This window comes from Bidens hawaiensis, unplaced genomic scaffold (genome assembly GCF_021521415.1).
Source record: "Bidens hawaiensis isolate Kalapana, Puna unplaced genomic scaffold, B.hawaiensis_p1.1 tig00043071_1, whole genome shotgun sequence".
In the NCBI taxonomy this organism is placed as follows: domain Eukaryota; kingdom Viridiplantae; phylum Streptophyta; class Magnoliopsida; order Asterales; family Asteraceae; genus Bidens; species Bidens hawaiensis.
Genome location: NW_027497655.1, coordinates 47,646 through 104,609, shown reverse-complemented (window position 1 = coordinate 104,609; position 56,964 = coordinate 47,646). Strand labels below are relative to the sequence as shown.

Here is a 56,964-nt window from a genome sequence, read left to right as displayed (position 1 = left end):
AAAAGTGGGTCGGAAATGTAAGGGAAACTTTGTTTTCCGACAAAAAAAGAAAACTATCTTGTCGGGAAAACTTTCATAGGAAAAAAATACTAAAAGTTTTCCTACGCATTTCGACCAATTTTTTAATTTATCTGTTAATTTTCCTACCTTATAAACAGAGCCGAAGCCACCTTCTCCGAGCTTGTTTGAAAGAGAAAAACTATCAGTTGCTGTGGTTATTATGCTCAAATCAAACACATGTAGATCAACATTTTCACCAATATCGTTTTTTCTGAAAGACCTTTCCAAGGATTTCAAGCTATTCTTAAAACTGAGCCCAACTCCGCCTTCATTTTGTTTGGCTGCTTGAAACAATTAAGAGGTCTTAAATAGTAGGAGTGTAAGTCTAAACCTCTAAACACTGAACCATGGCCCACGGACCGGTATCCAGTCAAGAATGCAAACCAAAAAACATTTCAATTTGGCTTATGTAGTTATAGGTGTAGTATGAATCATGAATTGTCTGAATTCACTCAAAACGAACTGGTTTTACTTATGTTTCCAGGGCAGATTTATTACAACTCAAGTTTTATACAACAAATAAATTATGATGTATTCTAGTCATAAGTCAAAACAAATTATTTATGTTTGGAGTTTGAAAATTGGTTTAAACAAAAAAAAAGAAAAAACAACAAATCGAATAGCACTTTCGGATTTCGTTCCAATGCTAATTTCATGATTCATACCCTCCAAGAAATATTTGAACACTCAGGTGGATTAGTTTTTGATTTGTCAGATTGTAATCAAACTAAACCATCAAGTGTTTTTCATTCCACATATTCTTCATGGGTTTCTTTATTTGTTTATCATATCTTCAATCTTCTTTTTTTTGGCAAAGGGGGACGATACCGGGCAAGTTCTAATTATAAAAAGAATAAACAGATAAAAACACATTTCCAAGGGTCGAATAATGCCGGAGAAAGGAAATCTAATATCAGACCAATCGTTGTGGAGGTAGGGGATCTTGGTAAACTAGGCCCCGGTTTCAGTTACACAAGTTTTTTAGTTGGTTTGTTAAAGCCCACTGCCTACATGGCAATGGAGTGGCACCTACGTGACGCTTTAACTAACCAAACAACAACATGTAGTCTCAGGAGTATGCATATGTCTAGGCCTGATGATCTGGTTAAACTAAATGATCTTAGACATACCTTTTTTCTGCCATAGGTAACAACAAACCAAAGTAAACAAGAAAAACCCTGCTGCAATCACTGGCGTGCCGATAACCAGAAATCGATTCTTATGCGATCTCTTTAGCCTCTGTGATGAGTACTTGGCTGTTATGCATTCACAAAGAAGTAACATTAGGCTTAGGCCAACATATATATAATCATTAAAAGACGTACAACTCGTAATTGATTATGTAATGATCATGAACTCATGATATATCCATGGTAGCTAACCAAAAATATCGAAGATGACATGAAATAACTAATGAATTCATGATGTTTAGGTTATAATTCAAAATATTGAAGAACTTGTTAATCCCTATCGAACCAAAGTTTTACGACTTTTATAAAACACAAACTATATATTTTCAAACTTCCTACATGCACATTGCATTAATTCATATGATTTTATAAGTCAGAAGCATAAAAAGTCGAATCATATCATGATATTATGTATAATATGAAGTCGCAAAATCACTAAGGAAAGCAGTCGCAAATCGTCGTGGTCGCAAAAGGGCTACATAACAATTAGTCGCAAAACTAGAAGCGGTCGCAACATTTGCAACTAATTTATGGTTGAAAAATATGGTCGCAAAAATAAAGCAAATCTGTGTTTTTCCCATCACATTTCGGTCGCAACATTTGCAACTAATTTATGGTTGAAAAATATGGTCGCAAAAATTAAAGCAAATCTGTGTTTTTCCCATCACATTTCGGTCGCAAGACAGTCACAACAGAGCAATTTCTACCATTTGCGACTGCATATGCGGTCACAAAGTAGTGAACTTTTGCATTTAGAAATAGAGATCTACACAAATAAAGAGCATTATAATTTAATATAAGTTTAGTCGCTAACTTTATGAGATCAGTTTCTTGTTGTAGTAACTAGTGCTGACATATTATTAATTCGAGCTAATTAAACAAGCAACTTACCGACGAATAAGCTAGGATTGTTTTATTTAAGAGTATCCCTTTCAACATCTTGTTGGGCTGGCCATTTGGTCATTAAAAAACATCTCTATTTACACGCCATCTTTAAATTTAGAGGAGTAACAAAGAAACAGTTTCAGAGAAATTAAAGTAGTTCTCTAAATACATAGATTCATATTTTTTGCGAATGGTAGATATAAATTTTTTCAAATGTTTTTAAAATGAATAAATTTTAAATAAACGTGTTTTTAGCTAAATTACAAGAATAAGATACAAAAGTGTCATAGCCTATTGATCTAGTGACATTAGGTTTATCTTCATAAAACTAGTGGTTTTAATCCTACAAAGTGAATATTAGATGAATTTTAGGATTATATAATACTTGGTTACTATTATATGACATTTTTCCTTTATTTTATCAACAATTTTAGTTAGAAAAAACCTCAAATCAGGGCCGGCTCCAACCCCAGCCAAGTAAGGCGGTCGCTTTAGGCCTCCTAGTTTTTAGGGCCACAATTTGTATAATTCACCTAAGATTAGGCCATATTTATAGTAAATTAGTTTTATACTTTAAATTGGACCCACATTTTTAGGGAGATTCATGTTCCATTATCATTGTAAATTGTAGTTTTATAACAGAAAATCCCTCACTCCCCAATGTTACAATTTCTCATTCTCTTATTTAGTTCAAACCATATTTCTATTTAGTTCAAACCATATCTCTCTAAAGTCTGTACGCAAAAGTAAAAGATCGTCCTAAGTGATGGTGTTTTGGAGCTATTTAGTAATGCTCTTTGATAATCGATTTAACCATCCAAACATGCTTGTGTTTTGGAGTTATTCAGATTTATTTTGATAATCCAAATGATTCAATGGTTAATCATGGTATGTTAATTACTTTTTTCATGGACATGGAGTGCACAAAGTTGCGTGCTTTGTTAGCTTTCTTTTTTTAAATTATTTTGTTGTAAATTTTGTGTAAATTCTAGATGATTTTTGTTAGTGAATTTTGGGTTGATTGATTTGAAAAGGAATTATAGATTTTTGGATGGTTTTTATATAATCTTTTGTATGTTCTTTCTTATTTCTTCTATTGCAAAAGTTAAATTATTTTATTGTTGGATTTTTTATGAGTTTTTGGAATTTTATTTACAAATCTCATAGCAATTAAAGGATACATATGAAAAATGTCTAAAACGGCTACTTACTCCAATGGCTAATTTTCAATGAGTTCATATTTGAAAAGACTACTAATGCTAATTGCTAAGTTTATTATAATTTTAATCATACTCAGAAAGCAACTTTGCATTATGTGAAAGAACACTTTGCATTTGCTTTATGGCTTACACCTTAATCAGAAGAAGGCCTCGATTTTAAATCTTGCTTTAGGCCTCCGGAAACATTGAGCCGGCCCTGGGCTCAAATCACAAATAATCAAGTTATCAACTCTCGATAGAACTTTTAAATTATTTTCAAATAGATTTAAGATATTTATGATGTGAAATATCATGACGTGAATAGGATTGAATTAAATGCACGAAAATAAAGCTATTTAGTACTGTGACAACTAGAAAGATTTTTTTATAGACATAAAACGAACCCTTCATAATAAATGTACCTGCCCCGATTAAATATAATATTTCGTGTTGTGTTACTTATCATCGCCAGCTTTTTTATATTATGTTTTTATTTAATAACAAATATACTATCTATGATCATTTTTAAGTTTGTTTGGTATCTAAAAACTCACGTGACGTGACGACTAATGGCAAGAATAACAAACTTAAAAGTTACTGAGAAAATAAGATATGAGAAAACACGTTAATGACGTACATACCTAACTCAGATGCATCTACTCGGATGTAAAAAGATTGACCCCAAACATCCTTGTATCGATCATATCCCCATGCCACGTAATACAACCTCCACCACTGGCTACTTTACTAACATCACCACTTGCATACCCCATGCATGTGCAATTTCTCAAGCACAACTCTTTACACGCTTCTAACCCCAAACTCATGTTCACACGTGCCGTTGATGTGTCGGGCACCTTCAGACGACCCAACTCAACGAACCCGTCTCCAGACTCGCACATATGTGTCCCAACCTTTCTCTTACACCCTTTGGAACCGTCCCTCAGGTACCAATCCTGCGGTGTCTGTGGCTCGTATCCCGGAAAGCAATCACACTCAAAAGTGCCTGATCTATACGGATCACAAATGCCAAAAGGACCACAATGGTTATAACCATCACACTGTTCTTTTGGGGCGGACCAGAACCCGATCCACTTATGAGCCACTTCGTGCCAAGTTAACCTCTCCACGATTCCAGACTCGTTAACCACTAATCTAGAAAAAATGGATGAGTTGCGTATAAGTTAAATGACCTCCACCTCATCGTTGTTGTTTATGTAAGTCACGTTAAAGATGAAATTCGGCGTCATCTCAGGTACACCACTCCATCCGTGACCCGTCCATGACCCTGTCCGCCAAACTCGTGTCGTATTTTTATACAAGAATAACTGAGTTGACCCAACAAACTCCATTTTATATGAATACTCCCCAACACCCGGATTCCCACTAGACTTCCAAGATGTAAACACCCGATTCAAACCCTTTTTCCTATCTAACCCGAACTTCATACCCGGAAGATACGTATTTGAAGGGTGATCAAAGCTTTGCCATGAATAAACCTCTTTGTTTAGGCCTTGAAACAACACCAAATTCCCCGAATCCAACAATTTAGCCGCATAACCATCATTCTTCGCTTCGGAAACATTGGTCGACCAAAACACCAAGCTTTGATCTTTTTCGTGTAGCACGAGGTTCCCGGTTTTATCAATGGATAGGATACCAGACGTGTTGGTGATTGGACTGTCTCTATTGGCAACCCAAACTACACTTTGCTCTGAAATCTTGTTATACCAGATACCCACATATCTGTCTCCGGAGCCTGCGGGGCTAAAAAACCCAAGAGCAAAAGTTTCTCCATTAGAGACCAAAATATCCCCGTCCTTAACGGGTCGAGTGAGTGTGATGGTGTCTATACAAGTGCAAAACCGGAAAACCAGAAAGATTAACACAGATACTAGAATAATATCTCTTTGTACATACATGCTTTTTTTTCTTTTGTTTTTTCCGATCAGATGTTTTTTGTGTGTTTAATAGTTTCAAAAGAAGCAAGATATAAGGATCGTGATCAGCATATAAAATATCAAAGAAAGTAGATGGTTCTGGGAGCCATCACTTTCATGACTTTGTGTAAAAAATCACATGTAAAATGATATGGGTTCCTAATCTAAGGACATGTTTTTGATTAAAAGTATGGATGAGCTCGGTATCAAACCGGTAATGATCCCAAATTTTCCGATCCTGATTTTTTGTTAGACAGTTGGTACCAGTATCGAAATATGCGTTTCAGTCACCGTATCATTATCCGGTACCATTTGCTCATCCCTATTTTCAATACATATTATGTTTAAATAACTAAAAACCATGAAGCCTCTTCGATAATTAAGATAACAATTTAACAATGGACAAAAAACATAAAGTTCTGTTGAGGAGTAAAGAATTCATTGAAGTAAATAGCTAGCGTTCAAGGTTTTTAGTTACTTCTCTCTTTTCGACAATGTAAATTCAAATGCCTCTTAAATAGTATTAAAAATAAATAGAAATCAACACAACTCTACACTTGAAAACTAGCAACTTCTTGATTGACGCCTCATTCCAAAGGTGGTAACACGAGTTCATGCTCTTAAGTTCTAGAATCGGTATCACAAAACATAAATTGGATAATTAACTCCCAAATTTTTAATCCAGGCAAGAAAATAATTCAAAACTTGATTACAATGGATATCCAAACTCGTATTTAGAATATAATCTAAATTGTTAGACACAATCATATCGCAATAAAATTCGAATTGAAATTATTTAGGACTCTAACCGTCTTTTGTTTGAGTTCCCATCTAATTCTACCACCTCCTTGTGACTTATTCGAAATTAGCCGACAGCATTCACCCCCTGATTTATGAATTGAACTAATTAAGAAGGTCTTCACCTCCAAGAAGTTCCCGCAACTCCTTGAACTTGATACTCGTGAGAGTTGCTGTTAACATGTCAGCATGTTGCTCGTGACCGCTAGCTTACATGTTTGACTGTTACTTGATTTCTTTCAACACATTCCCAAATAAAGTGGTACCGGGTATGTTTCTGTTTGCTTCGACTATGAAAGAGAAGGTTCTTCATAAGTGCAAATGTCAAGGTATTTCCCACCATTAACAATACCCTCTTATGACATAAGTTATGTTGGTAAATAGTCGAAAATCAACTACAATTTGCACAAGCCAGGGATTTGTGATAAAACTTCAGATGCATTCAAAAGGGTCTATAATCTATATTAAATATATCTAACCTATTGCGATCCAATTTTGAACCCGTTGCACCATGATGAAGAAGAATATAAAACTTGGATTACTCTACAAATCGTGTGATCACTATCAGATTAACCTATTTGATGGTACTCCTCAAATGATTAACCGGATTAGATGCAGAGTTTGCCAAGAACGAATTTGATGTTTTTATGATAAGAAGCCACTGTACCAATGAGAATTTTTTATGACGAAGAAACTGAATTTTTTCTAATATATATAAAACAAACGCAGCACATCAAGCAAACGTTTAATGCCTATTATCTGCTTGGACTTCAATACAAGTATGTTCACAAGCCCATTTACTTGTAGTCTATTTCATGACATATCGGCCCATAAGCATTTCAAAGAAAACGTTGGTCAAGAAACCAACAAACATAAATATATATTAATTATATATATATATATATATATATATATATATATTTATAAAATCTACAAATACTTCAAATATTATTAGTATCAAACAAGCATGCACTCCGCATCTCCTAACTCATTTAATTGCCAATAATATTTACTCATTCAACAAGTTAATCCGATAGCACTAAAATAGCCAAAATATACTTGCTTAAAGAACACGGCATGAAAAGATTGTGAACTGAAAATAGAAAGCAATCACTAACTTATTAAAACAAAAACTAACTTGATCCTTTGAAACAAGACCCACGAACTGACTTTAACCCAGCCATCAAGATCTTCAAGTTCTAACCCGTTACATATATATATACTGTTCAAAATATTGGAAATGCTACTTACATATAACTTCATTCAAGATGTTCAGAAGATGTCACATATTAATTGTTTAACATGCCTCATTTATGGCTCAAGAATTAAATAAGATATTATGAAATTATCGGGCATGTACGATGGTAATGGTCTCATCATCGACAAAGCTAACACAACCATTTGGTGATGTAAAGGGTAAGTCCTTGCCATAATTCAAGTGTCTAAAGATGAATGCTGGCTGCTTAGGAGAAGGAAGCATTGTTTCATGATTACTCAACATAAAAGCCACGTCAGTCATTGCAGGCTGATCACTAGCCAATTCTTCAACACACAAGATCCCGACCTGGATGCATAAAAGAACTTCACGGGCATCAAATGAATCTCCTAAAGATGGGTCAACAATCGTCAATGCTTTGTCTTGTTTTCACATCTCCCAAGCCTAACAACAATGTTGAGTATGAGAAAACTAGTTTGGTGGGTTGAATAATAACAAAAAAATATGCGATAAAAAATTTGTCATGTACTTACATGCCTGATCAAATTAAGTGATTTTTCTTTATTGTAGCTATTATTTTTCCTACCAATGATTATCTCCATAACTAGAACTCCAAAGCTAAAACCATCAGATTTGACTGAAAAAACGCCTTCCATTGCATACTCCGGAGACATATAGCCACTACAATCATATTATGTCATAATCAGACAAATGAAACAAACTAAAGTTGAGTTGTGTTATAGAATGGAGAACTACACACACTATGTTCCGACAACTCTACGAGTTTTAGCTTCATCCTCATCCCCTCCAAATATTTTCGTCAAATCCAAAATATGAAATTTTAGGGTTTAAATCTGTATCTAACAAAACATTGCTCGCTTTTAGATCCCTGTGGATTATCTTGAGTCTCGAATTGTGATGAAGATATAAAATTTCACGAGCAATCCCCTGAATAATTTGGAATCGTTTCTTCCAATCTAAAAGAGATGCCCTTTCTTGATCTAATGACCGACCATTTCATTAAAATATTTCAGACTTTTTAATAAAAAATAATTTAGAAATTGAAGTAGTTGAAGTTTAAGAACTTTATTATAGGTTAGAGAAAAAACTGAAGATAAATGAATCCAGGCCTTTGTTTGGTAAGTATTCATAAACTAGCATCTTTTCTTCATTATGAAAACAATATCCCAAAAGCCGGACGAGGTTTCTGTGTTGTAGTTTCGCTATCAACTTTACTTCATTTTTGAATTCTTTTATCCCTTGACTCGAACTTTGCGATAGTCTTTTGATAGCAACTTCTTGCCCGTTTAATAGCTTACCCTAAATAAATCATTGTTTATAAGTTGACAACAATTATAATTAACCACAAAGGCCATGATCGTTACTAAGATAGACAAGACACTACCTTATAAACAGGGTCAAATCCACCTTCTCCAAGCTTGTTTAGAAAAGAAAAGTTATCAGTTGCTACAACTATTGTGCTCAAATGAAACACTTCTAAATCTACATTTTTGCCAATATCCTTTTCCATGTTAGACCCTTCCAAGGTTTTGAAGTTTTTCTTGAAATCGAATCCAACTTCACCTTCGTTTCGGTTGGCTGCATCAATCCATTAAGAGGTACGTAGTGAAAACTGGTATTTTAATGCATTTATGTGAGTTTCATTTCTTTTCTTGGAGCATAAGTCCAAACCATAAGGCTATGCGTAGTGGAGGGCTACAAATTAGGGCGACTTGCGACACGTGGCGTCCAGTCAGTAAGGGGTGGTAATTTGTTTTTGGGGTGTAATGGTGTGGTGGCCCAATACACACACACACACACACACACATATATATATACATATAACACAAATAATATAATAATAATAAAAAGAAAAGGAAGAACGGCGATAAGCAGATGTCGCCCCCGCCCCTTATTGCCAAGGGGGCGGTGTTCCCCCCAAAATCGCCCCATTTTCGCCCTTAAACTCGCCCAATACGTTTAGCCTAAACCATGAAACTAGACGGACCAGCCAGAAAACAGTCCAAACTATTGAAATAATAAAAAAAGAAAAAAAAAACACCTACATGAGCCGTATGTAATCTCACTAAACGAGCAAGTGTTTATACTAAACAAGTGTTCATACTACATAATATTCATTGGTTTTCCTTATTTATCCATATAAATTATAATGATGTTAAATAGCGTTTTAGACTTTTAGGTGGAGTTACGCATATGTTTAGGCCCTGTTGAACCCTTTTTTAGTTTTTTTCGCCAAAGATAATACATGAATAATTTTTGACATACCATTTTTCTTCCTTATGTAAAAGTAAATGGAGATGCACAAGAAAAACCCTGCTGCAATCACTGGCATCCCAAATATGAGAAATCGGGTTTTGTGTGATCTATTCGGCCTCTTTGACGAATACTTGGCTGAAATATAATATCATGAAATGATCATATGAGCTTATATGTTAACGACAAATCTTTAAAAATAACCCTTGGAAATGTATTACGTTTCAAAGTTCTTGTCACTTGGTCGTTAGTACATCCAAGGTAGTTAACGAGAAATATCCAAGATGACTTGAATTCACTACAATAAATTGTCATTTTAAATATAACAGTTATTACACAGATGGTTCTTGTGATTTGTGCAAAATAACGGGCTTAACAATCTCGTGATCTTTAGGCAGATTTAACCAGCTAATGAAGATCAACATGCGACTATATAAGTCTTAGTGGCATGGTCGCCTAGTGATATATGAATTGGTATGCTAAATTTAGCCTACTAGTGACAAGTGTTGCTTCATTATTGGTAAAAATGTGGGTCCCAATGTACTTTTTATGACTTTCAGTGTCAAAAAGGTGCCGCTAATGCCAAGCTGCCTTTGCCTACTAGTCTGATATGCCAACCGTTCATTGGCCTAGAAAGGAAATGATGGGAAAGAAGTGGGCTAATTTTCAATGACTATTTTGGAAATTGGTCGTGTATGCTATAGCTACAACTTCCCCATTTGAAACTTCATTACACGCTCATTCACAAAACACTTAGATGCCCATTTTGACCTAAAAATAAAAAACCATTGGTTAGAATGACGGTTTGAATGGTATCGGAACGACAATTTGACCATAGGGGGTCAAACTTTGAAAATTTATTTATTAGAATAGTTGTTTGTCCAATATCCAAATGGCCATTCTAACCATAGACGGTCAACTTTGAAATTTTTTTTCACAATGCTACCCGGACGGCCGTTTGATTAGATGTCAGTATGTGTAGCTACTCATTTGGAAATTCTGTGGGCAAGTCTAGTATTTTGGTAACTTTCCCTAAAAACAATGATTCACCGTTCAAATGGAAAAAAAAACCATAAATAGATGGCGTCGTACCTAATTCATTGGCATCAACACGAACATAAAAAGATTGCCCTCCATCTGAAAATGTCCTTGTATCGTTCATGTCCCCATACCACGTAAGACAACCTCCACCCTCGGTCCCTTTACTAATATCAGCAACTGCATACCCCATGCACGTGCAATTTCTCAGGCACAACTCTTCACATGCTTTTAATCCCAAAGTCATGTTTACACCTGCTGTTGATGTATCTGGTACCTTAACATGAGCTAACTCAATGAACCCGTCTCCGTCCTTGCATAACTGTGTTCCAACCTTTCTCTTACACCCTTTGGAACCGTCCCCTATGTACTGGTCCTGTAGTGACTGTGGCTCGTATCCAGGAAGGCAACCACAGTTAGAAGTGATCCATTTATCTGAATCGCAAAAGCCAAAAGGACCACAATAGTTATAGTGATCACACAGGTCTTTTGGACCCGACCAGATTACATTCCACTTATGAGCTGCCTCGTTCCACACGAACCTGTCCAAGGTTCCAGATTCAGTAACAACATATCTGGTATACATGGTCGAGTTCAAGTTGATCATATGGAAAGTCGTCATCTCCTCATCGTCATTGCTTATGTACGTAATTTCAACGACATAATCTTTCCCCATCAACGGTACGCCGCTGAATCCAAGACCCGTCCATGAGCCAGCTCGCCAAATCTTTGTGATGCCTGCTTTAACTAAGAACATTTGAGATTTTTCAGCTATTATTATTCGAGTAGAATAGTCCCCGACTCCGGGATTCCCAGTAGACTTCCAAGATGTACTCACCCTATTCAAACCTGTTTTCCTATCTAAACCGAGCTTCATACCCGGAAGAAACGTATTTGAAGGGTAATCAAAGCTTTTCCATGAATAAACGCCTTTGTTTAGGCTTTGAAACAACACCAAATTCCCCGAATCCAGCAACTGAGCCGCAGAAACATCATTTGCCACACCGGAAACATTGGTTGACCAGAACACAAAACTTTGATTTACTTCGTGCAGGACAAGGTTCCCGGTTCGATCAACAGATAGGATTTCAGAGGAGTTGGTGATGGGACGGTCTGCATTTGCTTGGAAACCTTGTTATACCAGATACCCACGTATTTGTCGCTGGAGTTTGCAGGGCTAAAAAAGCTAAGTGCGAAAGTTTCTCCTTTAGAGACCAAAATATCACCATCTTTAACTGGTCGAGTGAGCGTGATGGTGTCGATACAAGTGCAAAACCCGAAAACTAGAAAGATTAACACAGATACTAGAATTCCTCTTTCGTGTAATATGTTAAGTTTCGTTTTCTTCGGATATGCTTTTTGTCTCTTTGATGTTCAAAAGAAACAATGCACGAGAATCTTGATTGAATATCAAAAAAGATAGATGAGTCTGGGAGCTGTGTTCTCACATTTATTTATTTCAATTTTTCTAAGTGTTTGGATGCTGGCCATAAAAAGGTATTCGGCTTAAGAATTGTACGTTTGTGTATACTTGGCCAGTTGGGTCAATGGAAGTCGCTGAATGCAATCAAAACCTTATCTCTACAGTATAAATCGATCACAGATATAGCTTTCAAATTATACTCTGGCCCAAATTACCCACTAAAGCATAACACTTGCCATATATAGTTAACATACTCAAAATGATCACAGATATAGCTTTCAACTGTCATTGATTTTCCATGCCCGTCTCACACATTCAGCCACCCAATCGACCCATATTAGAAGTTACCCGTCTCACAAGTTCAGCCTCCCAATCGATCCATATTAGAAGTTTATGGAGATGAAGACGCTACTGTGAATGCTCTTATGTATACTTTTTTCTGACAAATATAATTTATTTTATCTGTATCCAAAAATGATGCGTCTTCAAACCCTCCCGATTCACTTCAATCCGCTAACCCATTTAACACTTAGAACACCCTACCCGACTATTTTACTCTGTTTTATGATAACAACAACAACAACAACAACAACAATCATCAATGTTGCATAATTTGTAATTACCCTAAACAAAACTAGCTACATGATCTACATTACTTAACAAATGACTACAACTACATAAAGACACCACAATTTATAATTATATAATAGGCAAGGTTGCAAACATCGCTAATCGTACCCTAGGCTGCTGACTGGGGAGTATTCGGAGAGTTCTCGAACATGATAAATATAAAGATAATTAACTTTTGCATATTATATATTTGTCAAATAGCATAAGTTTACTAATATTTATAACAAATATGTGAATAATGAATATCAATATAAATAAGATAAATACATTTTTAAATACAAAATTATTCTAAAATTTGCTAATCATTAATTAAAAAAATGATATTCGTTCTCTAATATTATAGAAACAACTTTATTTTTTATTTTGTTAAGTCAAATTGACCCGAGATGACCGACTAGATCTGATAGTGGCTGAAGTTGACCACATTTTATCGATTATAGCATTGACACCATACATTGTAACGCTTACTTAGATCTCAGGGAGTACTCGAATTTGTAGACCTACTTTTACTAAACATTGATAATACGCTAACTGTTACAATTGGTATAAACTTTGTAGATAACACTTCGAAACACAATTTCACAACCAACAATTACAGAGAAAACGGCCCTCGTCTCTTGAACCCAGCCAGGCAGCCACAAGTAAACAGAATAATAATAATAATGACTATGGGCCAGGTCCAACTCAAGCCGCTTCCACTCAAGCCCAGTTTATTTAGTAATTAAATTAGAAAAGTAATACTCCAACATTTTCTAGTAAATGAATTGATAATCATCATTAATTTCAACATCCTTCTTCAATTTAATTACTTGAAGACATCAACCAAAACCTAATTTTTTACAATGGAATTCATGTCTAGAAACACTTGCCCCTTTTGTAAATAAAGCAGGTTGTTTTTCAATACCATTTTTTTCAATATCACATTATCACCTTCACTCTTATAAATTTAGTTTTGTACGTGCAGGTAATGGGAACTTAAACGATTGGCGTGGAGCTATTATGATGAAGAATAATCAAAACCCGAGAGGAAGGATGCACATGGAAGTCCCGTATGGTTCACATAGGATAAACAAACGTAGAAAAACGAAAAGTTTGAACATGAAAAAGGGTGGCGTAAGGTGGATTTTGCATAGCATAAGGCTACGCTAGAAGGGGGCGTAAGGTGGTAAGGCTATGCTAGGCCCGACGCAGCCTACGCCTTTCGAGTTTCTTATGGTTTGTTCGTTTTTATATTCCCTATTTAATGGAACCAACCCTAGGTCAAAATATCTCTTCCCTCGGGCCATTTTTCACGACTTTCAGAGCGATTCCATCAACTACAGCTCATTCTAATCAAGATTTCATCCATGACTAATCTGTACAACCTTAGTTTTGTAACATCCAATTTTGTGGTTAAAAATAAAATCAAGCTTGGTCATGCTCTTCAGAAATATTTCATCCCTTTTAGGGTATTTGATCAGCCTTTCATAAACAGGCAAAGTTCCATTAGCTAAAAATGACTCATCTGTATCACATCTATTAATCGACGTCCACACCTTCACGAAACTAAACTGAGAGGTAGCATCAACGAGGCTATGGTGAATACTCATTCCAAGAGAAATACCGCAATTTGGAAACATGGTAACTTGAAGGGAGAAGACGGGGATCTTAATGAAATCGGATATTTTAGGACATGAGTCTCCGAGTAAAGGTATAAGATGGTAAAACTCTTCGCAATTTCGAGGATGGAATATTCCCGTAAGATGATTGAAATCAAGATTGCATTCCGCAAACGTAACCTTGACAGAATCACCTTCCACATATTGAATTTTGGGTTTTTTGGAACGATCAAGAAACACGATCAAAGAACGTGAGTGGCAACTATGTATTGCTTGGAGATTGGAGGGGAAGCCATCTGGTTGATGCTAATGTCGTTAATTGAGTGAAGTAACTATAAACTTAAATGTTTTTTATAGGACTAGATCAAAGTACTACTATTCAATTCAATTTAGGTGAACAATTTAAAGTAAGAAACGTGCAAGGACTTTGTCGATTAATAGACTAGAAGGTTTTGGAGGTTTATAATCGTAGTTGAAATTTGAATTTGCGTTTGGAAAGACGGGTACGTAAGTGGTGAACATTATACTCAACATTTATAACAAAATTTCCAACCCATTCTCATCTCATTCCCCATACTCATGCTATTTCCTCATATTTTTAGGCACTGCCGTTCGCGGCTGCGACTGATGTTCGGTTGAAGATCACGACTCCGACTTTGATGGTCTAGGTGTGGAGTAGTATTGGTGAATTTATGTTTTTAATGCATGAATTATGGCTTTAATGTATGTTTTAATTTATATATGGTTTCTTATGAATTTAGGGATTTAATGTATGTTTTATGTATGGTTTGTTATGAACGATGTCTTTTTTTTATTAATCAACATTTTGGTTTTAATTGTAAAAATACCTCTTTTCCTGCTTGTTCATATTCTTGCCTTAAATTAAATTATATAAAATAAAGCAAAGCAAGTTAACACTTTAATTATTGTTAACAATTTGCGATTATTAACACATGTGCAACAATATCAATTCCTGCCACTTAGTTTAAACAAGTAGAATATTCTAGATAAAAAACATAGTCAAGGTTATTGTATTTTTCATATATTTTTCCTTTATTGTTTCCTGTAATTGTGGATCTCTCTCTATATGTACTCCATGTATTTTGTGAATAGAATTATGAAAAATATTTACCTTCACATGGTTATCAGAGCTTAAAACACTCCTACGAGTCATATCAATCGATCCTACCTATCCTATTCCTTTTTTTGTCAATGGCTTTCTCAAACACCATTATCACCATCACTGCTTCCACCCACTTCAACATCAAACTCACTGCCCAAAATTTTTCCGTCTGGAGACGCCATTTGCAATCCACTCTCATCGGTCTTAACCTTGACGACTTTATCACCGGTGCTAATCCGGCTCCACCAAAGACTGTTACGGAGAACGAAACGGTCAAAGCCAAACCTGAGTATGCAACCTGGTTTCGTCAGGATCAGGTCATATTCAGCGAAATTCCCGGATCGTGTTCCGATGAAATCTAACCGCTCATTGCATCGGCCTCCACCGGCAAAGAAGCTTGGGACAGGTTAACCTCGTCTTTTGCAAGCAAATCACGTTCCAGAATCATCTCTTTGAAAACTAAACTTGCGAAGAACCCCAAGGGAACCAGGCCTATTGCCGCATTTCTCAACGAGATGCGTTCCATTGTCGATGAGTTAGCTCTTGTTCATAGTCCGGTTGATGAAGAGGATCTTATGGTCCATATTCTCACCCAACTTGTTGATGAGTACACTTCCATTGCTGCCGCACTTAAGGTATGGGAAACTCCGGTCTCTTATCCGGAACTCTTTGATAAGCTTGTGGACTTTGAACGCTCATTGACACTAGCAGAATCTGTTACTCCCATCATTGCTACTGCAAATGCGACCCAAAGACAACATGCTCGTACTTCGTTCCGGGACTCGCAAACTCGGAATACTCGGGCTCAGTCGTCTTCTTCATCCCAACGGCCATCTCGGTCGAACAAATCTCAACCAAGTTCCTCCGGTAATCGAACAAATCAAATCTGCAACTTTTGTAACATCTCGGGTCACGACACACGTGACTGCAGGAAGCTTGCTAGATTTCTGAAAGATAATCAAGTTGTCTTCAACAATCCCTCATCAAATCCCATTGCCAATGCTGTCACTTCTGCTTTGGGCTCTCAGATGTGGATGATGGACAGTGGTGCTTCTCATCACCTCTCTTCATGTCCGGCCACACTCTCATCTGTTTTAGAATATGGTGGTCCCGACGAAATTGTTCTTGGTGATGGTACGGGTCTCTCTATTTCTCATGTTGGTTCAACTGAATTTTCCACCAAAACCAAACCTTTATCTTTACCCGATATTTTATGTGTTCCCAACATGCGTACTAATTTAATTTCGGTTGCTAAACTATGTCGTACTAATCATGTTTCCGTTGAATTCTTTCCATCTTATTTTTTTTGTGAAGGATCTCAAAACGGGGGCGCCTATCATGCAGGGGGAGAACATCAATGATGTTTACTACCTAAATCGGTTCTCTTCACTTCCACAAGTTAACACAACAACATCCATATCACCACTCCAATTGCATCATCGACTTGGACATCTTTGTTTTCGTACTTTTAAATTTATTTGTAAAGACCTTGATCTTAGTTTTAAGTCTTTGTCATGTTCTACTTTGCATTGTCAATCGTGTGCTTTTAATAAATGTCACAAGTTTCCATTTGGACCGAATTCATTTGTTGCTAATAAACCATTACAACTTCTCTATTCGGATGTATGGGGGCCGGTTGAACAATCTATTGATGGGTTTAAATATTATGTTGTGTTTGTGGACTACTACTCTAAATATGTGTGGCTTTATCCTATCAAACGCAACCGATATTTTTCCCCAATTTAAACTACTTGTGGAAAAATTCTTTCAAACCAACATCATATCCCTCTTCACCGACAATGGTGGTGAATACATTGGTCTTTTACCTTTTCTCCAATCCATGGGGATCTCTCATTACACCACTCCCCCGCATACCCCTGAACAAAACGGAATCGTTGAGCGCCGTCACCGCCACAGTATGGAAACCGGCCTCGCCTTGCTACATTATGCCGGTCTACCACTTTCCTTTTGGTCTCATGCGTTCCAAACCGCGGTTTATCTCATTAATCGCCTTCCGACACCAATTCTTCAATCCAAATCGCCATATCAAATGCTTTATCGTGCGTCACCTAATTATAAAAAGCTTAAAACTTTTGGTTGCTTATGTTATCCGTGGCTCAAACCTTACGCCACTTCCAAACTACAACCTCACTCCCAACCATGCATCTTCCTACGTTACTTGGCGTCCAAATCAGCCTACAAATGTCTTCACGAGCCAATCGTCTGTATCATTCTAGACATGTAGCCTTTGTAGAGGATATCTTCCCATCTAAAGGAAACTCTTCAAAACCGTACCCTCTTCCCACTACAAATGAATTTTTCTCTACATTCAATGCTCCATTACCACCTTTGCATGCTTCCCCTACAAATTCATCTAACCCCACTCAACCAGTACCTTTGCATGTGGTAACACCCTCCAATGCAGACTCCTCACTACCCACTGTAACATTCGTCAATTTTCGGACCCGAAAACTCGACCCGTTTAGTTTTTCTTTTAAACTATTAAAATTTTAAAATATATTTGTTTTATTATAAATATATGTTACTTTTATTAAGTTTATATGCATTTAAACCAATTCCAAAACTTGAGGGGCCGATTCTGTCAAATTCCCAAACTTCCCTCTTGTCTTCCTTCCCTGTCACGTATATGCAGCCCCCCACCCCATTCACGAATTTGACCAAGGTCAAAACCCATATAATCAGCCGATAATCGAAAGATTGATGATAATTCTGGTTCTCTAATTAACGCGTAATCAATCTATATGGTAAGAACAACTAATTAACAGCTAATTGACAGTCATTCTCGCATTAACAACCCGCGGACCAAAGGACACCAAAACGATATAAATACACAATCTTAATACAATTAAACTCGTACACAGCTCACTCAAGCTATCGCGATCTGAACCCCGATGCTTAATTATACAATATCAACCTCTTGATCTTCGTTTTTACCCTCCTTAGCGCCGCCCTGGTTCTGTCCAATTAACCCATCACGGTTCATCGTACGAGGTATTGAAATACATGGTTTTAATCGCGTTAATTCCTTGATCAAAAGCCCTAAGATCTATTTGGTTAATTATAACTGGATTGATCAAATCAAGATGTTAGGGTTCATGTTCAAATCTGTTATGAACTGATAGTGTTTTTAACTAATGAAAACCAAATCTGTTTGCAAGTGATGGTCAGCCTAGCTGGTTAAACACGTGAGCTATGGGGGCAGAGGTCGCGGGTTTGACCCCTTGCCACCCCATCTTTTTGTCTTTACTTTTTTTGGTATTTGTTTAAATTAATCAGTTCTTAGACCATGTGTAGTGGTGGCTTTGCCACCCGCGTTTTGAGCCATAACGCGGGGGGTACACCCCCCCCCCCTGCGTTATGTTGAAGTCAAATTTCCAAGCGTTTTATATACAACGCTGAAAACACAAGGGTATAACTCTGGAAACACCGCCCCCCTCCAAGTTATGCCAACTTTATGACTACACTTGTTTTTTATACAAAACCATAAATCTGACTGGGCGCCACGTGGCGCATAACCCCTGGATGTGGAGCTTTACGACTACACATGGTCTTATAGTTTTAAACCTTAATAAATGATAAGTAATTTATATTTTATTAAATTAACATATTAACTCATTGTTTTCCGAATCTCGGTTAGAACTATATATATAAACATATAAAAATTACTAAAGTATAAGGGTTTTTATAATAAATATTTAAAAAGATTTTGTTTAATTTGAATACGTAAATTAAGGTATATAATATTATTTGACATAATAATTTGGCCAAGTAATTTATAAACAAATGACATTTTTATAAATAAATATTGTTACCGCTTTAATAATATAAGTACGAATATTTTATAAACAATTACATTTTATGCAATATTAATTTATAAGTAATCTTTATTAATTATAAACTTTAAATAAAATATGATATACTCTCGATACAAGTTCATATCTTGTTTCTCTCTTAGTCCTTTTGTTAATTCGTAGTATTTCCCGTTTATACACTTGTTAGGCTTTGATTTTGCTACCTCTCGAGTGCGACGCTTATTCTCCTACCAATCTTAACGTATATTAGTTGGTTGCTTATTCTCTAAGGTGAGTTTACATACCCTTTTTTTTCATCTTTTATATTTTGGGGGTAGCATGTATACTATATTCAAGTTTACTTATGTTTTATTCCACATCTATTCAAAACACAATTCAATATATGTTTATGTGTGATTATTGCATGTTCTATGATAAATGCTCTATGTGCTTAATTGTTTATTTTATGTTTGGTGGTTGGTATCTCATCCTCATCTTTCCTCATCTAGAATGATCATACATTTACCCAAGTACATTCGTATCAATAAGAATGGATCCACATCTATTTAGTTGTTTACATTTTCATAGGAATTGTAATTCTCAACATTAACATATGAATTGTGGTTTTTATCTATATATATAAATCAACTAAAACTTATGTATTTTCACCAACATTCGTGTTGGCAAACTCTATTTTCGTACATGTTACATGTACAAGTAGTTGATACTATTCAAGTTGAAAGACAATAGTTTGACCTTAGGATATTATTCAACATACAAGAATATGATGTAATTGTTATAATTATTACATTGTGTACGTGTTTAATGTTAATGAAATTAAATATTCATTGTCGCTTTAATTAGTGTCTTTGAGCTACTGTCCAATCAATACGTTACGCCCCGGCATGTTCCGCCTTTGGTCGGGGTGTGACACCCACCACCTTACCATGTCATGAACCAACAACTCCACTTTCCTCCTCAAATTCACCATTCCCTACTTCTGATCATTTAGCCATCACTCCTAATTCCCAATCGCCTAACCCGTCTTCCGCCTCAACCTCCACAAATTTGGATGCCACCTCACCCCACTCTGCCTCATCGGCGACTACCTCTTCCATGGAAACGCAAACGTCTCCATCCTCTTTGCCGCCTAGAAATCGGAAACCCAATTCAAAATATTACAATTCTCACTTTGTTAATACCACCACTGTTCATCCTATCCCTCAATCTCTTGAACCCAATACCTATCTGCAAGCATCTAAAGACCCGCTTTGGCGTAAGGCCATGGATGTTGAGTACAACGCTCTACTTCGGAATCAAACATGGGAACTTGTTGCTCCATCCTCTCGACAACCGATTGGATGTAAGTGGGTTGTAACAACCCAGCTACCACCGAACCATAATATTGTCCGCTTTGGCCGGGACGTACCACCATCGCCTCACGGATTTGCTTTTGGTTGCCCAGGTGGTCACCCATCCTCATACTTCTCCCACCTGAGCACGCTTAACTGTGGAATTCTCCTCTCATCCACTACCATTAAGCGCCCAAAACGCGTTATGATGGGGAAGGTATCCACCTCCTTATAAAGAAGGCTTAGTTCTCCTTCCCAACCGATGTGGGATGTCACATGGGTTTTCCGTATCAAACGTCTTCCTGATGGTAGCGTTGACAAGTATAAGGCACGTCTCGTTGCAAAGGGTTTCTTACAAGAATACGGTAAAGATTATTTTGACACTTTCAGTCCAGTTACCAAACCCGTTACTATACGCACCGTGCTTGCTATTGCCTTATCGCGGGGATGGTCTTTACGTCAATTAGACGTTAATAATGCGTTTTTACACGGACACTTACAAGAGGAGGTTTACATGGTACAACCTCCTGGTTATGTTCACCCACAATTACCGAATCATGTTTGCAAACTACGCCGATCCCTGTACGGTCTTAAACAGGCGCCACGTGCATAGTATATGGCTCTTACTTCTTTTTTAGTTGATTTTGGGTTCACCAAATCTCATGCAGATGCCTCACTTTTTATCTACAATCGCAATGGTATCATGTGCTATTTTTTAGTTTATGTTGATGATATCCTTTTGACAAGCAACAACAATGGATTCATGAATGACTTTGTTCACAGTCTCGCCTCTCGGTTTTCACTAAAAGACTTGGGGTATCCTAGTCATTTTTTGGGAGTGGAAATTATACCCACTACACATGGTTTGTTTCTATCTCAGTATAGGCATATACATGATCTTCTGATCTTGCATCGCATGGATGGGGCAAAATCAGTTCAAACCCCATTATGTTCATCTCAAGTCTTGATGCTCGAAGATGGCACTCCAAAAGTAGACCCGACACCGTATCGTAAACTTGTGGGGTCTCTTCAGTATCTTGCTTTCACGCGACCGGATATTTCTTTTGCTGTTAACAAGCTAGCACAGTTCATGCATCAACCTACTCAAACGCATTGGCAAGCTCTCAAGCGCTTGCTTCGCTATCTTAAAGGAACAGTTTATCATGGCTTGTTTTTGAAAAAGAAATCTCCCTTAGAGTTTACCGCCTTTTCTGACTCTGATTGGGGAGGTGTCACTACAGCCGGTCGTTTTACCACGACTTACATTCTTTATCTCGGTAGCAATATCATCTCCTGGAAATCTGCACGCCAAAAGTCAGTCTCTCAATCGTCCACTGAAGCGGAATATAAAGCACTTGCTAATGCTGCCGCCGAGCTCGCATGGGTAGAAAATCTCCTCAAGGAACTTGGTCTTCCCGTGAATGTGTCACCTAGACTATATTGTGACAACACCGGAGCGACTTACTTGTGTGCTAATCCCGTGTATCACTCGCGCATGAAACATGTGGCTTTAGATTATCATTTAGTACGTGAAAAGGTTGCAGTCGGCACCCTATGAGTTCATCACATCAATTCAACATATCAACTAGCTGATGCTCTTACCAAACCTTTGTCTAGAGCTCCTTTTTTAAAGTTACGGTCCAAGATTAGTGTTTCCGACGGAACCTCCATCTAGCAGGGGCGTATTAACACATGTGCAACAATATCATTTCCCGCCACTTAGTTTAAACAAGTAGAATATTCTAGATAAAACACATAGTCAAGGTTATTGTATTTTCCATATATTTTTCCTTTATTGTTTCATGTAATTGTGGATCTCTCTCTATATGTACTCCATGTATTTTATGAATAGAATTATGAAAAATATTTACCTTCACAACGATTACTAACAAGATTTTTTAGAAAAATAATGCCAACCCCCCCCCCCCCCCCCGATCCCTCGTTTAATTATATTGGACTTTCTAACGTAATTAAAAATACGTGTGTATTGTTTTATTTCTCGCTAAATTAAAAGAATAACATAATCCGTTTTATAAAAAAAATATTAAATTTAAAGATGCATACATCTAATATTATTATATGGTTTGGTATAACATATGCATACATCTTTATTCGTATGACTAATGTGTTCTTTAAACAACTTAATACTTCTCAACCTAGAAATCTAACTCTTTCATTCATCTTTAAACCACCATGAGTAAAAGAAAGAACTAATGTGACTATGCTATTTCATAACTTTCCATTGATAATGGTAACTTGTCAGAAAATTCAATTGTTAAAGGAAACTTGTTAGAAATTTCCATTGCTAATGACAACTTAGGCATAAATTTCCGTTACTAATGGCAACTTAACAAAAACATGACTGAATTACGGCGACTTAAACATTCCCAATAATTAGAGTCTTACATTATCTGACCAACCCTATGGGGTTCCTTCAAGTTACTATTACTAATGGAGATTGTATTATTTTTGAAAACTTTTCAACCCTAAACATAGTTGTGAAAATGGTTTTTCAAACAACATTACTTCTGCAATAAAAAAACTCTCCTCAACCGATTACAACCGAAAACATGAGACCCCAACATTAAACAACCTCCAATTGGTCTCCTATGGCTCGATTAATAATTAGAACGAAGATGAAGTAGTTGTTGATACCTGTCGCCGGCTTCCTCTTCTCCAGCCTCGTTAGGTTCTCAATAACATGTTCTAATAAAAAAATATTTACGTTCGGTACTTGTGGTGTATTTCCTTTCATTTTGGCCCCAAAGTATCGCAGTTAGACTTTTCAAATGACAATTGGGTCCTTAATTGTAACTCTTTAAACGTGGCAACACCATGTCATAAACAAAACCCCATCAATAATATTCGTTAAGTAACTTAATGCCAAGAATCGGGATGTTACATATCGGTTGTGATTAAAGCCAAGTTACGATTTTAGGTGGTGAAGAACGACCCAACAAACTCGACAAGACCATGCACCTTGAAGCACCATAACCGTGTTAACTCCAACCCTAGCCATATATGGATCTGTGTAGCAACAATATAGTGGGATGCATTTTTTCCTATGTAAATCTAAAGCAGTTTGTTATTGAGAATCAAAAGATACTGTTTACAGACAAGGATTTATGATAAAGGTATAAAACTATATATACCATGACTCTTTTCTTGTCTTTAATTCATAGCTTCATATACATTACTTAAAAACTTAATACGAAAGAGCTATATTAAATCTATGCTAGCTTAAAGAATACGAAATATATGAAAAGATTGTAAACTGGAAACTGAAAGCAACGACACAGACGAACTTGACCAGCTAAAAGCAAAAGCCACTAACTTAGCTCCACGACCTGGCTTTAGCCCATCAAGATTAACCTACAATTTCTAACCAATGTCGACAGACATATTGTACAAACTATTGGAAAAGCTACTTACAGACAACTTCATTCAAGATGCTCAGCGGACATGACATATTAATTGTTTTACATGCCTCGTTTATCGCTCAAGAAATTGATTATAATAAGATACTTTGAAATTATCGGGCATGGAGGATGGTGATGGTCTCATCGTCAACTGAGCCAACACCAAAACTACCTGATGCTGATGGTAAGTCCCTACCATAATTCAATTGTCTAAAGATGAATGCCGGCTGATTAGGAGAAGGAAGCATTGCTTCACGATTACTCAACATAAAAGCTACGTTGGTCATTGTAGGTCGATCACTAGCCAATTCTTGAACACACAAGATTCCGACATGGATGCATAAAAGAACTTCATGAGCATCAAATGATCTCCTAACGATGAGTCGACTACTTCCAAAGCTTTATCTTGCTTCCACAAATCCCAAACCTAATAACAATGCTAGTTATGATAAAGTTTGTTTGGTTGGTTGAATAATCAACAAAATACATGTGATAAAAGTTAGTTATTTACTCACATGCCCGATCAAATTTAGCGATTTCTCCTTATAGAAATTGTTGTTTTTCCTACCACTAATTATCTCCATAACTAGAACTTCAAAGCTAAAAACATCAGACTTGACTGAAAAAAGGCCTTCCATTGCATACTCCGGAGACATATAACCACTAAAATCACATTAATATGCCACCGTTAGATGAATGGAACAAGTTAAACTTAAGTTGAGTTATAGACATAAGAATTACACCTACTATGTTCCAACAACTCTGCGTGTTTTTGCTTCGTCCTATCCGCTCCAAAGATTTTCGCCAATCCGAAATCAGAAATTTTAGGGTTTAAATTTGTATCTAGCAAAACATTGCTTGCCTTTAGATCCCTGTGGATAATCTTTAGCCTAGAATCATGATGAAGATACAACAGTCCACGAGCAATCCCCTGAATGATTTGGAACCGTTTCTTCCAATCTAAAAGAAAAGCCCTTTCTTGATCTAAAGTCGGACCATTTCATTATAATATATTAGAGTTTGAGAAAAATAATTCAGAAATTGAAGTAGTTGGCGTTTAAGAACTTAATTGTAGTTTAGAGAACAAACCGAAGATAAAAGAATCCAAGCCTTTGTTTGGTAGATATTCGTAAACTAACATCTTTTCTTCCTTATGGAAACAATATCCCAAAAGCCGAACAAGGTTTCTATTTGAAGTTTTGCAATCAATGTGACTTCGTTCTTGAATTCATGCATCCCTTGACCTGAACTTTGTGATAATCTTTTGATAGCAATTTCTTGCTTGTTTAGTAGTGTACCCTAAGTAAATCATTCTTTATTAGCTAACAACAATTACAAATAACCACATAGGCCATGATCATCACCGAGATTGACAAGACACTACCTTATAAACGGAGCCAAATCCACCTTCTCCGAGCTTGTTTAAGGGAGAAAAGTTATCGGTTGCTACAACTATTGTGCTCAAATCAAACACATCCAAATCAACATTTTTGCCAATATCCTTCTCCATGTTAGGCCCTTCCAAGGTTTTCAAGTTATTCTTGAAATTGAACCCAGTTTCGCCTTCATTTTGGTTGGCTGCATCAACCCATAGTAGTGAAAACTAGTGTATTAATGCTTATATGTGAGTTTCATTCTTTTTCTTGGAGCGTTGGTCCAAACCATAATTAACCATTAAACTGGACTGACCCAGAAAACAGGCCAGACCCGGGGGGGGGGGGGGGGGGGGGGAGAGAAGCTATCTCGTTTTCGGTATATTATAGTTTGATCAGAATTTACTCCTTTTTAGGTGCACCAGTATTGCTTGATTCATGAATTGTGGACAGAATGCTACCAACTTAAGTTTTCATACAACAAAATGTAGCGTTCAAGTGCTATGGATTAAGTTGTATTCAAATCATTAGATATCTGATTACCTGTGCTTCCAGTTTAAAATTGGTTTAAACCAATTAAAAAGAACTATATGAGCAGAATGTAATCAAACTAAACGAGAAAGATAACATAAATAAAAGTACTTGACATACCATTTTTCTTCCTTACGTAACAGTAAATGAAGAGGCACAAAACAAATCCTGGAGCAATCATTGGCATCCCAAATTCCAGAAATCGGGTTTTATGTGATTTGTTTGGCTTCTTTGATGAATACTTGGCTGACATATAATATCAACAGACATTCGCTAAGCCGGAATTTTATTAGGTGGCTACATTCTATGTGGCATGGCCGACGAACTATGTGGATTGGCAGGCTAAATTTAGCCTGACATGCATGTGTCGCTCCATGATTGATCAGGTGTGTCTCACAATACTTTTTATGACTTTCAGGCTAAATTTAGCCTGTCACGCTGCCTTAGCCTATTAGTTTGGCGTGGCGATTGGCCTAGAAAGGAAATTCTAGAAAGAAGTGGGTTAAATTTCAATAACTATTTTGAAAATTTTACGGTCAAAGTTGACTACACTACATTGGTAATTTGTCCTAAAAGCAATGGTCCGTCGTTAAATAAAATAATAATAATAATAATAAAAACATTGATGGCGTACCTAATTCATTGGCATCAACCCGAATATAAAAAGACTGGCCCCCATTTGAAAATGTCATTGTATCGTTCATGTCCCCATGCCACTTAATACAGCCTCCACCATCGGGCCCTTTACTAATATTGGCAAGTGCATATCCCATGCACGTACAATCCCTCAAGCACAACCCTTCGCACCCTTTTAATCCCAAAGTCATGTTCGCGCGTGCTGTGGATGTATCTGGTACCTTAGCATTGGCTAACTCAATGAACCCGTCTCCGGTCTTGCATATCTGTGTTCCAACCTTTCTTTTACACCCTTTGTAAGCGTCCCCTATGTACCAGTCTTGTCGGGACTGTAGTGATTGTGGCTCGTATCCAGGAAGGCAATCACACTCAAAAGTGGCTGATTTATTTGGATCACAATACCCAAAAGGGCCACAATGGTTATAGCCATCACACTGGTCTTTTGGAGCCGACCAGAACCGATCCACTTATTATCTGCCTCATTCCAAATTAGCCTAAAAAATGTTCCAGATTCTGTAACGACAAATCTAGTTAATATAGACGAGTTGCTCACATGGTAAAGATACACAACCTCCTCATCATTGTTTATGAAAGCAGGATGCATGATAGGATCATTCACCATTAGCGGTATGCCGCTGAATCCAAGACTCGTCCATGAGCCGGGCCGCCAAATACCTGTCCCACCTTTAACCAAGATCAGCTGAGGTGTCCCATCAAACTCCAATTTCAGTGAATAATCGCCTACGCTGGGATTCCCAGTAGATTTCCAAGATGTAATCACCCTGTTCAAACCTGTTTTCCTATCTAACCCAATCTTCATACCCGGAAGAAACGTATTTGAAGGGTGATCAAAGCTTTGCCATGAATAAGCGTCTTTGTTGAGGTTTTGAAACAACACCAAATTCCCCGAATCCAACAACTGAGCCGAAAATAGATGATCACTCTCCACTCCGGAAATGTTCGTTGACCAAAACACAAAACTTTGATTTATTTCGTGCAGGACAAGGTTCCCGGTTTTATCAACGGATAGGATACCAGACGAGTTGGTAATTGGACGGTCTCTATTGGCAACCCAAACTACAGTTTGCTCCCAATTAATCTTGTTATACCAGATACCCACGTATCTGTCGGTGGAGTTTGTGGGGCTAAAAAAACCAAGTGCAAAAGTTTCTCCATTTGAGACCAAAATATCCCCGTCCTTAACGGGTTGAGTGAGTGTGATGGTGTCGATACACGCGCAAAACCCGAAGACCACAAAGATTAACAAAGATACCAGAATTCTTGTTTCTTGAAACATGTTATCTTTTGGTTTCTGATCAGATGCTTTTATGTCTGTTTGATGTTCAAAAGAAACAATGTATGAGAACCGTGATTAAATATCAAAGAATGTGTTTGGATGCCGGTCATAAAAAAGTGTTAGGCTTAATAATGGTTAGTGTATAGCTGGCTGGGTCAATGGACCAATCTCTGAATGCAATTAATTAAAATCTTATCTCCATAAGTCGATCATTATACATATATATGTATATATATAGCTTTCAAACAATGTGGCCCAGATTATTCACAAAAGCAAAAAACACATCGGAGAATTATTAAAGTGAACATATGAATATGAATAGGAGTTAACTTACTAAAAATGTTCGTTAACATTTCAAGTACTTCTTCAAAATAACTTGTACTTAATGTCGGACAACTCTAATTGTTTTTTCATACCAGCCAGACGCGTTCACCTCCACTGTTGGAAACATGAGTGGCGAATACGGAGAGCTCAAGGCACAAATGTTTCACCGTGTTTGTCGGTCAATATACGTGCAAATGTTGGTATGATCATTAGCTTATGTTTTTACTCATTTTTGGTTTTGGTATTTCCAATGCTGGTACTGGTTTGGTACCGGTACCAAACAACATCGGCAATAATGCCTATCGAAGAACATTCGTACTAACATTGATCGTTAAGCACAGGTATCGGAAGCAGTACTATTTATTTTTATAGTTTTTCGGTTTCAGTATAAGTCCGTTTCAGTATAAGTCCGTTTCAGTATCGTTTCACTACCGGCCAGTACCATAACGCAATAATCTATACATTACTCTGTGTTGTTGTTATTTTTTGTTTACGTGTAAATATGTAGAATAACTTTTGTCTAATAATGTCACATTATCACGCAAGGAAACCATTTAGTTACTTCATATTTACCAAGAAATGAAACACATATATCCTCCACATAAGTTGGTACATGCACTTGAAATTTTGTAGAGGTCGTAACTCGTAAACATTCAAGCAATTCCACTAAAAATTGAAATCTTCAAAAAGTGGTCTAATTCTTGTTGATCGAGTGTTATTACCCGTGCCATTGAGACTAGATAAAGTGGTCAAATTATTGTAGAGTGTCATGCCATCAGTTTGTTGCATCAATGTCATTAATATGGATAGCGAGCCATATAGCTCATGTACAAGAAGTAGACATTTTCTCCACTCCATAAATTGAAAACCTTTAATGCTGTCTAATTCTTGTTGAGTGTCATCATCAATGTTATTAAGATTCTTAGATTAGATTTTTGAACAGTTAGTCGAATCAAATTAGACAGGGAACTGAACCCGTATGAAATGAACTTCCACGAGTTGGACCGCCCCGTTTTTTGCGAGTGGCGGTTGAACCACTGACTAGGTTTTGTGTTTCAACCAGTCTTGGGTAATTAAAAAGATAATCGAAAATATATAGCTTTTTGTATTAAGATTTAACTTTGGACCACTCTAAAAGAGATGTTGGTGTTATATTACTTTATATCTAAATCATAGGAGTATGTTTTTTTCTAAGGCAATCTAAATATGCCCATGATATACTTAGTTGAATAGTTAGGATGGTTTACTTGACTCGAAACCGTTACTCACTTGCCTTCTTTCATTTTTCTCTTGCGGTGAACACTAGCCTCTAAGAAAACTCCTAGAAACCACAGTTGTCGCTAGGGTGCAAGTACTATTTTGGTACTCGTATAGCCGTATATGTACCAAGTTATTAAGAAATCCGGGATCGGTACCGGTATTTACCGAATTTTTGTCTATGGTACCGGTATTTAAGAAAGTCGTGATCGGGAAATTCTGAATCGATACCGATATGGTATCAAAGCTCATTCCTAGCTTCGCACACCACCATATTCTCTAAATTCCTTCTGCCACAAAAGCCCCCTTTCAACTTTTTATCCCAGCCTCCGTAGGTTTATTCCCACGTTTTTACTTTTTTTCAGCCCACAATCACTTTCAGCTAGAGGTGCACAAATCGGTTTTTTTAAAAAAACCGGTTCGGTTAATAACCGGACCGGTTTTTCTTGGCCTGGAAAAAAACCGGTTTTTAAATAACCGGACCGGTTTATTAACCGGTTTTTTTGGTGCAAAACTCGGACCGGTCTAACCGGTTAGGACCGGTTTAGAAACCGGTTAGAACCGGTTAATAACCGGTTTTTTAATTAACCGGTTTTTTTTTTAAATAACCGGTTAATAACCGGTTTTTTTCATAATAACCGGTTTTAAAATTAACCGGTTTTTTCCATAACCGGTTCAGTAACCGGTTTTTTCTCTAGAACTTGTAACCGATATACGAACCGGCGGTTACTAAACCGGTCAAACCGGTTTTTAAATAACCGGTTTTTGTAAAAACCGGTTTTCGGTTTAAACCGTTGAACCGGTTCACCAACCGGTTTTTTTGCCCATCTCTACTTTCAGCCCATGTTTCCAGCTCAAAGTGGCCACCGCCTTTTGATGATGCTTTTTGGGCTTCTCATTTTACTTCTGGGCTGTCAAATAAGTCGACCAAAACTAAAAACAAACAATTGCTTAATCCATATTGGTAGAGGTGCAAAAAAAAACACGAACCCGGAAACATATTCGAAAAAGAACCTGGAATCGGTTTTTTATATACCCGGGTTTTTAATACCTGAACACGACCCTACCCGTAGGATACGGATAAGGTATGCATTTAAATACCAAAACATGTACCCGAACTGGACCCGAGTTACACCCGGTAATACACGAAAACCGGAACCGGGTTTTTCCAATACCTGAAAACGGGTTTTTTTAAATACCCGATCTAAACCCGAAATTACCTAAAAAGTGCAACCCCTTACAAAAATTTAATCTATACTCGGGAAAAAACCCAAAAAACCCAAAAATAGGGTTTTTTTCAATATCCGGAAATAGGGTATTCAAATATCCGGTTTTAGAATACCCGGTTCTATACCTTACCCGACCTCGATACATAGGGTATGGTTTTTAGAGGCAATACCCAGACCCGACCCGCATATTGTCAATACCCGATTTTCCAATACCTGGTCATACCCGAACCCGTTTCCATACCCAAAATCGGGTATTCGAGAAACCCGATTTGTACACCTCTACATATTGGTTCATTTAATTTTAGCAAATTCAATTGTTGTTAATTGCTTGTATTTTACTTATTTCGATGATTTCTGCTAAACATCAAAATCAAAATATGGTATAATAACATAAAATTACAATTACATACATATTGTTCAAACTAATGGAAAAGCTAACTACAAACAACGTTCATTCAAGATGTTCCAACAACTATATGGTTCTTTCATTATGGTACAGAAATAAAGCCAAATAATAAACTCGTTAAATTGACGTGTTTAAAATGAAAACTAATAAAATAATAAAAAGTATTACAGAAATAACAAATAAAATCTTCAAATAGTCGAGGCTCAGTCTAAAGTCTACACCACTCCACAAAAAAAATACAGATTGCAAAGAGTTGGTTTAGATGGGTTTTGAACTTGCAGCCTCAATTTGTTTTAACATCAAAATGAAAACATAACAAAACTATAATAAAATATTATGGCACCAAAGTGACAAACCATGAAAATCTATCAATATATATAAGTATGAGATATTCTGAAATTAGCGAGCATGAAGGATGATGATGAGTTCATTATCGAGGGAATCCTGATGGAGTGATGGTGAGTTCCTGCTATAATTTAGTTTTCTAAAGATGAAAGATTGTTGATCAGAAGAAAGAAGCGTTGTTTCATGATTACTCAACATTAAATCTATGCCATTCATTCTACATCGTAGACTGATCACTAGCCAATTCTTCGACACACAAGATACCAACATAGATACATAACTTAAAAGAAGTATACGGGCATCGAATGAGTCTCCTAAAGATAATTTAATTATTAGCAAAGCTTTGTCTTTTTTCCACATATACGAAACCTAAAAATGATGTGGATAATGATAAAAAAGAAATATTTAGGGGATGAATAGTCATATACACACATATATATAACATTTATTTAGTTACATGTCCTGCCAAATTGAGTTCCTTCCACTGATTAGGTACAACGTTGCAACCAATTACATTCATATTGTTCAAACAATTAGATAAATACTTGCCAATAACTTCATGCATGATTTTCAGAAGAACATGATACGATGCAACTGTTTTTCGTGCTACACGGCTTTAATATTAGTGTCTTGTTCAAGAGATTAATTATGTGATCTTGTGAAATTATCGAGCATGAGGTATGGTGATGGTCTGATCGTCAACGGAGGCAACACCACAACTACCTGATGCTGATGGTAAGTCCTTACCACAATTCAATTGTCTAAAGATGAATGCTGGCTGATTAGGAGAAGGAAGCATTGCTTCACGATTACTCAACATAAAAGCCACGTCGGTCATTGTAGGTCGATCATTAGCTAATTCTTGAATACATAAGATCCCGACATGGATACATAAAAGAACTTCATGAGCATCAAAAGAATCTCCTAAAGAGGAGTCAACTACCGTCAAAGCTTTATTTTGTTCCCACAAATCCCAAACCTAGAAATGATGTTGACGATGAAAAACTATGTTTGGTGGGATGAATAATAATAAAAAAAGAATAAATGACAAAATGTAGTTACTTACGTGGCCGATCAAGTTAACAAACTTCTCCTTATAGTAACTGGTGTTTTTTCTACCACTGATTATCTCTAAAACAAGAATTCCGAAGCTAAAAACATCAGATTCACTTAAAACAAGCCTTGCATTGCGTACTCAGGGGACATATAACCGCTACAATCATATTATGGCATAGTTAGTTAAGTGAAACAAACTAAAACTTATTTATGTTCCATATAAAGCAAAGAACTATGCATACTATGTTCCGACAACTCTACGAGTTTTAGCTTCTTCTTCATCCCCTCCAAAGATTTTTGCCATCCCAAAATCAGAAATTTTTGGGTTTAAATCTGTATCTAGCAAAACATTGCTTGCTTTTAAATCCCTATGGATGATCCTGAGCCTAGAATCGTGATGAAGATATAGTAGTCCGCGAACAATCCCTTGTATGATCTGGAACCGTTTCTTCCAATCTAAAAGAGAAGCCTTTTCTTGATCTAGGACACCATTCATTGGATATTCAGAATTCATAAACTTTAGTAAATTAATTAGTTGGATTTTGAGAAAATTGTCGGTGAGAGAACAAACCGAAGATGAATGAATCCAAGCCTTTGTTAGGTAAGTATTCGTAAACTAACATCTTTTCTTCGTTAAGGAAACAATACCCCAAAAGCCGGACAAGATTCCTGTGTTGAAGTTTAGCAATCAATGTGACTTCGTTCTTGAATTCCTGCATCCCTTGACCTGAACTTTGTGATAATCTTTTGATAGCAATTTCTTGCCCGTTTAGTAGCTTACCCTAAGTAATTTCAATTTATTAGTAAAAAAGCAAATATATTTAAACGCGAAGGCCACAATCATTGCCAAGATCGATGAACACTACCTTATAAACTGAGCCAAATCCGCCCTCTCCAAGCTTGTTTAAAGGAGAAAAATTATCCGTGGCTGCAGCTATTGCATTCAAATCAAACACATCTAAATCCACTGTTTTCCAATATCCTTCTCTATGGGACGCTTCCAAGGTTTTCAAGCTATTTGTTAAACTAGGCTCAACTCCACCTTCATTTCGCTTAGCTATATCAAACAATTATATGAGCAAAAACTAGTCTATTATACATTTATGTGACTTTCATTCTTCTTCTTGGAGCATAAGTTGGAGACCTAAACCATGAAACTGGACTCACCCAGCCAACAATTCACCCCCCCCCCCAAAAAAAAAAAAAAAAAACCTTTTATTGGTTTATGTGGTTTTAGGTATAGTATGGTCTGATCACAATTTCATTACTCAATGTTGGGAAAACTATGAAACGCATAGGAAAATGTTAATTTGTACCGCAGATGCGTAAGAAAAGTTTTTGCCATACAAGTTTAGGAAAGATTTATCCGAATAAGTTTTCCACTACAGATTATCCAATGAAATCATTTTTGTCGAAAGTATGTCGCCATTGAAAGTTTTCTACGCATTTTCAACTAATAGAAATGACTCCGTCTTCAAGTTGTGGAATGAAGTCATGAATGCTTTATAAGCCAGATATGACTTGATTAATAGTAAACAAATTTTGGCATACCATTCTGCTTCCTTCTGTAACAAATCAAGGTACACAAGAGTAACCCGGCTGCTACAGTTATTGGTATCCCGAGTATGAGAAATAGGTTTTTAGGCGTTTTATTTAGCCTCTTTGATGAGTACTTTGCTGAAATACAATCACAGAAAAGATTATGCCAACTGATATAAGCGTATCTCACTTCTAGATAATATTGTCATTGGAAAAAAAAAAGAAAAAAAAACCTTCGGAATCTTGTAAGTTATGAAGTTCGTATTACTTGCATTTGATTAACCTCACTTACAACCAGTCGACCCATTGATTCACCTAGGCAAACGGGTTAAACTGGTAGTGTGTGGGTAGACACAAACTTATGTGTATCCGAGTTAGTGTTAAAATCTTTGATGTATTTAAAAATAAAACGATTCAAAACCGAAGTATGACACACCTAATTCAGCTGCATCAACCCGTACATAAAAAGACTGCCCCCTATCTGAAAACTTCCTCGTATCAATCATGTTCCCATACCATGTAATACAGCCTCCATCCCCGTCATCTTTACTAATATCAGCAAGTGCATACCCGATACATGTGCAATTCCTCAAGCACAACTCTTCACACGCTTTTAATCCCAAACTCATATTCACACGTGCCGTAGATGTATCTGGCACCTTAACATGTGTCAACTCAACGAACCCCTCTCCAGTCTTGCAAATATGTGTTCCAACCTTTCTCTTACACCCTTTGGAACCGTCCCTTATGTACCAGTCCTCTGGTGACAGTGGCTCGTATCCAGGAAGGCAATCACACTCAAACGTTATGGATGCATATGGATCACAAAAGCCAAAAGGACCACAATGGTTATAGCCATCACGCTGGTCTTTTGGGGCGGACCAGAACCCAATCCACTTACGATCTGCCTCGTTCCAAGTAAGCCTCTCCGCGTTTCCATAATCAGTAATGACCAATCTAGTGAAAATGGACGAGTTGCGGGCATAGTAAACGATAGTCACCTCATCGTTGTTGTTTAGATAAGTCACATTAAAAATGTAATCTGGCGGCAACCCAGGAACACCGCTCCACCCGTGACCTGTCCATGACCCGGCCCGCCAAATTCTTGTCATACCTCTAGACAGGAATAACTGAGGTGACCCAACAAACTCCATTTTATATGAATACTCTCCAACACCAGGATTCCCACTAGACTTCCAAGATGTAACCGCCCGGTTCAAACCTGTTTTCCTATCTAAATTGAGCTTCATACTTGGAAGATATGTATTTGAAGGGTGATCAAAGCTTTGCCATGAATAAACGTCTTTGTTTAGGCCTTGAAACAACATCAAATTCCCCGTATCCAACAGCTGAGCCGAAGAGACATCATTCACCACTCCGGAAACGTTGGTTGACCAATACACAAAACTTTGATCTTCTTCATGAAGGACGAGGTTCCCAGTTTGATCAACGGATAGGATACCGGATGAGTTGGTGATGGGACGGTCTCTATTGGCAACCCAAACTACAGTTTGCTCAGAAACCTTGTTATACCAGATGCCCACGTATCTGTCGGTGGAGTTTGCAGGGCTAAAAAATCCAAGAGCAAAATTTTCTCCATTTGAGACCAAAATATCCCCGTCCTTAACTGGTCGAGTGAGTGTGATGGTGTCGAAAGAAGCGTGGAACGGGAAAATCAGACAGATTAGCATAGATACTAGAATGCCTCTTTCTCGATGCATGTTCGATCACTTCTCTTTGGTTTTTCCTATCGGATGCTTTTTATCTCCCCTACATACATACTATATATAAAAATCTCACCTACCCAAAAAATGAATGAATTAGGATGTGACATTGTGAAAGATGAAGAGCAAAGAGTAGAAAGGGAGGTGTATTTATGAAGAGGAGAAAAGATTTGAGAGTTAACCAAGAGAATGAAGGGACAAGCTTTTTTTTAACCGCAAACTAATCTACTTCTAAATACACCTATAAACTACCTATACCTGCATCTCGTCGGATTTAAACCCTCCACCTCTTATATAATCTTGAAAATGAATCAGTCTCTATATATATCAACTCAAATCTTATATTATTTTCCACATAAATCTTAAATCTTTCTCTCTCAGTTTTATATAATTCTCAATGGATTCAACTCCTTGCATTTCTTGCAAAACCGGTTCAAGCTGAAATATGCGCCAAGATCAAGTCCGACTCAACCCGCAAAATCAATCACAATTATTTCCACAATTTCATGACTGCACACAAGTTCAACCCCAATTTCAACATTCTTTACCAACTTAATAATATTTCCATCAATAACTATAGACATTAATTCGTAGTCTAGATAAATTGTACAAAAACTTAATAATCAGCACCAAACCAACAAAACCATTGATAACTAAACGAAAATGAACCAACAATTTCTTTGGGTGGGTGACTGAAACGATAACGAAAATGAACCAACATTTTGATTGAGAATTAGAAAGAGTTGGACAAGTTATATATATAAACGTTATCAAACAGATTTACTGAAGGGAGTCCATTGGAAACTAAATGAAACAAAACCTAAACCAATTATGTCAAGTTAACTATTTACGAAAGACTGGGGTGTCGAAATACATTGTCTCCGATGGATTAGCTGCCGGTAATACAAGGTCGGACAAACACAGTGGCGGCCCAACCATTTTGGGGGCCTAAAACAAAAAAAATAAAATTCAGGGTCTTACAGAAAGTTAGAGAGGTGAAATTATAGAATTTATAAATTAAACAATTGCGGTGTTTCATATATGAAATTAAATTTTTTTTCAATTTTGTTTTGAAAAGGACTTTGATTTATATAATACAAATAAAAGGAATATATAAAGCACCAAACTTTCTTCTATATTTCCCAGCAACAATGAAAAAAAACTATATAAACCTGGCCTAGGGAAAAATTAGAAACTCATTCAATAAACCATGACTAAAGAAAAATCTTAAAAAAAAAACACTTGCATCCTAATAGAATCGAACCCGGGTCTGGAAAACTTTAGAAGGCGGGAAGCCTTGTACCTCAGTCACTGGAGCAACAACTACTTATGGTGTTTTCTCATTAAACTAATTTTAATATCCTTTTTTGGTATATATATAAATTTTTAAACTATTTAATCGGGGGCCTTATTTTATCGGGGGCTTAAAGCCCTAGCTTCACCTGGCATAACTATAGGGCCGGCCCTGGACAAACAATCGGAATCAAACATGAAAACTTTTGGCATGAGACATTAATGGGTCCCTAATCGCTGACCTATGACGAACATTAGACCATTTTCGATGATTATGACATCTTATTATTTTCACAAGATGACCTCTAATGGAGGTCAAATTTATTTAGTCATTCAAGATGACCTATGTGGGAGGTCAAGTTGATTTAACCATTCAATATGCATGACCTATGGTGGAGATAATATAGTTTAATTTAAATCGACCATTGGAGTTGTGGAGAAACCAAGCTAAACTAATTACTAGTACAAACTAATATGTATGCAGTATGCAATGAGTATTTAACCACACATGGAATTATTGGCCTAACCGGTCTTTTGACCATAACCGGTTTTGAAATAACCGATTAAGGCTATGTGTAGTGGAGGGGCTACAATTGGGGGCGAATTGTGACACGTGGCGCCCAGTCAGCATGGAGTGGAAATTTGTTTTTGGGTGTAATGGTGTAGGGGCTACAAGTTGGGCTCACAGTTTCTTTTTTTATTATTTCTTTTTATAACTAAACTAAACAAATAAAAACCAGTTTACTTAAATAATTAGATAAAAATGCATTCAAATTAAAAAGAAATACAAAAAACTTAAAAAACATAACTAATAATGCATTAAAACTAAAAAAAATACATAACTAAAAATACTAAAAAACATAACTAAATAAAATACTAATATCCAAAATATTCGCGCATTTTTTCCATTCGTTGTCGTTGCAATAATGCGGCATCTTCGTGTAACCCGGCATCTTTGAGGGATTTGTATTCTTCACTCATTTCTCGCAATTCCAACATTTGAGCAATATTTTCGTGTTGTTTGTCGGTTTCTCTCATGGCATCGTTGAGTTCCTCGACACACTTTTTGTGTTTTTTGATGATTTCTTTCATGGTAGCGGCGAGTTCCACGAGTGTCGGTTGGTTCGGGTTGTTTGTAGGATTCATTTTGTTAGATTTTTTGAAGAATTTAGGTATGAATTGTGTATGAAATGGAGAAGAAGGTGTATGTTTATATATATATATAATGTTTTAATTAATTTTTTTTATATTTGCAACGGTCAAATATGAATATAATAATAATATTTCTCAAACACTGCAGGCGATAAAAGAACCCCGCCCCCGCCCCTTATCGCCCAAAAATCGCTTGGGGGACGGTGTTCGCGCCCCTAGTCGCCCACATTTCAACCAAAATCTCGCCCATTACATATGGCCTAAGCAGTTTGTGCACCACTAGTTTGTGCACCACTAGTTATAATGACTAATGACTAATGAGACGGTCCAAGTGTCAAATCTCATAAAGGGGAGTGGATCAGAAGATGAGTTTGGTCCTGAAACCAATATACCAGAAATGGTTTGTGGGCTTGAAGGATTATAATAAGTAGGCTTTAACAACCTAAAAATGGGCCTGCTGGACAAGAGGCCAGGAGGGTAGAGGTGCATAAACCGGTTTAAAATTCAAAACCGGTTTGGATTGAAACCGGTTCGGTCTGGTCAACAAAAGTCAAAACCAGTTTATGATGGGTTTCGATTCGGGTTGACCGGTTTCTTGACCAGGTTACATTGGTTTCGGTTCGGGCCGTTAAATACATTTTTGAAGTCATTTGAAATTTTAATTACTTGATATGGTTTCGTTAAATATATTTTTAATAGTAGTTGATATATTGAAATAGTTAAACTTTTATATTCAAATTAGTTAATGATAATATATCAAATCCTTTGTTTAATTTGATGTTATTGAATCTATAATTTCAGAAATTTATAACTAAATAAATTCGATTTTTGTTTTCATTTAAATAAAGATAAAAGTAGCAATAAAAGAAATGAACATTGTTAAATGAAGTAATCTATTATCCTTCAATTCTGTAGGTTTTGATCTATTTTAATTTTGCGTATTCACTGGTTCTGTTTCTCTACATGTTTGTTTTGAATTCGCTACGAATTTGATTATACAAGCAAGTGGGGGCCTCTAATAGAGCTTCCTCAGAAGACAGTTGAGAGCACCGGCATTGATGAGTAAGATATCAAAGATCTCAAGATGACCCTCCTAAGTTATTATAGGTTTTTATTTTATATTACTCGCACATGCATATATATATATATATATATATTATTACAGGTATATTACAGATAATAATAATATTTTTTATGTGGATTTATTACATATATAGATTAGTTGTATGCTTCATAGACATGATGTACATATCATGATACTAGGATTTTGTATTTTTGTTTTCCAAGATCAATGTAATTACAAGTTTGTATGCATATTTGTGTATATAAAGCTTTCTAATTAAGGGTTCTTTAGATTTTAACTAAACATGTAGATATTGAACTTGAATTAGTGATCAATTAAGTTTGTTTATATCATTTGTATTTGTATTAACTCGACCTAGCTATTGGTGATTCAAGCGAGACGTTTAAAACAACAAATATTAACATCATATATTACTATAATTTTTTAGATATACAATGCAAAGTTCAAAGGGTTTTTGAGTTTTTGAAAATGGTTCGATTTTGGTGAATGGTTCGGTTCTTTTAGTTTTTGGAAATCGTATGGTTCTGGTTTGTGAGTTTTTTTAAAATGTTTTCGCTTGGATTCGGTTCGTTTGCAGTTTTTTGTCATGTGAGCTTGAAAACTTTGGGACATAGAAAATATAGTTAGCCAAAATTAATGATTATGGGCCTAAATTGTTATGTTAGTATTTTATTGGTTATTATAAATTACTTAAAATTCAAGATAAAAAATATCTATAAGTGCGGTTTGACTTTTTCGGTTTAAAAATACACGCAAAGCGAAAACCGAACCGAAAGCTCGTTTTTATGACAACATGAACCCAAAAATTCGGTTTGATAATTTCGAAGTGATTTTTCGGTTTCATTCACACATTAAATTTAAAGTTTATAAATTTTTAGATCTCATGTATAAAACTCAAATTCTGGTGGTAATTACTTTAAGCTGTTTGAATATGTGAGACAAGTACTCAAGTCAAGATATCATATCATATCATATAGTTAATGCTAATTTCATATCGGTCGTTATTTTTTTCAGAATATGCATAAACTCTCACTAACCTAATTAATCATTTTTGCACCGAGGGTCCCATGATTATATGGCTAGCCTGTAATTTCATATATAAAGAATTATCTTGATAATCATATAACATCGTATTTTTTGTAAAGGTTATCTGTCGCAGCGGCAATGACGTTTTTCACAAAAAAAATCATAACACGTTACCCAATTAAGTTCGAATCCATTTTACAATGGTGTTGTTTATATTTCAGAGCACGCACATGAGCAGGGATTGAAACCATGCTCAGAAGAAAATTCTAAAGAAAACATCATAACCATCCCACCAAAGTGATGATGATCTTTACGGAGTTCCACAAAAAATAGACATATCGCAACGTAGTATACCTTCCTGATCTTCATCTATTTTTTTTTACCATATATTAAAACATAAATTTAATCTTTATTTTTTCAAAAAAAGCTGTTGGTGCTATAGTTGATGACTTACTATACATATTTATAAATCCAACTACCCTTATTGGTCTTGGGTCCCTTTTTATTTATTATGATCACGTCTATTTTCCTTATAAATATATGCACCCCTTATTATCTATTTTCTATAGTTACATCTCATACTACCATTTGGCTTTATATAATTTATTTGTGACCTTTGGTTAAGTTATCATGGTTGCAAAGATGATCATAAATCGACTGTTCGTGTGTGCTTTGGCTCTTTCAATGATCGAGTTCTCAATGTGTCATCTCTTGAAAAGCTCTGTTAAATGTCTCGACTGTCTAACCAGTTCTGACCTTGCAGGTTCGGTTTCTAGACGGGAAATTAAATGCTCTTAAAACTTATATTTTTGGCTTGCATACTTGTACACATTGTCATTGATTTTGAATTTTTTTTTATTTCGGTACATCTTAAAAAAGCACACTTCTCAATAACTTATTTACCATGCCCACAGGTATAAAGATACTAGTCAAGTGCAACCAAGTGAAGAACCTAGCCATGGCTACAACCAATGAGCATGGTGTGTTCGAGACACAACTACCATCAAGCAATTGCCAAGCCAAGATCTTGGGTGGACCCAAACAACTCTACATTTCTAAAAATAACATGATCACTAGCATCACCAAGGTCCATGAGACTGACTCCTACACTACATCTCAACCATTGAGCTTCTATACATCTTGTCCTTTGTCACAAAACCATGATGGGAAATGTGGGGCTAGTAACGATGCGTCTGGAAAGAATATTGGGGCGGTAAAGACCGTTGATCTACCACTACCGAAAGAATGGGGATTGGCACCGTCTAGCTATTATGTTCCTTTCATGCCTATCATCGGCATCCCGTGATTTGGTCTTGACTTTTAGGCATGTGTTTTTATTTTTATTGCAACTGTTTGTTTGTCATAAAAAATACGTCAGTGTTTAGCTTTGTGTTATGTGGAGTGCCAAGTGAGATATATATATTTTAAACTGCTTATATTTATGTAATTCCTATGTATAATATGCTTTAGTTATCAAGTAATTGTTATTTAGTTATAATGTGTTTAATTTGTTATTTATACAATATGCTTAGTTATGAATTGTTATGTCCTCTCCAAAGAAGTCTTAATTGGATTTAAATATTTAATCACTCATTATATAATATGTAATTATATAATATGTTGGTAACTTTACTCTAATCAAACAATTTACATAATTTCATTAATTAATTCAGTCTCATCAGTCATATATCATCAAACAAAGGATAGAAAGAATACCTTCTTCTAGGAAACCACTTGCTCCAACTATCAATTCATCCTCTCTAATTAATGTCACGAGATTATTAAGGTTTAGCTTAAAATGGTAGCTTGGTAACGTTGTCGTGGCAAGTAAACGAGTCGATAATTAATCAATGTCGGGTCCCGACCTTAATTTCATAGAAAAAGAAGTGTCTTTTTCTCATTGAATATGATGGTTGCCGGTTCAACAAATTTTGCTACCATTAATATGGTTTTGTGACCACACAAGTATTCCGATGTTTTTGGTGTCATGAGGGTGCCTTTATGTCTCACCGAACTGCATAATAAATTAATAATGCTTTCAAATAAACAGTTATTGCGGTTGGTGAATCAGTCAGGGAAACAGCAAAGCGTCTACACCACAAACCAGATCTGAAAACCTCTAACTCATACACCAATCAAGCAATCACCAAAACCAAACCTTAACTCCAAAACCATACAAAAAAAAGGACGTGTTACCATTCATAGCCTTAATTTATAGAGATTGTTTTTTGTTTAAGTAGGAAAATCTCCGACATCTCCTCTTTTTAGAGAGATTCTTGTTATTGCGATTGTTTTTTGTCACCTCCAAACACGTCGTTGGGGACACCGGGACAGGCCATTTGGTTGTCACGATGAGTTTTTCTGTCCCACAAGAAGATGACACATGTCATAAAAACAGGATGGCCCGGCCAACCAAAAATTTGAAAAATCTACGCGTCCCGACAAACAATTAGATAATTTTAAAAATCTATGTGTCCTGACCAAATATGAGAACAAAAATTTATGCAGCCCGACTAAATATTTGGCAAATAAGCTGGACCGACTTCTTTGGTGACATGTATCATCTTCTTGTTGGACATGAAAAAACTCCTCGTGTCGCCTAAAACACACATTGCTGGCGACGAGTCTGAAGGACCATTCCTTAAATTCCTTTATTTTTGTGACAATTCTCAAATCTCTCCCTTCAAAACGGTCATACAGGAGTTTTCCGTTAAATAAAATGTGACGTTAAAAAGTTATTAAATGATGTTGAGGAGAGGAGATGGAGATGTTCAATCGGTAGGTGTTTCTAAATTAAAAAAAATATAACAATAATAATAATAAAATAAAAGTACTATATATAAAAACATCTTTAAGCTCAGCCCAATATTTATAGGCTTTGGGCTCCATGTTGTAACATGTCTTCTTAACACGTCACACGACGAGGGCCCTTTTCACTTTAGTCTCATAATTAGTCTTCTATGACTAGAGTCTTTAAACAACATTTCAATAGGATTAATAGCTGGCCCGTCATCGGCATCGGGAGGCCGGACCTAGCTGATCTAGAGTTTTTTGTGCGTGAAAAAAAATGGGTCGGGTAAAATTAAAAATGAATCAGCTAAAAAGGTCACGTCAAAATGGGTTGCATATTGGTAATTACATTATTAATTAGTCTTTATGATAGTTTTTAGATAAACCAAAAGTAAAATCGTCCCATATATTATAAGAGTTTAAAATTTCACTTTCTATAATAAAATTCTAACCACTTTTGTTTTAGTTGAAGTGGAACTAGTTAGCAATGGAAACAACTCCCCTCTTATAATTCTTTAATCCTCAAAACACAAGCACTTTATACTTACTCTTTGTCAACCAAAACGAACACACCAAATATATTATACATACATAAATACATATATATATATATATATATATATATATATATATACCCCAAGCATTCTTCATACAAATTCAAGAACAAGATTCCTCACTTTACAAGTATTTTTAGTTAAATTTCCTCAATGGATTTAAGTCGTTCGGGAAAAGACAGTGGTGACATTGCGATCCCCGTAAGGGAAGTGAAGTCCTCCAAGTCAGGGAAAGGTGCACCACTAGTTGTGGCGACATCCACCACGAGACTTGGCCAAACGCCGCCAGCTGCGGGGTGGAAGAGAGGTGTTGGCATTATTGATCTAATTCTAAGGATTTGTGCAATTGCTACTACTCTTGCTGCGGCTGCGGTTATGGGTACCACTGACCAAAACTCCCATTTTTTACTCAGTTTTTTCAGTTCCAAGCTAGCTATGATGATTTCCCTACATTTACGTAAGTCGTCACAATGTTCAATTATTTTATGAATGTTATGATATGTGACATGTTTAATAAACATTTTTTGAGCTTTTATGTAGGTTTTTCTTGGCAGGAAACGCGATAACATGTGCGTATCTAGTGCTATCTCTACCTTTCTCGATAGTTTGCATCGTTCGTCCACATATCATAGGTGCTAGGATGTTGCTCCTTATTTTTGACACGGTAACTATTTTCCTAAATATAGTTTCTTTAGACCAACTACAAAATCCGAAAAGAAAATAATTATTTAACTAGGCAACCATGCCTATTTTGCCACATTCTTTTTATGGTGTCGTTTTGGTTGTTTAGCTAGCGTTGGCTTTGACCATGGTTGCTGCCTCAGCGGCCGCCTCCATCGTATACTTGGCACACAATGGAAACCCCAAGACCAACTGGCCAGCTTTGTGCCAACAGTTCAATGAATTTTGTCCACGTGTTAGTGGTGGAGTGGTGGGTTCCTTTCTAGGAGTGCTTATTTTGACGGTTTTGGTGGTCTTATCTGCCGCGGCTCTCCGAAGAAACTAACTGGAATTTATATCACTTTTTATATATAATTTGTCTTTGTTTTTGTTCTGTTACATTGTTTTAAAGTTGTAGTTGGTTGGTTCTTTGGGTGGATTTGGTACCGATGGTAATTATGTCGTTATATATACATCGGTTAAGTACATTGTCAATTTGTCATATAGTGTTTTTTTCACTTTTATAAGAAACCAAAAAGATTTCATTTCATGGACTCGAGCAAAAATTATAGTTTACTTAAAAAATTGAGTCCAAGCTTCAATTCAAATCATACACCGAGGCAGAAAGTTTGGGACCAAATCCGTAATTTAATCAAACCACGGGAACTATCCCTGTAATTAATTTAATATAGAATGTAACACCCAACTTTATTCGTAAGTGTATGCGTAGTGGGGCGACAATCCAGCCGACAAAGGCGTAGTTACAACTTACCAAATTTGACCCAAATTAGACATTGATTGTTATTTAGAACTATTGACAACAAAATGATTTAGCATTTGTGATCTAGGTTAAAAACAAGTTTGAATATGTGATCTTGTATTGAAAAAAATAGCTAGTTTACCACTAGATATTGCGTTTTTGACTCGTTTAGTTATGAATTTGTTGATCGACACTTTCATGTTGGACTATACATAGATGGGGGATTGGTCGATGCACTGCCAGTTGTATTTAGATGTAGGCATGTTAAAAACCCACAGGCTGAGAAAAGCTTGCTTGAAATTCAACTCGTTGTAAATTGTTAATGTATCTTACAAAATTATAGAATTGATGTGACAACTTGAAGAATTAAGACAATAATCATCATACCATAAATTAGGATGAGAATTTGGCACTGAATACCAGTTTTAATTGGTATTGTACCTGTTGATTCGGTACGCTTGTTGGTATCAGCTTTTTCAGAAATTTGGTAGCGATACAGTATTGGCAGTATATACAAATTAACTTTTTGTAACAAGTCACTATCAGATTTGGTACGGTACGGTATTCGGTACTCATTTTTTCCAGAAATTCAGTATCGGTATCAATTTTGTCCCTACTCAAAATTCTAAGTCATCTCAAGTTGCAACTCCCTCCATTAACTAGTTATGAGGCGTTTTCAGGATACAATGATACTTAAACCCATTTATCAGTATAGCCACAAACATTTATTTACCGTGTGAAAACTAAATCAATCACCTAGAATTGGTAAAAGGACCCCATTCAAATAATAATAATAAGGAAAATTGATTTTAAATACTCCCAACTATACCTTATTGGCAAATAACAGGCCCAACTTTGCACTTAGCTGGTGACGGTCCCAACTAAAGGTGCATTTGTTTTTAACGGTCCGCGACTAACGGATGACTAACTCCGTTAGTCTGTTGCTGAGTTGGCATGCCTAGTTGTTAAAATAATGCAAATGTGGCAGCTTACGTGGCACAGTCTCTCTCTCTATCCCTCCCGTCTCTCTCTCTCTCTTATTCATAGACGCCGGCCACCACCATTCACTACCACCACTATTGCCGCTAATTTGTCATCACCATGTCTTCACGATGAAGTTCCAGCCAATTTTAGTTCTATTTTTCCAATGGTGAAGTTTTTCATTAGAACTTTAGAAACAAACTCCAATTCGAACCCAAAATTCGTGTTAGTTGATTATAGATTGCAATTAAAATCTTAGGGCTTTTATTTGGTTGATAAAAACGAGTTGAATGATATATTTATTACCTCGAATGATAGCCCGCAGAGCCTCGCCGGAATTCATATAACCCACCGGAAAAACGATTTTAATTTTTTGGATTCAAACAACTCACTGGTGGTGGTGATTCTTTTATTCGTCGAAAAAATGTGGGTGCGGGTAGGGATATGCAGTGGGTGGGAGGAGCCGGAACACTCGCAAACCTGCAGCACCACCACAGTCGCATCAACCACAGCCGCATCCACCGTGTCATCGTTGACCTAGACGAAGACGACGTCGTATCCGTAACCGATTGCTAAACAGTGACAGACCGCGGCGGAAGGGAGCGTGGCCGGTATGGTTGATGGCAGGAGAGACGGCGAAGTCATGGTAGATTAAGTTGAAGAAGCGGTTCAGGTGAAGGGGGTGAAATGAGGTTTGTGCTCCGACTAAATCAACGGCCATTATTATTATTATTATTAATCCTGATTGACACGTATTATGCCACGTAATCAAGATTTTGACAACGTGCCACGTAAGCATTAGACTAACGGAGTTAGTCATCCGTTAGTCGCGGATCTTTAAAAACTAATACCCCTTTAGTTGGGACCGCCACCAGCCAAGTACAAAGTTGAGCCTGTTATTTGGCAATAAGACATAGTTTGGAGTATTTAAAACCAATTTTCCTAATAATAATAACAACAATGACAACAAAATTAATAAAAAAAATATAACTCAAAATTTAATAACAAAACGGAAAGAGTAAAAACACAAAAATGTTTCCACCGTCTTCCTCATTCTAAAAAAACACAATAGTGAGTGAAAAAAATCATTGTATCTTTTTGTATATCATTGTGTTTTGTGGTTTTTTTTTTGTCATTGATTGTGATTTTTTTCCTTGACATTATCTTCTTTTCTTTATATTATGTTATATCATTGTGTTATATTTTGTAATCTATTGTGTTCTTTTTTAATTATAATTGTAACTTTTGTTCATTTTCGTCATTGTGTCTTTGATCTCGGCATTGTGTCTTTTCGTCATTTTTTTTATTTTTTTGAACGGGAATGATGGAGGAAACATTTTAGTTTTTTAAATTTTTTTTCGTATTTTATTTATATTTTGAATTATTATTATTATTATTATTATTATTATTATTATTATTATTGTTTGAATTTATTTTTAAATGGTTTTTTTGTGTGGTCACAAATCCTTCTCACACTTCTCATTTTTGTCTTCCTTTGTAATTTAACTTTACACACCAAACATAATAAAATAATCAATAGGTAAGCCCGCTCAGCCATAATCTTCTTATTTAATTTGAATTTACGGCTCCGGTAGCAGGCAGTTTTCCAAAGGACGACATAAAGGACTTGTTTTGCCATTTTGTCTTTTTTTAATAATTTCTTTGCAAGGTTTTATTGGACAAAATGGCAAAACTAGTCCTTTGTGTTTGAACGGTTTTTCAAAAGACGTCCTTTAGCAAACTTAATAACACAAAATATCCTTTATATTTAAAAACTCTATCACATTTAATCCTTTAACCATAACCCAGTTAAAATTTTACGTTAAACCTGGTCATGTGCAAGGCACATGAGGGTATTTTTGTAACTTTACATGTTTATTTAATAATTGAAACTAAAAGAAATACTATATTTAAAAATACTCTCTCTCTCTCTCTCTCTCCATCTTCTGCTACAATGCTACCGGACCTCCACCACAATCAATCGGCCTACCCCACTGTCGCCACCACACCAGACCATGGCATCTCCACAATCTACCCGACACATACAACTTAAACCACTGTAACCTCCTCATCCCCCTATCTCCCTCTCTACACTACCACACCACCACGCCGCCCAACCATCGGCACACCAAACCACCACACAACCACAATAACACCATTGCACCTAAGATCCAAAATTAGGGTTTCCAGATAGCCTATTAGGGATGAAATTAGGGTTTTCGTGTAGCCTATTATGGATGAAAGTAGGGTTTCCGGTGAACCACAACCACCGCGCTGGAAAAGCAGAACCCTAATTGAGGTTTTGGTACACTTACTGTGCCTTTATTCGTTCTGTCGCTGCTCTTATTGGACTTCAACCATCGATTGCTACTAAAATAACCACCAATCGCCGCCAAAGGGGGCTTCTTTTGCTCGTCGGAAAACAGGAGGCGTTCCCTCTGCTGTCATCGGGTAACGGGAGGCGCTCCCTCTGCTGTCATCGGAAAACGGGAGGGGTTCCCTTTGCTGTCATCGAAAAGCCGCCAAAGAGGGCTTCTTTCGTGCCTGCCCTGGTGGTGGTGGTGTCGTTGGCAAGTGGTGGTGGGAGATGGAGGTGATGTTGACTGGGAAAGAAAGTTGAGAGACAAAGAAGAGATGGGGGGAGAGAATGTAAGACTTTTAGTTATAAAAAAAACATGTAAAGTTACAAAAATACCCTCATGTGCCTTGCACATGACCAGGTTTAACGAAAAATTTTAACTGGGTTAGGTTAAAGGACTAAACGTGATATAGTTTTTAAATATAAAGGATGTTTTGTGTTATTAAGTTTGCTAAATGACGTCTTTTGAAAAACCGTTCAAACATAAATGACTAGTTTTGCCATTTTGTCGGTTTTATTGGTACAGGGTTGTACTTATCACGTATTTTTATGTATTTAAAAATTTTTTAATGTCTAATTTAAACCACTTACGTTCAGTGACTCACCCGTTCATCTTCATTGCTCGAAACTGACAAGCGCCTTTAAGAAAATCCATCACATGTGAAAAAAAAAAAACTTTCTAGTCCAACATGAAATCCCCTAAATTTTTAATTTTTATATTTTTTTTTTGTCACATGTGAGACTTTTACTCAAGACCCCTCTCTTTTAATTTGAAGTCTTTGGGTCACCTCAACCACTTGAACCATTGATCATTGACAAATTATATCTTGCTAGCGGACGAAAAACTTAGTTTAATCTTGTCGGGGACGCCTTTGTTTGATTTGAACTTGCGCGGGACGTCTTGTTTGGCTTAAAAAACTTGTTGGGACTACATTATTTGAGAACGAGTGGCAGCTTGTGATTGGATGGCAAAGTCGACGGAGGCGCCTGTTTGGTTTGAAATCTTGTTGGAGGCGACGAGTTTGAGAATACATTAGGACTCTAAAATAAAATGACACTTTGTATTTTCTCTCTAAAATAAAGACATTTTGGAACTTATCATGTGTTTATCTTTATGCTCAAAATCACATCACTATATGGGTATCCCGTTTACTTCATTTCATTGTTATGAACTTGATAAACTAATTCGATGCAACCAAAGTTGTAAATCAAAATAGTAGACTACTAAATAGCAAATCGTATGTTATTAGCACTATATTTTTATTGACACATGTACTGCGAATGTAATATTGTGTCTCGTGATATTTTACAAGATATGGTACTTCTTGCCAAGTATTTCTCACCCGGCGACGGTAAATACTAATGTGTATGCATAGCGATTGGACAACCATAAGTGTGCTTAGCGTATGAACATTGTTCATACTAAATTGTGATAACATGTTATAAATCTATATTGATTGACAAATCCATACCACGCATACTCGAATTGCAAGTTGGAAATAATTAAGTTGTGGAAAGGACACGCTAGTAGTAGTCCTTCTTGAGCCCGAAACTTTTAAGAGATGGATAATTCAACCCTATAATAAGCCAATAATACGCATTTAAGCACACGATATACATGGTTAGAAGAAGTAATTCAGTCTAGTCAAACAATTAATCTCATAACATATATGTGTAAGTAACATTATCATTTTGTTTTTGTTTAGTGTTATCATAATTATCGCTATAATTACTTTGTTTTTGTTTAGCGTTATCATAATTGTCGTTAATCTTTTAAATATATATATATATATATATATATATATATATATAAGAGCATTTTCTTTAGTACTCGTTTAAGACATCGGAAATCTCTGATAGGGCACTTCCAACATCCACCTTTAAAATTAAAATATTCGATCACTTGGTCATACCAGTAAATCATCTTGACGAGTTTTCTAAATTTCTGATGAGCTGTTTTTTTGTCTTTACACACACATGTCTAAATTTCATGTGTGTGTAAAGATACGAGAGCTACTAGTAATTGGCTTGGTTAAGTTTGATCCAAGATAAACATAAATGAACTCGAGCAAACATTAAAGTTTTAAGAAATGAGTCCAAGCTTTAATTCATACACCGAGGCTGAAAGTTCGGGACGAAATCCATAATTTGACCAAACCCTGGGAACTATATATCCCCATTCGTTTTTTTTAGAGATTTAAGTCTGAAACTGAATACCACATCTGAATGTTAAGAGGTGGTTCAAATGTCTGAAATCTGAATCATTGGAGGCTAGAGACGAACCTCTAGTCATCGGAGATGGAGCCTAGTCTCCGGGTTAGAAGTTAATGGAGGCCGGAGACAAACGTATGTTTTTTTTTATTAAGAGGTTTTCAGACCCACTAAAAGCTCTTACTGGTTCATATGTTGTTAAGACGCTGAACCTCTTAATGCTAGAAAAAAAACAAACAGCCCCACGTCTGATTACGTCTGACCGAATCAGACGTTTTCCTCTATTCAGAGAAAAGACGCAAAAACAAACAGGGCCTTAATATAGAATGTAACACCCAACTTTATTCCTAAGTGTATCCGTAGTGGGGCGGCATTCCAGGCGACAAAGGCGTAGTTACAACTTACCAAATTTGACCCAAATTAGACATTGATTGTTATTTAAAACTATTGACAACAAAATGATTTAGCATTTGTGATCTAGGTTAAAAACAAGTGGCTATTGATTGTGAACCTCACTTTAGCAAAATAAGTTTGAATTTGTGATCTTGTATTGAAAAAAAAATAGCTAGTTTACCGCTAGATATTGCATTTTTGACTCGTTTACTTATGAATTTGTTGATCGACACTTTCATGTTGGACTATACATAGATGGGGGATTGGTCGATGCACTACCAGTTGTATTTAGATGTAGGCATGTTAAAAACCCACAGGCTGAAAAAAGCTTGCTTGAAATTCAACTCGTTTGTAAATGGTTAATGTATCTTACAAAATTATAGAATTGATGTGACAACTTGAGGAATTAAGACAATAATCATCATACCTAAAATTAGGATGAGAATTTGGCACTATCGGTGTTGATTGGTATTGTACCTGTTGATTCGGTACGCTTGTTGGTATCCACATTTCAGAAATTCGGTATCGATACAGTATTGGCAGTATATACAAATGAGCTTTTTGTAACAAGTCACTTTCAGATTTGGTACGGTATGGTATTCGGTACTTATTTTTTCAGAAATTTGGTATCGGTATCAATTTTGTCCCTACTCAAAATTCTAAGTCATCTCAAGTTGCAACTCCTTCCATTAACTAGTTATGAGGCGTTTTCGGGATACAGTGGTACTTAAAACCCATTTATCAGTATAGCCACAAACATTTATTTACCGTGTGAAAACTAAATCAATCATCTAGAATTAGTAAAAGGACTCCATGATACTCGTATAACTTATGATACAAAATAATAACATATTTAAAACGATATTTATTCGAGCGGTAAAACCCGTGTTTGGTGACGGCGAGATAACACAAATTGGTCATTGATTTTTGTTACGTTCGTTATGATACTGAAAAAAAAACCATAAATAAACATACTTGAAACAATGGTTATTCGGTCGGTAAAATCAGGAGTTGTGACGTGAATTCGGTTGGTTTAGTTACGTTCGTTACTATACCGAATAGGTAATGTTTATCTTCCTAGCAATAACCATTAGTACAAGCGATCTGTCATATTTTTAGGTAAGGTATTATTACATTTTAAGTGCATGTAAGACTGCAAAGGTAAATTTCGTGGCACCACCGTTCAATATTTATCTTATATGAGGCATTGCGTTTTTAGTTGGCCACGCTTAAATTTGTTATGATACCGAAATTAAATTTAAAACAAAATTCCTCAAATTATCATACTTAAGAAAATTTTTAGAAAAATTATATAAATTGAAAGGCAAAAAAGTGATTTTATAGCCCACCAAAATTATAACAATAAACATAAAAAAAATCATCCATATGAAGGAGCCAAGGTTTGAACCCAAAGCAACTCACCATAAAGAAAGTTAGCAACAAACACTTTAGCCAATACACCATCACTAATAAACTTGTTTCAATGATGAAACTAAAATCATAAATACTAAAACAATAGGTTTCTAAAAAAAGTTGTGGCACCAACATTTGATCTTTCTCTCTCTCTCTCTCTATATATATATATATAGGATTGATTTCTTTTGAGAACCGCTTTGAACTTTAAGAACTCGAAAGAACTCAACGTAACAATTTTTTTTTTGAATTTTTTTTACACATGTGTAACTAACATTTAAACTTGTGTAATTATCAAATATACTTATTCTCTCTCCTGATTCATTTTTTAATCAAATTTAATCTCAGCCACATATTCAAACTCATTTAATTAAATGTGTGGTCAAAAATTGAGTTCTTAAAACTCATCAAGTTCTCAAAATATCCCTCCCCTATATATATATATATGTATATATATATATATATATATAACAATAATGATAATAAATTAATAAAAAAAATCATAACTTAAAATTTAATAAAAAAATGAAAAAAGTAAAAACACAAAAATGTTTCCACCGTCTTTCTCGTTAAAAAACATAATGGTGAGTGAAAAATATCATTGTATATTTTTGTTTATCAATGTGTTTCGTGTGTATTTTCATCATTGATTGTGATTTTTTCCCATAAAATTGTCTTTTTTTATATTATGTTATTTCAATCAAACACTATGTTATAATTTGTTCGGCATTATGTTATATTTTGTGATTTATTATGTCAATTTTTAGTTATAATTGTAACTTTTGTACATTTTCGTCATTGTGTCTTTGATCCCGACATTGTGTCTTTTCATCAATTTTTTTTATTTATTTTTTTTTAACGGGAATGATGGAGGAAACATTTTGGTTTTTTGGATTTTTTTTGTTTTGTGTTGTCACAAATCCTTCTCACACTTTTCATTTTTATCTCCCATTGTATTTTAACTTTACCCACCAAACATAATAAATTAATCACTAGGTAAGCCCGCTCAGCCATAATCGCCTTATTTAATTCGAATTTACGGCTCCGGTAGCGGGCAGTCTTCATTACGGTGATCGAATGGGATTACATAAGGGAATAACGATGAGGCGAAGGAGAAGATCAAAACGGAGCTTCCAACAATCATCAAACACTAAAGGGTACCGCGGATGGGTGGCTAGATCCGCCTTGCATCTCCACGGCTATTGTCGTCGTCCCTTGCCGATACTGCCTTGATAAGATCAAGTAGTGTCAACCATTTAAGTAGGGTTAAGGACTAGTTTAATACATCCGGGTACAAAATTAACACATTTACAAAAGTTTTAGTTACGGTCCCTCCAATTAGAAGAAAAAGTAATTGGAGCCTCTTAAACTCTCAAAAGTATGTTGTATAAGGCCCAACTGATGGGCCAAACTAGCCTACATAGCAAAACCCATTAGGTTTCAAAGCTCATCCGCTATAAATGTTGAAGGGTCGCCCTTTCATTTTTCACCACCACATTTGTCTTCTAATCAACTACACATCTACTCTCTCTCTCTCTCTCTCTCTCTCTCTCTCTCTAAAACCAAATGTTCTTCGTTTCCTTTTTGTTGCTGAGGAAGCGGCACCTTGCTGCTTGGGCATCTTTTTTGCTAATTAAGTTGCTCGGTGCTGTTGAGGCACTCTTTTGTTGAAGTCATGTTGCTAAGGCACTATAACATCTGTTTATAGCTAGCTCTAGTTTTTGTCACCATCTCCATGTGTATATTTTCTATCATTCATGGCTAATATAGCCGTATAATAAGTCAAATATAACAAAAGAAAGAATTTTTATGTGCTTTTAGAATGAACTCACTGAGTTTCACGCCAGAACCGCAGCTAATTATCATAGTAGGTAGAGGTGCACAAACCGGTTTTTTTTAAAAAAACCGGTTCGGTTATTAACCAGACCGGTTTTTTTGGCCAGGAAAAAAACCGGTTCGGTTAATAACCGGACCGGTTAATAACCGGTTTTTTTGCTGTCAAAACCCTAACCGGTCTAACCGGTTAGGACCGGTTTAGAAACCGGTTAGAACCGGTTAATAAACAGGTTTTTTTATTAACCGGTTTTTTTTATTAACCGGTTTTTTTTTTTTTTAAATTTCGCGGCTTCAAATACGAATATTTGTTTTTTATATTTTGTACTTAATGAAGACCATTATTTTTTCACAGTATAAACAAACCGGTAACTACAAGGCAAAACGGTAACTACAAGGCAAAACGGACTGACCGAAGCCATTCTTTGCTTTCGTTGTTAGGGTTCTTTGCTTGGAAGATGAGTATGAGTGTGTGTTGGTGAATGTGTTTTCAACAAACCAAAGATTAAAAACACATAACTTTCATTTATAGTTTTATATTAAAAATACAAACATTAAATCCTTATCGCATATTCGTAACTCAAAAATACAAACATTAAATCATTAACACTGAAGAAATCTCTGTCAAGAACTGTTGTTCATGATTTAACTCAAAAATACAAACATTAAATCGTGAACTAGCAGATGCTCCTGTTGTTCCCAATCGCAGTTTGTTCATGATTTGCCTCCATGTTTGCTGTTTCTTTAACTAAATTAGAAAAATCCAAATCAACAAGTAAATAAGAGCACATATTAGGAAAAAGAATGCTTAGACACGATTACATGAACAACTTGCTGTTTCTTACTCATGATTTGCCTCCATGTTTGCTGTTTCTTTAACTAATTTTCTTCGCTACCCGATCCCGAGCTATTTCTTAGATAATCGTCGTACGCGGCTTCTTCATCGGTCATTGGTTGAGTGTGTCCTTCATTGACCTCGTCTTCATACAAGCCCGTTTCATACTCCATTTCTCCCTCGAGTGAGCGTTGATGTTGTGCCCTATCTAAAGAGTCCAAGTAATCCTTGTAGCAAATCGACATCTCTATAGCTGGTGCAGTGAGTCAAGTCCTCCTAATCGATATAACCCTGCCAGAAACAGAAAAGCAGACTCCGAAGCTACCGTGGAAGCTTGGACCATTAGTAAATCTTTGGCCATGGCGGCGAGGATCGGAAACTCATTCTCCTTACCTCTCCATCAAGCCAGCAAATCAAGACTTCTAAATTCATCCGGAGTCATGTGTTTCACAAAGTTGGTACCACCATACCTTCCAAGTTCACTGCTTGGGGTGTTTACCTTTTGACGTTTACCGGCGTCTTCCCAAATCATGTAGTACATCCCCATTTCAAGGTCGGTTTGGGATTGGGATTGGGCAACAGCTCTTAACGAGTCATGAATTTGGGAAGACGACCCGTATTTTGTAAGGTAGACATCATACATGTTTGACAAGGTGGTGTTGAAAGCATTCTTTAAAGTTTGGCTATAATAGGGGTTTTGATCGTCGTTTAACCCTAGCTCATCACAAATTTTTTCTATTAAAGCTTCAACACCACCAACATTGATGCAAGGGTTTAACGCAGCAGTACATGTCAAAACAGCGGGTAGTTCTTGAAAATATTTTCTAAATTTTTCTTTCATTTTTACACCCATATCAAAATAAGGTGCACCCCTACAATGAAGTTCACTCAACTTTGTGCACATGACAGCAATTTTTGGTAAAGCAATGGGGCTTGTTGGATAGTAAACCCCGGATAAACTAGTTGTGCAAGATTTAAAAATTTGAAGGACCTCCGTAACGATCTCAATCAATAACCAGTTTCTAGGATCGTAAGGTGCACATTTACCCCTACTTGACAAAATTTGATGAAACGCAATTAATGATTCTTTTTGTTGGATGGCTTTCTCAAACATATTACAAGTCGAGTTCCATCTTGTTGGACAATCCCAATTTGGCCCCAACCATTGACAATTAGCTTCTACACAAAATTTTTTGTATCTTGAAAATGTTTTATTGTTGCTAAAAACATCTCGTAACATTCTTTTAAAATTGTTTCTTTGCGTTTCGATCACGTTTAACCCATCTTGCACGGCCAAGTTGATAATATGTGCAATGCATCGGCTATGAAAAAACACTCCATCATAAATAGGTTTATACTTTAATTTTAAATGGCCAACCGCGGCCGTATTGTTGGACGCGTTATCAAACGAAATTGAAAAGATTTTATGTTCAATCTTGTATTGTCGAATGACTTTATCCAAGATTTGAAAAATATTTCTACCCGTGTGCGGGTAATCAAACAATTGAAACGCAACGGTTCGTTTCATCATTTGCCACGACTCGGGGTCAACCCAATGAGCCGTCACACAAATGTATGAGTCGGGCGAACCATGAGGTACCGACCACACATCCGTTGTTAAGTTTACACCAGTTTGTAAGTTTGAAAAGTATGAAATTAGTTCGGATTTAGCGTTTTTCCATGCTTTAAGACAATCTCTTCTAAGGGTCGAACGACTTACGTGTTGGTAGCGTGGTTGAACATAGTTTTGCATCATCTCCGTGAATTGAGGGTTGTCGAAGTGGTTGAAAGGAAGTGTTTGTTGAATCACAAAGTTTGAAAACTGTTGACGTACCGCTTCAACGTCGTACGTAAACACCGCTCCTTGATTCGTCATCTCCGGCTGCGAACTACTTCCCGATTCGTCCTTCAAGGCCTTGCAAAAGGGCCTTTGTACATGCGCTTTT

General features: G+C 36.2%; 1 protein-coding gene, 1 long non-coding RNA gene and 4 pseudogenes across 5 annotated transcripts; 2 read left to right on the top strand and 4 right to left on the bottom strand.

The window, feature by feature from the left end:
- Positions 1 to 29: 29 nt before the first annotated feature.
- LOC143594098 (uncharacterized) lies at positions 30 to 4,017 on the bottom strand. The gene is made up of 3 exons (XR_013146261.1): positions 3,976 to 4,017; positions 1,191 to 1,316; positions 30 to 341 (listed from the first exon to the last, which is right to left on the bottom strand). It is a non-coding gene; the product is annotated as an uncharacterized LOC143594098 (long non-coding RNA).
- A 501-nt stretch (positions 4,018 to 4,518) lies between these two features.
- LOC143594093 (G-type lectin S-receptor-like serine/threonine-protein kinase RKS1 pseudogene) lies at positions 4,519 to 5,256 on the bottom strand (annotated as a pseudogene).
- Positions 5,257 to 7,242: 1,986 nt separating this feature from the next.
- LOC143594092 (G-type lectin S-receptor-like serine/threonine-protein kinase RKS1) lies at positions 7,243 to 15,822 on the bottom strand (annotated as a pseudogene). The gene is made up of 10 exons (XR_013146259.1): positions 15,738 to 15,822; positions 15,479 to 15,672; positions 10,549 to 11,965; positions 9,784 to 9,860; positions 9,575 to 9,700; positions 8,694 to 8,887; positions 8,398 to 8,608; positions 8,051 to 8,289; positions 7,822 to 7,969; positions 7,243 to 7,732 (listed from the first exon to the last, which is right to left on the bottom strand). The product of XR_013146259.1 is annotated as a G-type lectin S-receptor-like serine/threonine-protein kinase RKS1 (transcript).
- Positions 15,823 to 24,070: 8,248 nt separating this feature from the next.
- Positions 24,071 to 35,716, bottom strand: LOC143594091 (G-type lectin S-receptor-like serine/threonine-protein kinase RKS1; annotated as a pseudogene). Its single transcript, XR_013146258.1, has 11 exons — positions 34,387 to 35,716; positions 33,963 to 34,088; positions 32,422 to 32,486; positions 32,079 to 32,334; positions 26,496 to 27,871; positions 25,982 to 26,107; positions 25,342 to 25,535; positions 25,047 to 25,256; positions 24,705 to 24,941; positions 24,473 to 24,620; positions 24,071 to 24,384 (listed from the first exon to the last, which is right to left on the bottom strand). The product of XR_013146258.1 is annotated as a G-type lectin S-receptor-like serine/threonine-protein kinase RKS1 (transcript).
- A 5,417-nt stretch (positions 35,717 to 41,133) lies between these two features.
- LOC143594090 (uncharacterized) lies at positions 41,134 to 41,535 on the top strand. Its single transcript, XM_077073491.1, has one exon. The coding sequence runs from the start codon at positions 41,134 to 41,136 to the stop codon at positions 41,533 to 41,535; it is 402 nt and encodes a 133-aa protein (XP_076929606.1).
- A 2,098-nt stretch (positions 41,536 to 43,633) lies between these two features.
- Positions 43,634 to 44,743, top strand: LOC143594096 (casparian strip membrane protein 1-like; annotated as a pseudogene). The gene is made up of 3 exons (XR_013146260.1): positions 43,634 to 44,030; positions 44,114 to 44,237; positions 44,364 to 44,743. The product of XR_013146260.1 is annotated as a casparian strip membrane protein 1-like (transcript).
- Positions 44,744 to 56,964: the final 12,221 nt, after the last annotated feature.

Coding starts and splice junctions, on each gene's coding strand:
- LOC143594090 (XM_077073491.1), top strand. CDS start 41,134: ATGCCCACAGGTATAAAGATACTAGTCAAGTGCAACCAAGTGAAGAAC.